General features: G+C 35.4%; 2 protein-coding genes across 4 annotated transcripts; one reads left to right on the top strand and one right to left on the bottom strand.

Moving 5' to 3' along the window:
• Positions 1 to 24,296: 24,296 nt before the first annotated feature.
• LOC132643813 (cyclin-A2-2) lies at positions 24,297 to 33,072 on the top strand. 3 transcript variants are annotated; one of them, XM_060360345.1, is made up of 13 exons: positions 24,297 to 24,429; positions 25,849 to 25,946; positions 27,307 to 27,657; positions 27,816 to 28,089; positions 29,224 to 29,357; positions 29,667 to 29,759; positions 30,343 to 30,476; positions 31,060 to 31,135; positions 31,878 to 31,954; positions 32,043 to 32,076; positions 32,160 to 32,309; positions 32,394 to 32,528; positions 32,630 to 33,072. In XM_060360345.1, the coding sequence occupies exons 3-13, from the start codon at positions 27,343 to 27,345 to the stop codon at positions 32,681 to 32,683; spliced, it is 1,476 nt and encodes a 491-aa protein (XP_060216328.1). In that variant the 5' UTR covers positions 24,297 to 24,429; positions 25,849 to 25,946; positions 27,307 to 27,342; the 3' UTR covers positions 32,684 to 33,072. The 3 variants fall into 3 exon arrangements, with proteins under 3 accessions (XP_060216328.1, XP_060216325.1, XP_060216332.1); XM_060360342.1 differs by having other exon boundaries at positions 24,298 to 24,429; positions 25,865 to 25,946; XM_060360349.1 differs by having other exon boundaries at positions 24,328 to 24,346; positions 25,865 to 25,946.
• Positions 33,073 to 46,750: 13,678 nt separating this feature from the next.
• Positions 46,751 to 50,873, bottom strand: LOC132643807 (serine/threonine protein phosphatase 2A 57 kDa regulatory subunit B' kappa isoform). The gene is made up of 2 exons (XM_060360337.1): positions 48,838 to 50,873; positions 46,751 to 47,414 (listed from the first exon to the last, which is right to left on the bottom strand). Exons 1-2 carry the CDS (start codon positions 49,975 to 49,977, stop codon positions 47,055 to 47,057), a joined length of 1,500 nt encoding a protein of 499 aa, XP_060216320.1. The 5' UTR covers positions 49,978 to 50,873; the 3' UTR covers positions 46,751 to 47,054.
• Positions 50,874 to 68,604: the final 17,731 nt, after the last annotated feature.

The following is a 68,604-nucleotide window of genomic DNA, read 5'->3' as shown; positions in this document are numbered from 1 at the left end:
CCAATTAATATGAGTATCATGGTAAAATATGCACTTTATTTATTATTTTTAAGGAGTGCACAAAATTTATAGTGAATAAGTAAAAGTGAAAGGGGGAATAATTAGACTTTGGGGTGCGCGGTAGGGGTGTTAGAAAATTAAAAATTCATATATGGAACCACCTAATTAAAAGGCGCATTAATTACGCGAAAGGACAAAGTTTAAAAAATGTCAATTGTAATTATATCAATAGTTATAGTGATTGCACATGAGAGTGGATTTGTCCTCTTTTTTCGTTTTCCGATACAGGTTGTAAGATGTGTATCATTTCCTTCAGAAAGAAAAACCAAAATTTACAAATGACACTAAAAATGGATTAATTGGATACAGATACTACCACACCACATTTGGCTTTATAATTTAAGTACTTTTAAATTTTGTGTAGTTAAGGTACACACAAAAAAGGAAGAGATTGATGTCTATGTCGGTATGCCCACAGCAAGAAAGTAGAGAAATAGCGACCGCTCTTTTGGTAACAAAAATAATATACTTGACAAAATTCAATATTTGGCAACAATTTAATTTTATTGTTGAAATATATGATGAATCTTTTAAAAGTGAACTTTTTTTGTTACCAAACAATTTAATTTTATTGTCGCAGTATTGACTATTGTTGCAAAAGTACTTTTGGCAACAACAAAAAAGTTGTTGCACGTCGTTACAATAACAGCCGATGGGAAAAGTTTATGCAACAACAAAAAATATATTGTTGTCAAAAGTAGTTTTTGCAACGATAGTCTATTTATGGCAACAAAAATATTTTTATTGACAAATGTCGTCTTTCTTGTAGTGGCCCATCAAAAAATAACTTGCATCCCTAGTAAAATAATAAATCAGTGGTCAAGAATAATCCAAATTTGATCAAGAAAAAAAAAAGAATTATCCAAATCGCGTTATTGTTTGGCCTAAAACAATTCAAAGCTATTATACAGTATAAGATATTGTCTACTTTGATCAAGCTTGCATTATTTTTTCTAAAAAATCTCACACCATTAAGAGTATCTTTATATTTAGATGCAGCTTCACAATCTTCTCAACGATGAATGCAAAACAAAACTCAACAACGATATTCTAATTCAATTAGTAACCAAAAGTGTTGTGACTATAGAGGGAAGTGAAGATTGAATACATGTGGGACGTTTTCTGAGATACACAAGTTCAATGTTTACATGTGGGGAATGAAGACTATTCGATATATGTATTGATTATTAGTCCATTTAGAGTTGGATACGTGTTTTTCCTTGTCAGTAGTTTGGAACATTTAAAGTGAAGATTAATGTATACATGTAAACCAATCAAAGCGATTGTTTTGAGGCAAAACCAAGGCGGAGTATGTGAATTCAACCTTTTAGTTCTTTGCTTTTTCTTGTCATTATTGAGGATTCAACACACTTGATTATGAAATAGTTAAAAAGACATCTCAATTATCATCTTAATTTTTTTTAGTTTCATACCTGAACTATTAGGTGTAAGAGCTTCATACATCAATTATATCAATTAGTTTGCAAAACACACATCAACTATCAGTTGTTCACTTTTCATATCTAAACTATCACCAACTAGTTTACAAAACACACCTCAATTATTAGTTGGTCACTTTTAATGAGGTGTGTTTTGCAAACTAGTTGGTGATAGGTCAGGTAGGAGAAGTGAATAACTGATAGTTGAGATGTGTTTTGCAAACTAGTTGGTGATAGTTTAGATAGAAAATCTCACACCTGATAATTCAGGTAGGGAACTCAAAAAAAGGTGATCCTTGAAGTGTGTTTTTGACCCTTAATCCATTATGAAACTTCATGATGAAGTAGAGATGGCAATGGGGCGGGATTAGGGCTAGGAAAACCCTTATAAGGCGAGGCAGAGTGGGGCGGGCCAGAGCAAATTTTGAGAAAATGCTAAACGGGGTAAGATGGGTCAAAATCTTAGTGGGTCAAGGCTTGTCCAATTCTGTCCTGTGCTGCCCGGCTTCCCTGCCCCATTTACATTCTTAACCTCATCCGTCAGAGTTCTGCAATAGAATTTTGTTGATATAACAATATTTTCGGTTAATCATAAAATTTGATGAATGTAACTTCTAGAATTTTCAGTAAGGGGATTCAAGATATGAAAAAGTAAACATACAAATAAATCAAGAAGATTCAATATGATCTACTATATACGTATACATAAAAATTAATCTTACATATACGGTGTAATTTTGTTGTGACGGGGTTCAGATGTGTTAGGTGTGGAATTGGCCAAACAAGTCAATTCTTTTGTTCACATAGTCGTGATGTAAGCGCTTACCTCATGATAGTCGTGATGTAAGCGCTTACCTCATCATAGGAAATTCATTCCTATAAATAGGTAGCTTATGGTTCATTTGAAAACACACCAAATTGAAGAAGACAACACATCCCAAAGAGAGAGAAATCTAAGAGAAATACTCTTAGTGAAAGGCCTAAGTAAGAGAAGGTCTTTGAGAGAATTTTCTGTGGTAAAATTCTTGAGTGTAATTGGGATTGGGGTTGTGAGGTTGAGTGTTGTAAACACTTGTAATATTTCTTCTTTAATAAGATCTGCAGCAGCAACGTGGACGTAGCTCTCACATTGAGGGTGAACCACTATAAATCTGTGTGTGCTATTTATTCTTCGCTTACATCACGGCGTAAGTAGGTTCTGTCTAAGGAGGTTGGTATTTAAGTGGTCCAGCTGTGACCCTCCAATCTTTCCTGGAAACCTGCTTACAAAGGTCGGATTTGGGATTTAAATCCTAACAACTGGTATCAGAGCAACAGGTTGTGTTGTGATTTAGAAACGATGGGAGGCGAAGATGGTACGACGCACGGCATCGGTAAATTCGATGGTACAGATTTTGCGTTCTGGAGAATGCAAATTGAAGATTATTTATATGGCAGAAAGCTTCATGAACCTCTGAGTCCGAAACCAGAGGAGATGAAGCAAGCAGATTGGGATCTCCTCGACAGACAAGTTCTGGGAGTCATTCGACTGACGCTGTCGAAGAACGTTGCTCACAACGTGGCAAAGGAGAAGACCACCGCAGATATGATGAAGGTATTGTCTGACATGTATGAGAAACCTTCGGCAAATAATAAGGTATTTCTCATGAAGAAACTATTTCATCTAAAGATAATGGAAAATGCTCATGTTGCTGCACACATAAATGAATTCAATACCATTGTAAATCAATTGTCATCGGTAAAAATTGATTTCGATGATGAAGTACAAGCTCTAATTTTGTTGGCATCCCTACCAAATAGTTGGGAGCCAATGAGAGCAGCGGTTAGTAATTCGGTCGGCAGTGACAAACTAAAGTTCAACGATGTTAGGGATCGTATCCTTGCTGAGGAGGTGCGCAGGACAGATTCGGGAGAGGCATCGACGAGTTCTGCTTTTAATGTTGAAAACAGAAGCAGAAATTATGACAGAAACTACAACCGAAATAAGGGCAGATCGAAGTCAAGGAATGGCAGGGGTCAATCCAGACCAGGACGAACATTTGAGTGTTGGAACTGTGGAAAACCAGGTCACTTCAAGAAGAACCGCAGGGGGCCAAAGAAGGAGGACAACAAGGGGGCTGGAATCAACGCTGCTACAGAAGACATTGGCGATGCGTTGTTGCTATCGGTTGACAGCCCGGTAGACTCTTGGGTGCTTGACTCAGGAGCGTCCTTTCATACCACCCCACATCATGATATAATGACAAACTACGTGGCTGGGAATCTCGGCAAAGTTTATTTAGCCGATGGAGAGACGCTAGATGTTGTTGGCACGGGAGACATTAATTTGAAGATGTCAAATGGATCCTCGTGGAAGATTACAAAAGTTAGACATGTTCCAAAGCTGATGCGAAACCTGATCTCAGTAGGTCAGCTTGATGATGAGGGATATGATCTCAACTTTGGTAATGGGTCTTGGAAGGTGGCGAAAGGTGCTATGGTAGTTGGCCGAGGAAAGAAGATTGGCACTCTCTACATGACGACTAGCTGTCGTGATACTGTTGCTGTGATTGACAACACAAAGAAGACAGATTTGTGGCATTGTCGGCTTGGGCATATCAGCCAGAAGGGGATGAAGCTGTTGGTGACAAATGGCTTAATTCCGGAGCTGAAGACGGTGGACCTTCATACGTGTGAGAGCTGCATTCTCGGAAAACAAAAGCGAGTAAGCTTCTCAAGTGCAGGCAGAGAGTTGAAGGTCGAAAAGCTGGAATTGGTGCACACAGACGTGTGGGGACCTACCACTGTACCCTCCCTTGGAGGATCACACTACTACGTGACCTTCATTGATGATTCAACCAGGAAGGTATGGGTTTATTAAATAAATCCGATGTGTTTAGTGTATTCAAAAGATGGAAAGCCATGGTCGAGAATGAAACAAACCTCAAGTTGAAGTGTTTGAGGTCCGACAACAGCGGAGAATACACTGATGGTGATTTCAAACGGTATTGTGCCGATAATGGGATCAAGATGATGAAGACTATTCCTGGAACGCCGCAACAGAATGGAATAGCCGAAAGAATGAACCGAACGTTGAACGAGCGTGCTCGGAGTATGAGAATACACTCTGGACTGCCCAAGAAATTCTGGGCAGATGCAGTCAATACCGCGGCCTTCTTAATTAACCGAGGACCGTCAGTTCCCTTGGATTTCAGAATTCCAGAAGAAGTCTGGAGTGGCAAGAAGGTAAATCTTTCATTTCTGAAAGTGTTCGGTTGCTTATCATATGTTCATAATGATGATACGGCTAGAAGCAAGCTTGATCCAAAATCAAAGAAGTGTTACTTTATTGGCTATGGTGACACCGAGCTTGGGTACCGATTTTGGGATGAACAAAATCGGAAGATCATCCGAAGCAGGAATGTTGTCTTTAACGAAGAGGTACTGTACAAAGACAAGCTGCAAAAGAATTCAGAATGTCAGGACAAGGAATCGGAAATAGTCGATTTGAGGGACTTTCCGGCACCTGAGCCGCAGCCAGGTACAGCCGAGGCAGAGGAACAAACAATCCGAGAAGGTGCTGATGAAAGTGCTGGTTCTGAAACAAATGAACAGACGTCAATCACAGAGCTGCGTAGATCATCCAGGATCAGGAAGCCGCTTCACAGGTACTCTCCATCCCTCAACTACATTCTACTCACTGATAGAGGGGAGCCGGAATGTTATGAAGAAGCAATGCAAGTCGATGAATCGACTAAGTGGGAGCTGGCAATGAAGGAGGAAATGGATTCACTATCGGCAAATCATACATGGGAATTATCCGAGTTGCCAAAGGATAAAAAGGCATTGCAAAACAAATGGGTTTATCGGATAAAGGAAGAACCCAATGGAAGCAAGCGTTATAAAGCAAGGCTGGTTGCAAAGGGATTTCAACAGAAAGAAGGCATTGACTATACGGAGATCTTCTCTCCCGTAGTCAAGATGGTGACTATCAGAACTGTTCTTGGGCTGGTAGCAAAGGAAAATCTACATCTGCAACAGATGGACGTGAAAACTGCATTTCTTCACGGTGATCTAGACGAGGAAATCTACATGCGACAGCCGGAGGGATTCAAAGTCAAAGGAAAGGAGAATCTGGTGTGCAAACTTCAAAAGAGTCTGTACGGACTAAAACAGGCTCCAAGACAGTGGTATTTAAAGTTTGACAGCTTTATGAAGAAAGCTGATTTTTCAAGGTGCGAGGCAGATCACTGCTGTTACTTCAAAAAAATTGAAGACTCGTACATGATACTGCTACTCTATGTCGACGACATGCTAATCGTAGGAGCAAACCTACAGGAGATTGATCGGTTGAAAAAAGGGTTATCGGAAGAGTTTGCAATGAAGGATTTGGGAGCTGCAAAGCAAATCCTTGGGATGAGAATCGACCGAAGCAAGGAGGGCATCAAACTCTCACAAGAAGAATATGTGAGGAAAGTTATCAAAAGGTTTAACATGCATGATGCCAAGCCAGTCAGCACTCCCTTGGCTGGACACTTTCGGTTGTCAAAGGATCAGTCGCCGACAACCGAGGATGAGAAGAAGCAGATGGACAAGATACCTTATGCATCTGCAATCGGTAGTCTTATGTATGCAATGATATGTACAAGGCCAGACATTGCACATGCAGTGGGAGTTGTCAGCCGATTTATGAGCAATCCGGGAAAGCAACACTGGGAGGCTGTGAAGTGGATATTCAGATATCTGAAAGGCAGCTCGAGTTCAGCTCTGTATTTCCGAAAATCAAAAACAGGATTGCAAGGGTATGTTGATGCTGACAACGGTGGTGATATTGATAGCAGAAAGAGCACATCCGGGTATGTTTACACCTTCGGAGGTACTGCAATCTCTTGGGTTTCCAAGTTGCAAAAAATAGTAGCTCTCTCTAGTTGTGAGGCTGAGTACGTTGCTGTGACGGAGGCCACAAAGGAAATGATGTGGCTACAATCTTTTCTGCGGGAATTGGATCAGGACTACGAGGGAAGTGTGTTATATTGTGATAGCCAAAGCGCCATTCATTTGGCAATGAACCCGGTTTACCATGCTCGAACGAAGCACATATAACTCCGGTACCATTTCATTAGATCAGCTTTGGAAGATGGAGCGCTAGTGCTTGAGAAGATCGCAGGGAGTCAGAATCCAGCAGACATGCTGACAAAGGCAGTGACGATAGACAAACTGAAGCTATGCTCAACTTCAGTTGGCCTGCACGAAGTATGAAAGTAGGAAAGATCTGCTGCATCGATCAAAGTGTGAAGACAAATTAAAATTAGTCTTCAAGTGGGAGATTTGTTAGGTGTGGAATTGGCCAAACAAGTCAATTCTTTTGTTCACATAGTCGTGATGTAAGCGCTTACCTCATGATAGTCGTGATGTAAGCGCTTACCTCATCATAGGAAATTTATTCCTATAAATAGGTAGCTTATGGTCCATTTGAAAACACACCAAATTGAAGAAGACAACACATCCCAAAGAGAGAGAAATCTAAGAGAAATACTCTTAGTGAAAGGCCTAAGTAAGAGAAGGTCTTTGAGAGAATTTTCTGTGGTAAAAATTCTTGAGTGTAATTGGGATTGGGGTTGTGAGGTTGAGTGTTGTAAACACTTGTAATATTTCTTCTTTAATAAGATCTGCAGCAGCAACGTGGACGTAGCTCTCACATTGAGGGTGAACCACTATAAATCTGTGTGTGCTATTTATTCTTCGCTTACATCACGGCGTAAGTAGGTTCTGTCTAAGGAGGTTGGTATTTAAGTGGTCCAGCTGTGACCCTCCAATCTTTCCTGGGAACCTGCTTACAAAGGTCGGATTTGGGATTCAAATCCTAACAGGATGAACCTCCTTACGCCCCCTAGCTTCACCCTATGCAAGAAGCACTATTATTATTATTATTATTATTATTATTATTATTATTATTATTATTATTATTATTATTATTATTATTATTATTATTATTATTATTGCAGAAGAAAGTTAAATAATGCAGCAGCATTTCAGGAACTTGCTTGGCTAGGTACACTAAACTTCTAGGACATTGTTTCTCTTGCCCTCTATGATAGGTCTGCTAAAACTACATGTTGAAAAGCTGAAAAACATTTAGTAGCAAGAAATTTGATCACCGCTAGAAAATTTAATGCAATATTGGACATTGACTTGTGTTCATATTTATTTTATCAAATTTAAGACCACACTTGTATTTTTTCTGTTCATTTCTTTTTCTTAGCATGTGCATCTCTTTTTGAACATGAATAATGGAGGTGGATGTTGTGGCACCTATATTGTGGAGGTACATGTCTATGCTTCTCATCCACTAATAATAGTGGATCATAGCTTGTTCTACTGCTTACCTTTTTGTATAATGGCAGTGTTCGCCAACTTGTATTTTAATGAACAAGCCTAGCATTTCTGTTCTACTAAAATTTGAATCTTGGTCTTCTAGAGTTTTCACCCATTTTATTAACGAGTAGACCACATTTTATTAATCAAGTGCTCTAATGCATATATATTTATGTACTGTGCATAAAAATTAGTTGAGACAACTTTAATTGCCAAATTGGATAATTTGTTGGTTAGACTGAGTCCTTCCCGTCATGTAAGCCTTTCCCTTTATCTAATGACGGATCGTTCATGAATTTGCACTACCTAAGCGCCTTAATTGATAATTTTTCATCCTACGAAGATGCAAATATTGGTCCAATAATTTACTTAATTTTACTAAAACATTTTCAAAAACTAATTTGCATAATGGACTTAGATAAGTTATTATCAAACTTTGGGCTGCGCTACTTAACGATTCAGACTTGGATTGGGCCAACAATCACATTTTAGGCAATTGACAGTTATAAACATTCCTTAGAAACTACTAACATTTTTAGCTTTTTAGCCAAGAATTATGTTTAGCAAACATAAGCCTAAAAATTGGCACTTTTCTCTCCCTTCCCACCCATCCCACGTCAATTTTTCCATTTTAATCTATTTTCCTGGACACAACTTGTATCTAATTGTAAAAATAGAAAGTTAGATTCAAAAGTTATTTCTCTTTGAAAATTAGTTTGTCCCTGTAGATATTTCAGAAAATTAACATTTTCTTTTGTCTACACACCATATTACATTTCAAATAGAAGAAGAACAAGCATGTAATGTGAACCGATATTTGTATAAATTGTGTGATACATTATTTGATATACATTATTGGGCTATTAAATGCCAAAAACTAAAACCTGGGCTATTTTGTGCCAATAGTTTGTGCAAATTGTATTCCCACGTCAATATCCCCTGATTTTACGACCCAACTTATCAAATATTGTAGGGTCATTCGCACAAATGTCCTTATTTCACGGTGGTCTTTAATTTTTTTCCCCTCAAATTTTGTGGTATTTAATTTTTGCCCTTCAGCACTTCTCGCGCAGCATAAGTTTAGATTTCACTCGGCATAAGTTAAGATTTCGCTCGGCATTTGTATCATAATATCCCACAAATTATGTCAGACACAATAAAACTTTACACAACTCATGCTGCGTAACTTAATTCACACATAACTTATGCCGAACAAGACAAAGTCACTACTAAAAAACTGGCAAAAACGGATGGAAAAAAAATCGATAATCCATCGGTTTTTCGATAAAAAAATTTTGAATCTTTTTTTTTTAAGAAAACCGACGGACTGCGTCGGTTATTTTTCTCGCAAAAATGTGCGAAAAATATAATTATATTTTTATATTGTTTTTCTAAAATAAACCGACGGACTCCGTCGGTTTTTTATTTATTAATTTTTTTTATAAAAATATCGACAGAGTCCGTCAAATTTTTTTTTTTTTTTAACATAACTGACGGACGAGTTGCGTCGATTTTTCGTCAGTCCGTCGATTTTTGCCTGTGTTTTAGTAGTGAGTCCAGTTTTCGAAAATAATGTTACATAACTATGCCGAGTGAAGCAGGTCTGAATATTTTCATTAGATTAGCAGGAGAGACAAAAATTAAAAACATAGATATGAGGGGGGAAAATTAAAAACCAATGCGTTTGAAGGGAAATCCGTGCAAAAATTGTTGGGATCGAAATAATCAGGCGTCATACGAAAGCTTATAATTGCAAACCTATCAGACGACAAAGAAAATTATATTAAAAGAGGCATAATACTATAATATGATTTGGCCAATTGGCCTACATATTGAAAAACTACTATTAAAAGCATAAAAAACTATTGAGAAAATAATCTCCCCCTAAATGAGACTCTTCATTGACTACATTGTGGATGCTATTGTGTTTTTTTATCAGAAGAAAAGATCTCCTATATATAGAAGTCCGAAACTTCTCCTCCAAGAAAGGGATAGATATGGTAGAATCCTTTTCCACGAAGGAACCCTTATTGAAGTAAAACACAATTTTGGTAAAATCTAAATAAGGTAGGAAATTCAGGGCAAACTCTAACAACTCTTCCCTTGGCCTGAATTTTCGGGCAAAATAATCTCCATTCTCCTTCACATAAATACTATCACTGTTGCTTGTCATGATTAAAAGTAAATATGGTTGAAAATTTGAGTCTTGTGCTATAAAAGTGAGCATACGTTGAAAGTGGAGCTCATGCGTTAAAAGTGAACATGGGTTGAAATTGGCTCAGCGTTTAAAGTAAGCAAGGGTTGAAAATTTGAGCTCATACGTTAAAAGTAAGAATGAGTTGAAATTTGGAGTTCACGCGCTAAAGTAAGCATGAGTTAAAAATTATTTTTTGGTTTAAAAATATGCAGCAAAAGGATTGTTGAAAATATGATTGAAAATTATTTCCACGTGTAGTACTCCATAAATCTTGTTCTTGGACAAAAATCTTCATTATTGTCGCGTTGGTTGCAACTTGAACTGATCCACCTTGCACTTGTCTTCAACCTCGTTGAATCATTGGCGTTGATACCACTTGTTGGGATCGAAATAATCAGGCGTCAAGCAGAAGCTAATAATTGCAAACCTTGAACAGACGATAAATCAGACGACAAAGAAAACTATATTAAAAAAGGCATAATACTATAATATGGTTTGGTCAATTGGCCTACATATTAAAAAACTAATATTAAAAGCATAAAACTATTGAGAAAATAATCCCTCCCCCCCCCCCCCCCCCCCCCCCTCAAAGAGACACTTTAGTGACTACATTGTTGATGCTATTGTGTTTTTTATGAGAAGAAAAGATCTCCTATATATAGAAATTCAAAACTTCTCCTCCAAGAAAATCTTGTTAAGTAAAACACAATTATGATAAAATTCAATTAAGATAGGAAATTCGAACAAACCCTAACAAAAACTTCAATATTGCACTTCAGCATGCAACTACTTGAACTATTGAATATCTATATATAACAAAAGGGAAATATAAATTATAATAATACAAAACAGTAGAATTAAAAAGCAAGGAAAGACAACCTCAAAAAAACGATGAGACATCATGAGTCGGGAGATGTCGATCTTGTCTGACAACGCTGATTTTTATCTTCACAAAGCTAGCTAACATATCTTATCATGAGTCTTGTTCTTTTTGTTCTCACAAGGGGTTGGTCTCATCTTCATCACACGTACATCACATGCTCTCAGTGGTGGATCAATTAATACATGTATATATTATTGAATCTTATCAACATAGTGAAATTAAAGCTTCCAAGATATTGGGTTCAAGAATGTCAAAAGATGATTTTTAAATTCATAGGTTCGATTCACAGCTGTGACATTTTAATACTTCTTAACTCCTCTTATCACTAATCTTGCCTCAACCCTGTATATTGTAGATGTATTAATATAGATCACAGCATTAATTTTATCGACATGTGAGGCTAACTTATACTTTACCCTACTAGCTATCATGTGCTGGTGGGCCGATTGCTCTAATTGGTGCCACATAAATATTGCAAATATATACTTGGCACAAGAAAGAAATAGAAAAACAAACACAAACCTACGACTCAAGTAAAATCTTGTAATGAATCAGTGGCTCAGAATTAAGCTGAAATTTGTGCCCGTTGTTTCGTTTAGGGATAGCTATTTAGTAAATAGTCATCTGTTTATTTTACTTGTACGATTAGAATTTTTGTTTGAGCAAATTAAAAATCTTATGAGAAAACATTAGATCACGATCTAAAGTTTTGTAGACATAAGACAACAGCCTAATGTTTTGTTTGTTTCCAGGGTTATATTTACACAACTTTTAAAATAGAGATCAAATTTAAATAATAACTTGAAAAGGAACACTTGTATAGATCAACCAATATTAAGTTATAACAGCCGAGACATTAAAATCACATAAATCCTCATAGAGTATAACAATAAAACAAGACAAATGAGATATCCCAGTTTGGTTGAAATTCATGGTCATAAGATTATAATCCAAGCAAAGAAAATTTAGCATAAACTATGGTAAATTACCTAAACATCCCTATGATATAATTTAATTACGGACACATACCCTATATTTTAAAATTTAAAACTAATATAATTCAGCATAATTTTAATTCCTCTACATCGAAATTATATTTCCTAATATGACCGTCCATGCCCACGTTTCCTACCATCTTCCCCGTGACTTTGTAATGACATAATTTTTTTTTTTTAAAGAAAAACGACTCAACCCCACATGGCCACATATAATCTACGAATCAAAAGTAAGCCAATGCTATTTATTAGCCACTGGGTAATCTAATTGATCCAATATAAATCTTATTGGTCTTTTTCAAATATAAAATCCTAATCCTACGCAGTTTAAATAATAATATTCGTACAAGCTTAGAATTGAGATAATATGCAGATCGATGAATGATATAAATACATATCGTCGTATTTTATAAAAAACGTAAAACTCTGACGTTTTTAATTTAATGAATTTAAACAATATATTTTAAATAAGAAGACTAGGTGAAAACATGTGAGATGGTCAAAACCCTAGTCTAGAATATAGCGTGGTCTCACTGGTTACATTACATAATAAAGTATTATTATAATTTATAGTATATTCTATTCTCTTCCAATACAAATTCCAATAGCTAACAAACCTTCACTGAAGAAAGGAATTCGACTAGTACTTTGTTTATTGAATTAATAGGTTAGCCAGACAAACTTTATGTTTTTTTATATCCTTTTTTGGTCAACATCGTTTCGAAAAGTGCGGTCCGCGCCAATGGCCCATCTTACAGTTTCAAAAATTTGAAATTTGTCACAATAATATTGTTATTGACGTTTTTAGATCTTGTTGACTTAAAGAAGTTCATCTCTTCTTTGCCAATTATTTCACTTTTTTACCTTTTACTTTCGACAAATTATATTGGGACACCCTTTTTTTTTTTTTTTTTTTTTAATAACTGGACTCTTCTATGAAAGTATTGCACTTTATGATATTTATAATCCATCAGCAAGATGGGTTTCATTTGGTTCTCTTTGAGATTTAGAGGGTGTTCACCCCAACACCCTCGACAAAAAATTATATAGTATGTATAAGATAATTTTTTTGTGTTTATGTACATATAGATTAACTTTTGAATACCCTAAATAAATGCAAAAGTTCAGCTCAAGTGGTCCAGAGTGTTCAAAATTGTCTTTAAGTCTAGTGGCGGAGTCAAGATTCAAAGTTTGTGGGTTCGGGATTCTAATTCGTTTAAGTTACTAGGTTCTAAATTAACAATTTATACATATTCAATGAATTTTTTAAGATAAATACAGGATTTAGACTAAAGTTACTGGATTCGGCCGAACTCCCGAGTACTATGTTAGCTCCGCCCTTGTCTCTAACGTTTCAGGTTCAATTCCTAGGGACAACATTATTTTTTATATTTAGCTTTAATTGTTTTTCCTGAACTTCATAAGTGAAAATCCTGAATTCGCCAATAATATTTGCACAAATGTTTTATCCTTCTTTTTAACTAAAAACAAATGTTGGATGTTGGCCATAAATAATGTACTTTTTTGTAGCTTTCGTAAATACTGCTCCATCGATAATTACATTACTGAACTTTCACTGTCAAACATTGAAATGCAAGATTTGACTTTTGAGGAGGACTTTAAGTGATAATGGTCCTTTATTAAATTTTAAATTTTTTGCTAAGAAAAATTTATGTCTAAACATAACAGCATGCATTCACAAACTTAAGAACTTTTTCTAACGTCAGTGCCAAAAACTCTTTTTTTCCAACTTCAATTAAATGTTTATCCAACCACCCATGAAACATTTTATAAATTAACAACTTTATCAATGAGCAGTCCTAGATCCAAATCTAATTCCATTCTGGGTCCGTTTGAAATCACTGTGTAATTATAGTAGTAATTACACGTCTAAATACCTACGATTATAATGACATGTTTGTTTGTCATGACAATCAGTGTCATATTTAGTTGCATATAATTAGAAAGTTTGATATTCTTTTATATAACATTTAACTAAATGAATTAAATATTATTTTTTTGGATGAACATGTAAATAATGTTTGACAAGCGTATGTACATGTAAGAAATATTAAAACTTAAAAACTTTTAAGAAGTATATGGTTTAAATCCGCCAATTATTTGTTCCCTTTGACAATTAGAGAGTGTAATTGCTTCCTCTCAATTACACTCAATTTTATGATGACCAAGGATATTATTTAATAAGATAAACAAAATAATTGTGTAATTACACATAATTATATTCAAACTCAATTACAAAGTGACCTTCCAAACATGCCATTTAAGTTAAAAGGATGGTCGAAATATACCATAAAAGTTTATCTACATCAGGTGTTTATACCAAAATATATCAACATACCATGTTTAAGTGATTTAATGAGGTGAGAATATACATTAACTAACAATAACTAAGTGAGAAAAAATATACATCCAAGCACATTGCATGTATCTATTGATTTGATATGAACACCCGATACAAATAATTGTTTACCAGATTATACTTTGTTTCTTCTCTCTTAGTTTGCCTGTGCTAGATAATCGGTTTTTCATTAAAAAAATTATTAGATATATGAATTAACATTCAACATAATGACCCCATATTTTCAAAGTTGAAGGTTACATTAGTGTTATAATAATTTCAGATCGTGTTGACTTAAATTGAATTCTCGATGGAGAGAAATTTGAAAAAGGAAAATTAAGTAGTTTATATGTTACCTATTACTTTGCTTTTTTAACCTTTTACTTTTAGAAAATGACGCGCGCCTCTTTCCTTCACGAAAAAGAACTTTTCCTATACAAAAAGAAACTGCAGCAAGTTTGTTCTCTGTCAATACTTATTAAATGCATGCACTTCTTTTTTCACGTAATTACGAACAGATACTGAATTTTGAAAACACGTTTAGATAATATTTAAAATTGAAGTTGAGAAAGCGTATTTAAAAATTGATTAAGTTATTTAATCATGACATGAACTTCAACAAGAATAATATATCGCGTGTAAGTCGACATGTAGAATCTGGGGAGGATAGAGTGTACACAGTGTTGAAGAGTCTCATATGTCATATCGGATGAAAAAGGGATGGATGATCTCCTTATATGAACTTAGGCAATCCTCCCTTGTGAGCTAGCTTTTGGGGTTGAGTTAGGCCTAAGATCCATTTATTTACATGGTATTAGAGCAGGACTTATCCCAATTATTGTGTACTGATGTTGGACTCCCATATTAAATTGCGCACGCACCAGATGTCCAGCCCTTGGGCATGAGGTGGGTGTTGAAGAGTCTCGCATCGGATGAGAAAGGGATGAGCGGTCTCCTTATATGGACTTGGGTGATCCTCTGATTTCCTCATGAGCTAACTTTTGGGATTGAGTAAGGTGCAAGATTCATTTATTTACACGCAAACCTGACCCCTATCTCGTAGAGATAGAGAGGTTGTTTCCGATAAACCCTCGGCTCAAGAAAAGCATTTCAAAGCAGTTTGTAGAAGGAAATACAAAAATAAAAGTAGTAACAACAACAAAATAATGCGATATAGAAAGTAGTACATAGCGTTTAGAAGGAAAAAAGATAGCAACAAACAACAAAATAATATGAAATCATGACATGAACTTCACTTTAAAAAATGGGTGCGAAAGTTGGATATTTGAGAGAAAAAATCATTATTTCAATATTTTGATCAGATTAATATTTCAATCTTTCACCGGTATTTCAAATATTGAAATTTATTGATTGCAGATGTAATTTGGGGCATCAATGTTTATAAATAATAAAATTCTTCAGTATTATATCTGAAATACTAAAATGATATTTTGATGGCCTAACACTGATCTAAGAGATATTCGAACTCATTTTCCGTGTTCTCTTCTTAGTTTATGCTATAATCGGTTAATTATTCAAATAAAAAGTAAATTACGTAATAAAACACTGCATAATCATTCTAAAGTGTCAATTATAAACTTTAGGACTAATCAGAATACAAGATTTCCTAGAAAATAACCTATATAACGATCAAGGAAGTAGGATAGATCTTAGAATGAATATTGGTTTGATTTCCATAGATTCCATCTTTTTATTCATCAAAAACTATGTCATATATACACTGGCGGAGCAAGAAATTTAGTCAAGTGTGTTTGAATTTATATATATATATATTAAGGGTGTTCAATATGTAATATATATCTGTAATACGTAATAATTGAAATATTTACAAGGTATAATTTTTCGACGAAGGGTGTTCGGCTAAATACCCTTCCTGGGTTGTGGCTCCGCCACTGCATATACAACGGTAAAGTTAAAAAAAAAAATAGCCATTTTTTCGGACTTATACTTGAAAAAACAGTCACATATTCAAAAGTCATTGAAAAATAATTATTTTTTGAGATCCATGAAAGTGTTATGGATTTCACTTTAAAAAATAAAGCTCCATTATAGTATTCTAGACGAAATTTACGATATTGTCATCAAGTTTCACTTTTTTAAGTTCATAATCCATAACAGTATTATGGATTTAAGAATTCAGGATAATATCCAAAATTTTCACTTGTTTAAGTCGATAATCTAATATCTATTAGATTATCATGATGTTTCCACATTATCCGTTTGGCCATAAGAATTATTCACTTTTTTCCATAAATTTTTTTCACTTTTTTCAAAAATTAGTGTTTGGTCATGAAAATTTCAAATCAAATACAACTTGAAGTTGTATTTGGAATTTGAAAAACAAGAAAAACTTGTTTTCAAGTTTTTCACTTTTTCACAACCAAAACAAATGCATTTCAATAAAAAAAATACAACTTTTAAAACTATGATCAAACACAACTCCAACTCCAAAATTTCAAAAAAAGTGATTTTTTTTTTATTTCTATGGCCAAACGCCTACTAAAAGTGGTTACATCTCAACAGATTTTCAGATATTGACTAATTGTTTTTTTCTGAAAAGTGGTTAGCCTACTATTTTTACTTTCATAGCTGCCACCTACAATGCCCGTTAACTCTTTCTTCTTTTTTATCCTTTTGTCCTCGGTGGTTACCTTGTAGAAACTGAAAATAGTATTCATGAAATACCGAAAGGAACAAAAAGAAAGAAAAAAATAGATATACAAATATACAATGCATCTGGTTTGACTTTGAACAAAAGAAATCATTAATAAAAAAATACAAGTCTATATGTCAAATCCTTAAAGTACGGAAGTTCCTAATCAAAAACAACTACACATGTTTACAGATTTAAAGAACAACGGTGGTTTTTTTAAATCAAATAGTCGTGTTTAGATAGATTTTAAAATTTCGGACGTTTTGGTAATGTGTATTATAAGTAGTAAACGTTAAAAACAGACTAAGCAACAAAAAGAACGGTGACTATCATATCATTGTGAACTGTAAATAAGGTACAATATTTTTTTTCAATTTAAGCTCCATATATGAAATTCCTTTTAAATTCTGCCAGAAAAAATGTATCGCACCCCAGGTAACTAGAGGGTTGTGATTGGCACATATATTAAGGTTTGAGATACACGCAAATGAAATATTTCTAAAAATTTAATTAATAAATAAAAATTGTAACATAACTTGAAGAACAAACAAAATCTTAGACCTTAGCCAAACATCTATAATAACAGCTGGTATATGAGGACTAATCACTACAAAAAAAACGATAGGCAAGAACTATAGGATATAAAGATTAACGAAGAAATCAGGGATCAATTTTAAAACTAATTAGAAAGTTTGATTCGTACAACCAGGTTTCCTGCCTCATAAAGACGTTTATCAATCCCAAAATATGTTAAAATTACTCTAAATAAACGAGTATAACAAATATATATAGACAAAATTAATACTCGAATTAAGGAAAAGACAATATCTAAGGTTTTGTTATCCAACAAGCCATCGCGCCCATATCTCAAGTCCATCGCCCTGCGCTAAGTTGATGTATCCATCGAACTTTGATTCTCGTGTCTCAGGTGCATCCCATTGGTCCAAAAGTTTCCCTAGCTAGAGCCCGATTGATAACTAGCACGATGGGGTGGACCTTACTATCCGGGTTAGATTTTCTTCGACTTCTTCCAACTAATCGTCGAGACTCCAGATATTGCACTTTTTGCACAAATATTTCAAGTGGCTCTCCAAGCAGCCTCTAACTATGTCTTGAAAATCACGAAGATCCTTGGACGTTCTTGATCTTGAAACAATTCAACGTTTCTATTGATTGTTCGTGTTATTCTTCTATAATGGAGTATTTGTTTTGCTATTGTAGACCGTATCAACATATAAATAGGGGTGCGCGTTCAGTTTTTCGGTTCGGTTTTATCAAACTTCGGTTTGGCTATTTCGGGTTCGGTTTTTGAAGGTGGACACCGAATACCGAACCCAACTAATTCGGTTCGGTTCTTTCGGTTTCGGTTTCGGTTTTTTAAAGTTCAGTTCGGTTCGGTTTCGGTTTTTTTCAATTCGGTTTTTTTTATATGATATTAGAAGCGATTCCATTGACACTAATTCGTATTCTTAAAAGCAATAAAACATAAAACTGATAAATTGAAATTGAAATCAAAATCAAACAAACAGGATACACATGAACAGAAAACTATAATCATGGTATAGGATTACTAGGTGTTATATACATACCGTAAGAATAATTAAGAAAACACATGAAGGACATACATTAATCCTAAAGACACATCCTAGTTACCTTCTTTTGTTAAGGATATTTGATTTTCTTAACTGAATTGGAAAATTAGGGATACAAATGCAAAAGAGGACTTGTTACAATTGGGTTTTTTCTGGCTTTAAACTTAATGGGGCTGGACTATTTTAATTTTTTTGGGTAATGTATTAAATTTCGGTGCGCATTCGGTTTTTTGGTTCGGTTTTATCAAACTTCGATTCGGCTATTTCGGTCTCGATTTTTTTGACGGTGGACACCAAACACCGAACCAAATTAGTTCGGTTCGGTTCGATTTGTTGAAGTTTCGATTTAGTTCGGTTTTTCGGTTTTCGATATTTATGCCCAGCCTACGTATAGATTAGCCTAACTACTCAATTAAGAGGATTTGCTCATATAATCGGTCTATACACTCGAATGCATCAAGCCTCATCATTCTATACTCAACTAGAATAACAACAATATTATTAAACATTTTGTCACGCAACACAAAATTTTAGTTCACAGTAAGGGTACGGAGCATAACTCTAAGAATTTCAAACATAATAAGATTGTCTCAAACTAACTCAATACATGATATAATCAAGAAATGCATCCACAAAATAATGTGGGGTTTGTCAGAACTATAACTCGATTGCATATTATGACTAAGCATATAACAAAATCATGTGTGGAGTATTTAATCCTATCCTGTCTTATATAAGACATTGGCATATATATTAAAAAGAGATTAAAAAAAGTATTGCGGATACAGGTAAAACACTTAAAAATTGGTAATTATTTATAGAGCTTAGACATTAACACAATTTTTCAAAAGGGAAGATGATTTTTATCTCTGTATTTGTATAAGCTATAGCGTGTTGATTTTCAATTTCGATAATCACGTGACACATCAACTAGTAATTAGGTTGAGATAGGGAATTCAAAATTAAAAACACTTTGTAACATACAAGGAGAAATTCAAGCTTTTAATATTTTGTTCACGTTTTCTAAACCTTTAAATTTTGAATTAGAAATTGATGATATGGATCTCTTTACATTGACTCTGTCTAACTCACTCAAAAGAGGCCACTTTTTGAGATGGATATTAGCTAATCAATTACTATACCAAGTAGAAATTTTGCATATTAATCACATTACACGTGGATCAAGTTAGTTCACGTGTGAATAGTATTACCATTAAAAATTGAGTTTAATTATATATTGACAATGTAAATATTTGTTATCATAATCATGTTATTTACGAATTACTTACAAGTGATAATTTAGAAAAAGATCTAGGTGACATGCTAAAGCCGATTAAATTACAATGCTCGTATAAAGATCCTTCACGTTATCAAACCATATAACTTAAATACTTAAAAAATCAACCACAATAGGTAATTTTTGTATTTCATTCTTTGCCAAAACAAATTTGAAAGCTCATTAGAACTGCTTTCTTGATTGTCAGATATATTATTCCACAATCTGCCAATGACATAGGATCTGATTACAATCTTTACAAATTTCTGGCCCCATCCAAAGAACCTTACTCCCCAAATTAAAAAGAATCAGAAAATTGAAACAGAAAAGGACAAAATTTTATGATGAGAGACAATTATTTTCCTACTAATACTCATATTCCCATACAAAGAACCTTTAACTTTTTTTTGGGTCATATTCTTCTTTGCTTTACTGTTTCCTTTGAATTTAGATGTGATAAAAAAACATGTTTACTTATTAACACACTCTACTTTATCTCTTATTAGAGTGCATTGATCTAATTACATGGAAATAAATGTTAAGAATACATTTTGTTCAAGAAAACATCGCAGAAAAGTTCAATATTACAAAGTGATGGTAAAAGGTCACTCTCAAATCATTTCTTTGTTTACCAAAGTTTGGTTTGTTAATAAACTTATGATGTTACTTCAACTATACTAGTTGCGTGAAAAAAAAAATCAAAATAATTAAAAGTAAGTGAGATAGAGAGAATATCATTTCAAATCTTGAAGAGTAACATGTCAAATAATGTGATATCTTAAAAGTTATGTAAATGTAGAATAAATTTGACAAGCTTTGGAAAGTCACAAAATGGAAAAGATTTCATACAAGGCTCTTTTGGGAGAACTTTTAAAATCAGCTTATTTTAGAGTACTTGTACTTAGATGATTTTACTTAGATGATTTTTTTTAGAAGTACTTTAGGATATTAATAGCTTGTATTTGGTTAAATTATATGAGAAACAATTTCTGCTATAATTTGTGTTTGGCCAATTCTTCCAAAAAAATAATTTTGAGTGTCAAATTATAATAAAACATATATATAATGACAAAGTATTGTTTAAACATATATAAATAATTCTAAATATTTATCATTAGATACTTTAATTATGTATATAAGAAGAAAGGACAGAGTGTGAGGCAAACATTTAATTGAAGAGGAATAAATTGATAAATACAAATTTATTTATCATGAATAATTGGTTATTTGCTTTTGCCTGTGCTTTTAAAGAATAAATTTCAAATTTCTACATTTTTTTGTGTAGCAAAAAATTTACTACGGCTTAAAATCGCATATTTCTCTAGATTCTTAAGTAGACTATTTAACTCTTAGAATAAGTTTTAGTTGTAATCACTTGTATTTTTTGTTTGTGTGTCAGCTCATCATAAACGAGTCGCACACACCTAGCATGTGTTCCTCGACGCCGAGGGCACCTCTGAAGAACCAATTTATTTATCATGAATTATTAGTTATTTGCTTTTGCCTCTGCTTTCAAGAATAAATTTTAAATTTCTACTTCTTTTGTGTAGTTAAAAATTTAGTACGGCTTAAATCACGTATTTCTCTAGATTCTTGATTAGACTCTTTAACATTCATAATAGGCTTTAGTTGTAAACTCTCTTATTTTTTTGTTTGTGTGGCAGTTCATGATAAACCAGTCGCACGCGCCTAGCACGCATTCCTCAACGATGACGGCACCTCTGAAGAACCAATTTATTTGTCTTGAATAATTAGTTATTTGCTTTTGCCTCCACTTTCAACAATAAATTTCAAATTTCTACTTTTTTTTAGTAGTTGAAAATTTACTACAGCTTAAAATCGCATATTTATCTAGATTTTTTATTAGACCCTTTAACTCTCAAAATAAGTTTTAGTTGCAAACATTTTTATTTTTTGTTTGTGTGGCAGTTCATGATAAACCAGTCGCATGCGCCTAGCACGTGTTCCTCAACGATGACGGCACCTCTGAAGAACATATTTATTTGTCTTGAATAATTAGTTATTTGCTTTTGTCTCTACTTTCAGGAATAAATGTCAAATTTCTACTTCTTTTGTGTATTTAAAAATTTACTACGGCTTAAAATTGCATATTTCTCTAGATTGTTGATTAGACTCTTCAACTCTCAAAATAATTTTTAGTTGTAATCACTTTTATTATTTGTTTGTGTGCCAGCTCATGATAAATGAGTTGCACACACCTAGCACGTGTTCCTCGATGATTGCACCTCTGAAGAACCAATTTATTTATCAGGAATAATTAGTTTTTGCTTTTGCCTCTGTTCAAATTTCGACTTCTTTTGTGCGTTGAAAAATTTACTACAGCTTAAAATCACTTATTTCTCTAGATTCTTTATTAATTAGACTTTTTAACTCTCAGAATAATTTTTAACTGTAAACACTCCTAGTTTTTATTTGTGTGTCAGGTCGTGATAAACGAGTCGCACACACGCGTTTCTCGACGACGAGGACACCTCTAAAGAACGGGGATATCGTGGCATTTTTTTTTTCAAAGATACTATAATAATAATAATGAAATGATGTACCCCATGATTTTTTTTTTTTTTTTTTTTTAGTTTTTCCATTCGGTGTCCGGTATCGCATTAGAACCCGATTAAATTCAAATTCACGCTGCGTAGGACCTATTCGGGGGAAGCGCTGTATCAAGCATTTTTTCATACCCTGAGTTCAAATCTGATACCTCTACTTTAGGGAGGAGCAGCCTCATCCATCGTAACACATATTAAAAAGGAAAACAATTGAATGCCCGCAAAATATGGACCTGTTTGGCAATGATAATTTTCACTTTTTTTTTCTTCATTTTATTAGAAAATTATTGTTTTTCCATGAAAATTCCAAATACAACTCCGAGTTGTATTTAGAATTTGAAGAACATCTAAAACTCTATTTTCATTTTTTTTTTTTTACTTTCAGTACATTCAAACGACCAGTTATTCGTTGCAAAAACTTTAACTAAAACATAACAAGAATGTAAATTTGACAAAACTCTTTTTATTTTATTTTTTGGAGTTTGCACAATCAGAAGTTTGAACTATGGACCATCCCGCTCTCTTACTCCCTACCCACCTACCCCCACTCACATATACAGTAATTTATGAGGAATAATTAATTATTTGCGTTTGCCTCGCTTTCAAGAATAAATTTCAAATTTTTACTTCTTTTGTGTAGTTAAAAATTTACTACGGCTTAAAATCGCATATTTCTCTCGATTCTTGATTAGACTCTTTAACTCTCAGAATAAGTTTTAATTGTAATCACTTTTATTATTTATTTGTGTGCCAGCTCATGATAAATGCGTCGCACGCACCTAGCACACATTCCTCGACGTTGAAGGCACCTATGATGAACCAATTTAATTATCAGGAATAGTTAGTTACTTGCTTTTGCCTCTGTTCAAATTTCGACTTCTTTTGTGCGTTGAAAAATTTACTACTGTTTAAAATCACTTATTTTTCTATAAGCCTGATTAATTAGACTCTTTAACTCTCAGAATAAATTTCAATCGTAAAAACTTATAGTTTTTGTTTGCGTGTCAAGTCATGATAAATGAGTCACACACATCTTATCTCGTGTTTCTTGACGACGAGGACACATCTAAAGAATGGGGATATCGTGGCATTATTTCTTAAAATAATCGCCAAAGATACTATAATAATAATGAAAAGATGGAACCCATGATTTTTTTTTGATTTTTCATTCGGTGTCCAGTATCCGCATTAGAGCCCGATTAAATTCAAATTTGCACCACGTAGGACCTATTCGTGGGAAGCGCTTTCTACCACGCATTTTTCCATTTCAGGACTCAAATCCGAGACCTCTACTTAGGGGAGGAGCAGTCTCATCCAACGCATCACATAGAAAACAGAAAAACAATTAAATGCTCGAAAAATAAGAACCCGTGTGGCCATGATAATTTTGCACTTTGTTTGAAAATTATCATTTGGCCATTATAATTTTTCACTTTTTCCCGATTTTTTTTTCCACTTTATTTGAAAATTATCGTTTGTCCATGAAAATTTCAAATACAACTCGAAATTGTATTTGAAATTTTAAAAACACCTAAAACCCAGTTTTCATTTTTTCCCACTGTTTCACTTGCGATATATTCAACAACCAAATAGTCCTTACAAAAATTATAACCAAACACAACTTCATCTTTAACTCCAACTTCGAAATTCTAAAACAAAAAAGTGAAAAATATTTAATTTTCACGGCCAAACGCTTACTAACTAGAAAAATAGGAGTGTAAATTTGAAAAAAAAAAAAAACTCTTTTCTTTTTCCTTTTTTTCTTTTTTCTTTTTTGGAGCCTGCAGAATCAGAAGTTTGAACTATGGACCATCCCGCTCTCACTCCCCACCCACCCACCCACATCCACAGTGTTATATATCTATCATCACTCTACACTCTTCACTCTCTCACCCCCCCCCCCCCCCACCCCCCACTCTGGAAACGAGCTACATTGATTGATCGGAAAAGGTAGAAACCCTAGCTCTACAATCGAGGCACCACCGTTAAGCGGTGTCGTACCAGCTCATAATAAGCTGTTACAACAATGCATAGTAAGCTCAGCTCCTATATATATACATGTTGATATGTACTTTGTATGTGTAGTACATATACATATGTGTATATTAGTTTGCAATGTACCATAGCATTTCAGTGTTAAGAGATGAATAATCGTTTTCTTTTGTTAATTTTGAATTTTTTTTTTAGCTCTATTTTTGAGAAATTCTGGAAGATTTGCTTGTGGATCTGTGAGCTTAGCGTTTTTCTTCAATTTTTTTCTTAATTTCTCGAGTACTGATTTTTTTTTTTTTTTTTTTTTATATGGTGAATTGTTGTTGGATTTTTGAGGTTGGAATGCTGTTTAATTTTTCATTTTTTTTGTTACTTATGAAAAAAATGATTTGGATTATTTATTTTCATTTTTTGTTTTTGTTCTAGTTGTAGTATTTATAGTACATTTTGAGGCTATTTTTCTAGTTGCTTTTAAATAAAAATTATTTGGATTTATTAATTTCTGGAGTCCTGATTTATTTATTTATTTTTCTTCTGTTGTTTCTGGTTGTGTTTTTTTTTTTTTTGAATTGTTTATATGGTGCATTGTTGTTGGCTTTTTCAAGTTGAAAAGCTATTTGATTTTTCATTTACTGGTTACTTATGAAAAGATTTATTTGGATTATTTGTTTTCATTTTCTGTTTTTGTTCTTAGTTGTAGTTTTTACTTTTTAAATTTTGTAGTGCATTTTGGTTGAATTTTGAGGTTTGAGAGCTATTTTTTTTTTCTAGTTGCTTTTTTTTTTAAAAAAAAATTAGTTGGATTTATTAATTGTCATTTTTGTATTTCTTATATTAAATTTTATTGTGGTTTGGTTGATTCTTTGAGTCTTAAGGATATTTAATTTTATTTTTTCAGGTTTTTGAAAAAAAAGATTTGAATTAATACCTTTGCTTTGCTTGTGGAATTAAAAGTTAGGAGGAAATAGATTTTTACAATGGACTTGAATTTCCAATTGAGAAACATTTACGGATCTATTGTGTTATTCTTGGAAAATGTGGGCTAAATTTTTTATTTTCAAGTTTTTTGTGGTTATGTTGAACATCTTCAGCTAGATCAAACAGAGATTTTTAAAAAATTATTATAATTTTTCAGTTGCATTCAAAAGGTAGTTGAATTGCGTAAACATTGACTGAGATGAATGGTATCTTTTGATTATTTGTTTATAGGCTAAAGTTCTTCAAATCTTCGATATACATTATATATATAGTCTGAGTCTAGCATGCACCAATTGCTTATATGCTGTATCTACCTTTGAATGGATTGGTGCTAAATTTTGGAGTTGAATTGTATATATGATTTGATTTGCAGCAACAATGTATGAGTAGGTGATTTTTTACATTTGTAGAACTTTCCGTGCAAATGCTATGTGCTATCTTTCCTTTATACACCTTAAAGCTCAGGTAATAAGTAAATTCAGTGAATGTTTGATGCAGGCTCGTCCCTGATTCAAGATTACGGTGACAGTTGCTCCTTATTTATATAAAACTCTAGAATTTGTGGTGGAATATGATGCAGGTGAATATCACTCTTTAAAATATAGACATCTGTTCTACAAGTGGTGTCATTTTTTGGTATATTACAAGATGGAAACAAAAAAAGCATATGGTCTTGGCAGTTTGTTGTGGAATAGAACCTTAGATACGATCTCATCAATTGTTAGATGTAAACATAAAGATACTTTGTGATCAAGTCTGTAACACTTTTTTTTTTTTTTTTTTTTTTTATCATTGCTTCTTTCCATATAATTCCTTTCTGCTTTGAATTAGAATATATGATTGTATCTACGTTTGTTTATTGACCCTTGGTTGATCAAATGAGACAAAACATGGGTCTTTTGCCTACTGCATTTGAAGATATAGGTTTATATGTTAGCTCTCTTACAGGCTTGGACCTCTTTATTTGTAGTGCAGTTCAGTAGATTGCTAGTGGATGATGATAGTTCTATGATACTTAAGACCTTCTTTCATGAAAGAGTTTGAAACATATAAAGATAATCAGGAAAAAGATAATCTCTATGACAAAGGTGGGTCCTTGTCTGCTTGGTGGTCATGGGAAAATCTACAAAATTAAAAAAAAGATAGCACCGTGAGAAAATATAATGACCTTAACTGAGGAAGACTTTTTCATTTGTAGCTTAGTACATTATTTTGTTCTTTGGTGTAATTGACTTTCAGATATAAGTAACATAAACTCCTAAAATTCGAACTTGTTTTTAACTTCTTCTCTTTGCTATTTCAGTTTTATTCATAAGTGAATGCTATAATTGAAATAATATTATATAAAAATATTATGACTTAAAGGTTGCATCAATAGTGTTGGTTATTCTAACTTTGTGTTTGTAGAAGATACTTGTTGCTCAGACATTTATAGCTCAAATCTGGCATAAGTTGCGTGTATTTAACTGAGTAAGATTGCTCCAAGTTCAAGTTACTATACCAGTTAATAATAGCTGCTTGCTTTTTGACAAAAATCTTCTCAAATCACATTAGACCGCATGATGGCATGTCAAAGACTGATCAGGCACTAATTCTTGTTTTTTATAGTTGTGTTTTCTTGTAGTGCATATATATTCTTTATTTTTTTTGTCATCAGGCTCTTCACTATAGTGCATTTTTTGATGTGCGGTGTGCTTAAAGCCCCAAGACCTTTGACTCTTTCTTTGCCTTTGAAAACACTGCTGAAGAATGAGTTTATGCTGTTTCGTCAAGTTCTCTGATCCTGCATATTGAGACTAATATTAAGTTTCCTGCTTTTAGGTCCATGTTAAGCATTTGTTTCTCCGGAGTCTTTTTTCTTGAACTTTTTTTAAGGTGCCATTCTTATCTTCGACTATGGAAATTGGAAAGTTTATGATGATGCAATGTTGGCTCTGCAGTTGTAGCTCTGACAAAAGGCATCACCACCTAGATCAATGAGGAATGCAACTATGACAACTGGATCTTCTAATCTTAAAGTGCCCACTATGCGAATCACAAGAGCACGGGCAAAAACATTGGGTTCATCAGGAGGATTACCACCTCTACACCCGTCTGTCAGACAAGATAAGAAACAGGGACAGGTAACACAGGGAACAAAGTCCAAAAGATCAGCCTCGGATGAGAACGGACCAGTTAATTCTGCTAGTACTGCTTCTCAACAGCCTAAGCGAAAGGCTGTTCTCAGGGATGTCACCAATGTACTTTGTGAAAATTCATACATGAATTGCATCAACGGAAGCAAATTTCAGGTGAGTTTTGATAGATATGTTATATCATACTTGTTCTTTGGAAATAAAATCATTGTGCGGAACATAGTTAATGGTTGTTGAACTAGTGTCTTTGTTTTCTTAGTTTCAAAGACTTGTCAACATGTGGCTGATGATGTCAACTTGTCTTATGGTGATAGGTTAAGAAATTCTCTAATAAGCGGAATTCAAAGGTGACACCCGCTATTTTAGTGAAAAGACCAAAGCTTGAAGATAGAAAAGAGAGAATGATTGAAGAAGCAAAAAAAGTAAAGGTTGAGGAATCACAACACTGTTCACAAGCAGACTTCAAGGACCATGCATTAACTCAGCCAAGCGAATATATAACCCCTGCTCAGTGTGGTTTAGTTGATCTTATGCCTGTGAATAGGAGTTCATGTAATGGCATTACACTCCTGAATACAACACAAAAAGGTACGATATTGTGTGCTATCATGCAAGATTTGAAAGCTTGGGATTTTTTGTTTTCTTTCCCTCTCTTTAAACATAGTTTGGAGTGCAACCACAATGACTGAGCTATATCTGCTCCTTTAAGTTTCGAAAAGTGCTAGTTTCTGTTCAAATTTGTGATAATTGCTGCCAGCTCGTCTGTAGGGAACAACAACTAAGATACTTGATATGTGTAATTTTTCTGGAAACTTTATGTTTCTTAAAGTGCTGTTTACCAAGATTATTGGCACTCCAACAAGTTTATATTTATGTTCAACACCTTTGAATTTGATCCTTATATGAAATGCTCTATTGGAACCACATGTAATTCTCTGAGAGCGCAAGAAGTATACATGTCCTTTACTGATATATGGTTTCAGTTAAAATTTAGAAGCTTGAAACTGCTTATGCCCCTTTGTCTAACTCAGATATCTCATCATCAGTCAAGTATGTACAAATTTGAATTCAATGTTATAATTCCAAGCGCAAAATCTAGACTAGCAATTTATAATTACCTCCACAAAATCCGCAGGCAAGACAATTATGCTAAAATATGAACTAATTTTTGGAACTCCACAAAAGCACAATTGCATTTTTGTTGATTCCACAAAATTTCAAAAAATAAATTACAGAATCTTGGAGAATTTGAAAAAAAGCGGTGTAAAATTTCTATTTTTCATAAAACCTCAAAACAGAGCTCTTGCTCACTTGAATGTAAAGTATCTACTTGTAGCACCATCAGAAGAAATGGAAATCCTAGAATAACTGGAAGTAAAGAGACAATGTAATACATGCATCAGAAGAGCGAAAAAACCAATTGAGTACATACTTCCTCATGGGTGATATGGCTTTGTGGTTCTATGGGAATAGGTATTTTACATCTCCAATATAAAAAGCGTTTATCATCATTTTGCAAATGGATGGATTGCAAAACCTTTTTCCAGAAAGGTAAAAAGCAAACTGTTGGTAGGAAAGCTTATTAATCTGTTTGATCTTCTGGCATTGCCTGCAAAACTTAAATCATTGCATGAAAGCATTACTAGTGGTCTTCAAAGGAAATTTTTTCTACTGATAGGTTTTTTCTGGAAGGAGCTTATTTGTTTCTGTTCCATTATGTAGATGAAAGCAAGGGTTGCCAGAAACAAGAAGGCTCCGATGCTCTTGGTATTGCAGATATAGATTCAAAACACAAGGATCCACTAATGTGTAGTCTGTATGCTCCTGATATATATAGCAATTTGCATGCCATGGAGGTTAGTATGACTGGTGCTATTCCTGTTATTACCTTGAAAATGACTGATGCACTGTTGACAAGTCTAGTGATAGCACCAGGCATCTGTAACCATCCAAACAGTATCAACCTTAATATTGCCTTTATTAATTAATAAAACAAATATTATCATTAAAAAAACTTTTTCTTGCAAGGTCGTGATTTTGTTTATACTTCTGAACAAGTTTAAGAGTACCCTTCCCCTTTCTTTTTGACCTAAGGGGGGCCATTTATTTTCAAGAAAAGCTTTCTGTTTCTCAATTACTAAATGACAAATTCTTCTCACCAACAGCTTGACCGGCGGCCTTCCTTTAATTACATGGAAAAGATGCAGCGGGACGTTAACAAGGGTATGCGAAGTATTCTCATTGATTGGCTTGTGGAGGTCAGTTGGCTTACTTGGATGCTTTGACAATGCTTAATAATATGTGAGATAGTATCTTAAGAAGTATGTTGTCGTTCTTAATAAACAAAATCTTTTCACATATTTCTCTTTACTTAAGTTGTGATAGTAGAAAACCTTTTTGTTGATTACTTTTGCTTTGATCTTTGGATGAATGGTTACTGGTTAGCATCATCAACTGAACTTTTTGCTTCATATTCAAGTATTATTTTCTTGTTCAATTTTTATGGTTTACTTCCCTTCCCCGGAGAGAGATCACATATGTTTTTTTTCCTGTAAGCATTTAATCAAATGTTAGTTATGATAGGAATTTTCATATTTGGTATAGACTTACTTTTAGGGTTCGATAACCAAACAAACCCTAAAAGTGTTTTTGTTTCCTGGAAATAAGAAGAGCCTTTACATTTCCATTGTCAATTATGCATAATTATTATACAACTGGCTTATGGAATTCGGACTTACTTTTGATGAGCTGTTTTTCCGCTTGTCAAGTGTTGGATATGCTTTTCTTGCATGAAAGTTAAAATTGTATCCATTGACCATCAGTTTTTTCACTCTCTTGCAGGTTTCTGAAGAATACAGGCTGGTTCCAGACACTCTTTACCTGACTGTACATCTCATTGATAGGTTCCTCTCTGAGAATTACATTGAAAAACAAAAGCTGCAGCTGCTTGGAGTTACCTGCATGTTAATTGCTTCGTAAGTAATTCCTGTTTCGGATATTCATATTCAAGGATGATAGGTTTTTTTTTTTTTTTTGATGACATGGGAACCCGCAGCCGCTACCTTTCGGGTGCACACAGGGTAAACCCAGCTCCTGTGTAATAGCTCGCAAACCACACAGGAGAGGTAACCCGCACTAGGCAAGCCCCGTGTGATGAGCTCGACCCAGAAGGCAAATCCTCTGTTGTCGTAGGCAGGGGGTTTCGAACCTGAGACCTCCATTATGAAAGCCCCATGCTCAACTAACTGAGCCACCCTTGCGGTTTCAAGGATGATAGGTTATAGGGTAGACTAAGCAGTTTTTTACATTTATGAACTTGTAGATCACAAAGATATCCCTCTTTTACTGTAGGAGTTTGTGGGAAATAGAGCCATCTAACTTAGTTCCCTTTTTTTTTTTTCATAACTTGTATCTGCATGTGCTTTTCGACATGGTAATAAACTTTGCCCAATTCTGAATTCTTTGTAGCTTCAGAAAAGAGAAATTACCCGTACTTCATCTGCATCTCATTGGTTTTTTCTGCAGCATATGATCTTTTATTTATTTTTGTGCTTGCAGCAAATATGAAGAAATTTGTGCACCTCGTGTGGAAGAATTTTGCTTTATTACAGACAACACTTACGCGAAAGAAGAGGTATGCTCATTCCAATGCTGATCTAGTTGTAGATTTTATTTATGTGGAGAATGAGGTACTTGAAGATATGCTATATAATAAGAGCAGTTAAATAACTTTAGTTTCAATTAGTGGAAGAAGCATGTATCAGTTGCTTTCGCTTCTTAAGTTCATTTTTCGTGTTTGTGTTTTTCATTGGTACCCATCCTTGATGTTTGGTTACTCAATATTGAACTCCCCTGTCATGTTATCCTGCTCCAGATGTCTATCACTGGGCATGTAGGGAGTGTTAGAGGCCCACACTGGTTGAAAGTTTAGGTCGTAGTTTTCTTAATATGGTTTTCAACCATCCTCAATTCATGAACTAGCTTTGAGGTTTAAGCCCAAGGTCTGTTTTAACATTTTGTACCTTTATGCATCCAACTAGTCGTCAGGATTTGTCCTAGTAAATCAATATTTGTAGAAGACGTGATCCTTCGCATTCCCACTGCTAGTTCTTTTGACTGAATCTTGGTAGTATCATTTTTTCTTTTGCTGGTCCTAACTACGTTTACCAAATTGTGTTTATCGTCTGCGAGGCGAAGATCTAGATTGCCTCATCTACCTCTGAGCTTTCCTTTCTCTTTTATGATATCTTGGATGCATACTTTGTTCCTACTTGAGTAATGATCTGAACATTTCCCGAGTGTTTTTCTATGTATTCTCTAATACTACTTAAATTTCCCCGTGGATGTGAAAAGGCTAATTAATTATTGCATGTCAGGTAGTAAGAATGGAAAGTCTTGTTTTGAATTTTTTGGGCTTTCAACTTGCTGCTCCGACTACAAAAAAATTCCTGAGGTACCTGTCATTAGCAGTATATGCAAATTTTACTCATGTTACTTGTGAGAGCAGGCTCCTTATTTGTGCCATTGTCCTTTGTTTGTAGGAGATTCGTTCAAGCAGCACAAGCTTCTTATGAGGTAGATGAGATAGCATTCTTCTTTTGGTTTGAGTCCTAGAAAATGAAGCTTACATGGCAAAAGTAAATTACTCCAACCTGCAGGTTCCCTCTGTTGAACTGGAATTCATGGCAAACTATTTAGCAGAGCTAACACTAGCTGAATATAGTTTTCTCAAGTTTCTTCCATCTATTACTGCTGCGTCGGCTGTATTTCTAGCCAGATGGACACTTGATCAATCTAACAACCCTTGGGTATGCAACTTTTTTTCTCCTTGATCCTGTCATCTTTTTTTTTTTTTTTTTTGCAATTGAATGCAACCACAAAATGACTTGCAGAATCCAACTTTGGAGCACTACACTAGATATAAGGCGTTAGAGCTCAAAACCACAGTTCTTTTGCTGCAAGATTTACAGATTAACACCAGTGGAAGCACCCTGAATGCCATTCGTGAAAAGTATAGACAGCCAAAGGTAAGAAACTTTATTGCAACTGCTCTCTTTTGCTTGCATCCACATATATCAGCTGTTTATGATTTTACTCGGTATAATGAAGCTTTCATATGTATTGACAGTTCAAGTCCGTGGCAACTTTATCGTCTCCAAAACCAGTCCAATCGCTGTTCTAGGAAATGCTGATTTGAAGTCCGGTTGGCCAATTCATGTTTGGCAGATCCATTGTCACTTTCTCATGCGGAAGGACATTAATCTTTAACATACAATAATCTATCCTTCCTGGAAAGGGACTCATTCTTTCGTACATTCCTCTTTCAACTTTTAACCATTATGTATGGTCCTATCATGTTTCAGTAGGTGATCCAGAAACATGGAGATTTCAGTGAAGTGGAGGTAGTAAGTTAAAAGAAATGGCAATATGTAAGAAGTAACTTAACAGCATCTGGTTAGCTACTTGCTATCATGTATTTGGAGCTGTTTGAGAGCTCCTGTTGTTAAATGATTCCAACTTTGACATTTCTATTATTTCATCTTAATAAATCCTTCTTCATACTAGACTAAATACACGTTGTTAAAAGTCTACCAAGCTTACTTGCATAACTTGGTTCAGTGCTTACTTTTTTATGTTCTACTTTCGTTAAGGTGGCTGTTAGGTACTTGGGGTGGGGGTTGGTGGTGTGTTGGGTTGGGTTACTAAATTGCATGATTGGACTCATTCGAACAATCAAGAAGGCGAATCCTGAGGGCTGTTATGCCAATATTACAATGTTGGGAGTAAATCCAAGGATTAATAATCATTGGATTATTTAGTGCAGAATCAAGATTGTTTTGGCCTTTCAGGTGTTTTACTTACCTGCTTATAAGTTATCCCATGTTGGATCAAATATAAAAGGGAAAAGGGTCAAATATACCCCTTTACTTTTAGTTTATTGGTTAACTTTGCCCTCCGTTAGCCAAATATACCCCTCTGTTAGTCAAAGTATACACATATACCCCTTGAATGGATGGAAATCCCAAATTAGCCAAAATTACCCATGCCTGACCCCACCCGACCCAAAAAATAATTTCCCCCCACTATAATATACCCATCTACGCTTCTATTCTTCAGTCAAAACACAAATCATCTGCCTAGTTCGAGATTAAATCATCTGCCTAGTTCGAGATTGAGTCGTAGTTGATTGGTTGATTTGATATATTCAGTTTGTTTAAAAAGAAGTGTTTGAGGGGAAGGTAGGGATGACTTTGAATGATTGGAATGTGTATCTGATTTCTTAATGATTAATCCATTTGTTTGTAAAAACACCATGCCTCGTTGTTGACATAGTGGACAAAGAAGGTTTCAGTACCTAGGTACTGTGAGCCTACTTAATTTATGGTCATTTCTTAAGAAAGGCCACAATTGAAGCAGTGAAAATGTGCTCACTGTGGATCTTGTAATGTTATTGCTTTTCTCGGATGATGAAATATCCTCTGGATTTACTCTTTCGTGCTGTTAGTCTTTAGCAAAATATGCAAGTTAAACACCATCTGGTGTTGCACCAATGTGTAAGAGTTTTCGCATGCTCACGAAGTTTATATGCATAGCATACCTGCTTTAAGATCTAACAAAATATGTGCCATTTCTTGATAAAGCTTAGACTATATAGAAGCTATATTAGCGGCAGATTATTAGCTGAAGCAATTAAACTCGGAGATTTATGTGGAATAATGCATACCTTTTTCTCTAGGATAGATGTGTGTTACTACCACCAATTGCCGAACGGTTTCTTACAAGGTCACTTGTAGAGTCTTGTAAATTATCCATAGCAACTACACTCTTTTGCTTAAGGAAAACTCACTCACTATATTTTGTGTTGTGTTTGGATGATCTCTACTCATCCTTTTTATAGGACAATGTTGAAACTTATAAGTCCAATTCATTCAAGAGTTACATCACCCCTTCTCCCTTAACTCCCACTTAATTCATGAATCACATAACTCTCTCTCTTTACTATAGGGAGTTATTTAGTGGAGCTGCGACTTGCCTTCATGAATGAAGCAAGTTATGGGTTTTTCCATCAATGGGTGTACATCCATTTTCAACATCTTCCACTCACATGATGGGATGAATCACATAGAGCTTTGAAAACAAACTTCCTTTTGGACTTTCATACTGAGTGTGTTGCCGTGACCGCTTGGACTCTAATTTTTGGGAGCTCTTAAACTAGAAATCCTTTTCGGGATCAGTATAAGAGTCTACAACTCTTTCATCTCTTATGATATCATATCATGTTATAGAAAGTGTCTCAGATGCCCTAGACATGTCTATATACATACAACTTCTCTAACCCTCGTGCCGTTCTCATTTCAAATATGCTTTGTGTCCACACTTATGATGCCATCTAAAACAGGCCTCATAATGGACCGGTCTAAGACACAAGCATAATATGTATACATTTGACATATCTTCTTTTCGCCCACATATCATTAAGATCAAAATTAGTTGCTTTCCTAGCATTACTCCTTTAAGTCGTATTATCATAACCTTTGGATGCATACTAAAGTAGCATACACTAACCCATCTCCTCATGATATTGACAAAGTCATAAGAGCACCAATGAAAGGATTTAATATCTTTCTGGGTCTCACACAGTAGTGAAGCAGGGTTCATTCACTTACCTCCCAATTTGCGGTTATAAAGCACATGCCATATGAAATGCATGCTGCAGTGTACCTTTGATTTCCAGAGTGTATGTCGATTTTCTTTGCTTACACTGTACAGATCTTGATCCAGGTAAATCATTTACCTTATCTGAGTTCTACCACTCTGCTAGCCTCTCATGGCCTCAAGAGGAGATCTCGCATCTGTCTACAGGTATTATGGATGGTAGGAATCCATAATTTAATCCTTTCTGTTTGACATTTCTTCAGGATCTCATCCTAGTCATCCACTAGGGCGACATTAAATGATGTGTTCTTACTCACAATATAACGTTTGTTAACTGCCTTAGCTATAAGAAACACGAATGTCTCATCTTGCTCGATCCCCATAAGGGCCCAAGGCGATTGCTCGTGTGAGAAAGTCAACCTTATCATCCTGTACAATATACTCTAATATTGTCTGTGTGCCAATTAACAAATATGATTGAAATATTCATGAAACAAATATGTGTATTCTTCCAAGAAGAAATATCCAGGTATTGTATTCAAACATTCAAATAAGGAAATACAACACACTACAATTTGTGCAACCCTAGAGATTTCACATGCTCAATAAATACATCTCTAGGTATTGGCTTTGTCAAGGGATCAACCACCATTTTGTGTGTTGAAATGTACTGTAGAGTGATTTCCTCATGTGTTATGATGACTCTAAACAAAGTTATACTTTGTATCTATGTGATTAGTCTTACTATGATACTTAGGATCTTTTGTATAAGCTACAGCTGCTTGGCTATCACAAAAGAGTTTCACTGGATCCATTGGCTTGTCAACGATCCCTAAGTGTTCCATGAATGTCTTTAGCGACACAACTTCTTGTACTGCTGCAGAATATGCAACAAACTCTGCTTCCATAGTTGACAAAGCTATACATGTTTGTTTCTTGATACTCCACAAAATGGTACCATTATTAAGCAAGAATATATAACTAGAAGTGGACTACCAATCAGTATCAGAGTAACCTACCAATTGTAAGTCACTCCCTTGGTAACATAATTTATAATCAGCAGTGCCCCTCAAGTATCTCAAGAAAATCTAAACAACTTTCCAATGTGTTTGTCCTGGATTGGACTGATAACGGCTTACAAGACCAATTGCATAACAAATGTCGGGATGTGTACACAACATTGCGTATATTAAACTCCCAATTGCACTTGAATATGGGACCCTCTTCATGGCTTCTATTTCACTTTGAGTTGTGGGACACATTTCAAGGCTCAAACTTTCGCCTTTAGCTACAGGAGTATCTATTGGTTTGCAGTCTTTCATCCTAAACTGCTCAAGAACCTTTCCTATGTATGACTCTTTTTTAGAGCTATTAGATTCTTAGAGCGATCTCTATGGATTATAATCCCAAGGATGTAATCTGCTTCACCTATGTCCTTCATTTCAAAATTGAGGGACAACCAACTCTTTATATTATTTACGAAATTAAGGCTATTTCCAGCTAATAGTATATCATCCACATAAAGGGATAACATTACAAAATCACTTTCAGACCGTTTCATATACACACGGTGGTCTTCATCAATCATATTAAAGTTATAAAACGTAATAGCTCGATGAAATCTCAAGTACCACTGCCTAGATGATTGTTTAAGTCCATTTTGGATGAAACCTAATGGTTGCTCCATAAAAATTTCTTCATCTAGTTCTCCGTTGAGAAATGCGGTCTTTACATACATTTGATGTAACTCCAAGTTCATGCTTGCAACTATAGCTAGAATTAGTCTAATAGAGCTGAATCTCACAACTGGAGAAAAGGTATTTTCATAATCAATACCCTCTTGTTGTGTGTACCCCTTGGCCATTAAACAGGCTTTGTAGTGTTCAATAGAGTCATTCGCCTTTCTTTTAATTTTGAGAACCCATTTGCTCTCAATTGATTTTCGGCTTGGCGGAAGATCAACCAAATCCCAAACATGGTTTGTCCTCATGGAATCCATTTCTTCTTGAATTGTTTTCATCCACTTATCCTTATTAGGGCCTAAAAAGGCTTCTTGAACTAAATTAGACTCTTCATCTTACGGAGTAACAATTAATGCTTCCCCTTCGATCTCAAAATGACGTCGGAGAATAGTTCCTCGTGTACTCTTGCGTAACTGTGTCTATTGGGGAATATCCTCTAAATGAATAATTCTCCTACTTGGAGCAACAGGAGAAGGTACAACTTCCTGTTCCTCACTTCTTTGGTCTGTGGCAACTTTTGTTGTCTCCAAAACCAGTCCAATCGCTGTTCTAGGAAATGCTGATTTAAAGTCCGGTTGGCCAATTCATGTTTGGCAGATCCATTGTCACTTTCTCATGCGGAAGGACATTAATCTTTAACATACAATAATCTATCCTTCCTGGAAAGGGACTCATTCTTTCGTACATTCCTCTTTCAACTTTTAACCATTATGTATGGTCCTATCATGTTTCAGTAGGTGATCCAGAAATATGGAGATTTCAGTGAAGCAGAGGTAGTAAGTTAAAAGAAATGGCAATATGTAAGAAGTAACTTAACAGCATCTGGTTAGCTACTTGCTATCATGTATTTGGAGCTGTTTGAGAGCTCCTGTTGTTAAATGATTCCAACTTTGACATTTCTATTATTTCATTTTAATAAATCCTTCTTCATACTAGACTAAATACACGTTGTTAAAAGTCTACCAAGCTTACTTGCATAACTTAGTTCAGTGCTTTTTTAAGTTATACTTTCGTTAAGGTGGCTGTTAGGTACTTGGGGTGGGGGTTGGTGGTGTGTTGGGTTGGGTTACTAAATTGCATGATTGGACTCATTCGAACAATCAAGAAGGCGAATCCTGAGGGCTGTTATGCCAATATTACAATATTGGGAGTACAATCCAAGGATTAATAATCATTGGATTATTTAGTGCAGAATCAAGATTGTTTTGGCCTTTCAGGTGTTTTACTTATCTGCTCGTGTGAGAAAGCCAACCTTATCATCCTGTACAATATACTCTAATATTGTCTGTGTGCCAATTAACAAATATGATTGAAATATTCATGAAACAAATATGTGTATTCTTCCAAGAAGAAATATCCAGGTATTGTATTCAAACATTCAAATAAGGAAATACAACACACTACAATTTGTGCAACCCTAGAGATTTCACATGCTCAATAAATACATCTCTAGGTATTGGCTTTGTCAAGGGATCAACCACCATTTTGTGTGTTGAAATGTACTGTAGAGTGATTTCCTCATGTGTTATGATGACTCTAAACAAAGTTATACTTTGTATCTATGTGATTAGTCTTACTATGATACTTAGGATCTTTTGTATAAGCTACAGCTGCTTGGCTATCACAAAAGAGTTTCACTGGATCCATTGGCTTGTCATCGATCCCTAAGTGTTCCATGAATCTCTTTAGCGACACAACTTCTTGTACTGTTGCAGAATATACAACAAACTTTGCTTCCATAGTTGACAAAGCTATACATGTTTGTTTCTTGATACTCCACAAAATGGTACCATTATTAAGCAAGAATATATAATCAGAAGTGGACTACCAATCAGTATCAGAGTAACCTACCAATTGTAAGTCACTCCCTTGGTAACATAATTTATAATCAGCAGTGCCCCTCAAGTATCTCAAGAAAATCTTAACAGCTTTCCAATGTGTTTGTCGTGGATTGGACTGATAACGGCTTACAAGACCAATTGCATAACAAATGTCGGGATGTGTACACAACATTGCGTATATTAAACTCCCAATTGCACTTGAATATGGGACCCTCTTCATGGCTTCTATTTCACTTTGAGTTGTGGGACACATTTCAAGGCTCAACTACAGGAGTATCTATTGGTTTGCAGTCTTTCATCCTAAACTGCTCAAGAACCTTTCCTATGTATGACTCTTTTTTAGAGCTATTAGATTCTTAGAGCGATCTCTATGGATTATAACTCCAAGGATGTAATCTGCTTCACCTATGTCCTTCATTTCAAAATTGAGGGACAACCAACTCTTTATATTGTTTACGAAATTAAGGCTATTTCCAGCTAATAGTATATCATCCACATAAAGGGATAACATTACAAAATCACTTTTAGACCGTTTCATACACACGGTGGTCTTCATCAATCATATTAAAGTCATAAAACGTAATAGCTCGATGAAATCTCAAGTATCACTGCCTAGATGATTGTTTAAGTCCATAAATGGACCTTTTGAGTTTGCAAACTTTGCGCTCTTGACCATTTTGGATGAAACCTAATGGTTGCTCCATAAAAATTTCTTCATCGAGTTCTCTGTTGAGAAATACGGTCTTTACATCCATTTGATGTAACTCCAAGTTCATGCTTGCAACTATAGCTAGAATTAGTCTAATAGAGCTAAATATCACAACTAGAGAGAAGGTATTTTCATAATCAATACCCTCTTGTTGTGTGTACCCCTTGTCCACTAAACGGGCTTTGTAGCGTTCAATAGAGTCATTCGCCTTTCTTTTAATTTTGAGAACCCATTTGCTCCCAATTGATTTTCAGCTTGGCGGAAGATCAACCAAATCCCAAACATGGTTTGTCCTCATGGAATCCATTTCTTCTTCCATTGTTTTCATCCACTTATCCTTCGTAGGGCCTAAAAAGGCTTCTTGAACTAAATTAGACTTTTCATCATCTTACGGAGTAACAATTAATGCTTCCCCTTCGATCTCAAAATGACGTCGGAGAATAGTTCCTCGTGTACTCTTGCGTAACTGTGTCTATTGGGGAATATCCTCTAAATGAATAATTCTCCTACTTGGAGCAACAGGAGAAGGTACAACTTCCTGTTCCTCACTTCTTTGATCTTGGAGATTTTCTTGCTGATCCATAACTTCATAAAGTGACACAGTTCTATCAATATCACCCTTATAAGGAAATTTTGTCTCTATAAATATGGCATCTCGTGACTCAAGTTCTGTTATGCTTCCATCTTCATTTTCTCCTATGAAGATATAAGCCTTTGATTGCTTTGAATAGGCAATGAAGATGCATTTCTTGCCCTTTGGGCCTAACTTCCCATATTTATGAGAAGAATCATGCGCGTATGCTGCAAACCCCCAAGGTTGCAATACATTTAAGTCATGTTTTCTACCTGTCCATTATTTATAGGGTGTGGAAGCAACAGATTAGAGGGCACACGGTTAAGCACAAAAGCTGAAGACATCAATGCATCTCCCCAATAAGAAATTGGCAAGTTAGCCTGCACCATCATAGACCTAACCATTTCAAGCAAAGTTCTATTTCTTCGCTTTGCTACTCCACTTTATTGAGTGTATGGGAATTGTTAACTGTTTTACAGTTCCTTTATCATCACATAGATCCTTAAATTGATATGATAAATACTCAAGTCCTCGGTCAGTTCTTAATGCTTTTATTATTAGATTTAATTGATTCTCAACCAAATTCATAAATTGTCTAAAGCATTCCAATGCTTCTGACTTATAGGAGATCATATAAACATGACCGTAACGAGTATAATCATCTATGAATTACTGAAATATGAGGCTTCATGCCTTTCCCTCACCCTCATAGGACCACATATATCAGAATGAATGAGTTGCAATGGAAACTCAGCTCTGGTTCCCTTTCCAAATGGTTTTCTAGTTGTTTTTCCTGCAAGACAATGTTCACAAAATTGGCATTTCAATTTTAGCTAAGGACCCTAACATTCCTTCTTTTGCCAATCTATTCATTCTTTCAAGACCTATACGTCCAAGTCTAGCATGCCAAGTATTTACATTTAAAATATAGGCTGTTGTGAAAGCAAAACAACTATGATTATTAGATATATAATTAAAACCACAAATTGTGTCCAACACAAAAAAAACAATCAGATAAATAACCAGAATCATAATAATTATTGCCATGAACAATGTCAACAGAGTTATTGTGAAAATTTAAACTGAAATCTAATTTAAGAAGAGAAATAACTGAAACTAAGCTCCGCCGAATAGCTGGAACATATAAGACAGAAGTGGTGTTCGATGGCTATATAAAGCCATATGCTTCCCGAAGGCAGCCGGCGGTCCTTTTACTTCAACTGAAGCATTATTTCCTATATAAAGCCATCTGCTTCCCGAAGGCAGCCGGCGGTACTCAACAAATGATCCTCTGTCTCTGGCTATGTGGTCTGTGGCACCTGAGTCTACAGTCCACATAGAATTAGCATCAGCCATTAATGTTGTACTAGAGACATAAACAAATTGAGGATTTTCAGTATATGGTGTTACCTTATGCTGCTCCGGGCAATCCCGTGCAAAATGACCCATCTTGTGGTAGGAATAACACTCCTTTTTATTACCACGCTTTCCTCTCTTCTTAAATTGAGGTTTTCCCTTCTGATTTGGCGTACCATATCCCATCTTCTTCCAAGCTTTCTTGTGCGTGTTCTTTTACTTAGGATTAGAAGTCCCAACAGATCCAGCTAGAAAAACTTGTTCAGTTGTTTTAGAGGCGTCACGACGCTCATCTTCAAGAACAAGATGGTGTTCAATGTCTTCAAAATACTTGATACTTTCATTGTGGGTCATATGAACTTTCATATATTCCCAACTAGCAGGAAAAGATCTAATAACAGCTTGCACTTGCTGTTCATCAGAAAGATTATAACCAGTTGATTTTAGCTCTTTTATCATGTTTGACATATCTCTTAAGTGTTGCCTCATCGATGTGTTAGGGCGCAATCTATAGGTATCAAACTTTATGGTCAACATCCTAAGTTTTGTGGCAGAAGTGCCACCAAACTTATCTTTCAGTGCTATCCACATTGCTTGAGTCGTGGATACTATTCAAATTCACACATCATATCATCAGCCATACTGCTCAGCAACGTTATGCGAGCAATACTATTTTTTTTCTTCCAGGCTTGAAAAGCCTCTTTTTCTTTCTTATGTTGCTATGTGTTTCCACTAGACGGCTCAACCATAACATTAATGCGAGTCTCCAAAACATCCTGCTCTTCAAGGACGTACTGAATTTTACGGTGTCAAATATCATAATTGTCACCATCGAGTTTCTTACCCTTATTCAATTCAGCAATGATGGTCTTTGAAGCCATTTTTAAAATTTCTAAGCACATAAAAAGACATAACACATGTGAGCAAATATACAATATATATATTTGCTTCAAAAATTGCATCTTGATTAATATCGATGTATTGTAGGGCCATGTTCAAAAGTCTACGTTTGTCTTACTTTCATCACATATAACCTTACGCATACCAATATTTTCTAGATTAATTATAAGCAAATCGACTAATAGTAATAGTTCTAAATGAGCAAGTTGTCTACCAATTTAGAACTCCCACTCGGAAATAAAACATGTCATTATTTTCATAAAAGTGGCATAAACTATAATCATGAACATTGCCCTTTGTTATTTTAAGATTAAACATGTTCATGAACCGGTTACAAAAAATAACATTATCATGATTTTTTTCTTCTTTCAAAACAAAAGTTTTAAGTTCATGAAGTGCGCCAAATACATCAAAACAAAGCTCGAAAAAAAAACCTTTCAAAAAGATATGTATAACACCCAAAACTACTTCTGGATGCACACTATCACATGTTATGATGTTTTTCTGGAAATCTGAAATTTTCCAAAATGTCTACCTATTTGAGCAGTCAACTTCTGAAGCTCATATTTCCTTCATCCAATAACATAATTTTACGAATAATATATTGTTGGACACCTATTGAAGATAACTTTCCATTAATATAAAGTTAGTTCACCGTGGAATCTTATACAAGGAGATAACTTAGCAAAAGTCAGTATCATAGTTTTCAAAAAAGTATTTGAAATGACCTTTTTTTTTCAAATAGAAAAAAATCCGTCTTTCACTAAACTTTAATCATGCAATGGCGAAAGATAAACACATCTAACCATGATGCTCTGATACCAATAATTGAATTAAACTCGGAGATTTATGCAGAATAATACATACCTTCTTCTCTAGGATTGACAGGTGTTACTACCACCAATTGCCGAACGGTTTCTTACAAGATCACTTGTGGGGTCTTGTAAATTATCGACAACAACTACACTCTTTTGTTTAAGAAAAACTCATTAAATGTATTTTGTATTGTGTTTGGATGATCTCTATTCATCCCTTTTATAGGATAATGTTGAAACTTCTAAGTCCAATTCGCTCAAGAGTTCCCTTAACTCCCACTTAATTCATGAATCACATAACTCTTTTTCTCTTTACTATAGGGAGTTATTTAGTGGAGTTGTAACTTGCCTTCATGAATGAAGCAAGTTATGACTTTTCCCATCAATGGGTGTACATCTGTTTCCAACATTAGCTATATCTAACAAAATATGTGGAATTACGCCTATCACATTTTTGTTTTCAGCTGATTTGAGGCAAATTATTAGACAAGAGATGGAGATTATATTAACAAACCAAAGATGATTTGTGTTTTGACTGAAGAATAGAAGCGTGGAGGGGTATATTAGGGTGGGGGGGGGGGGGGGGGGGAATTATTTTTTGGTCGAGTCGAGTCGGGTCGGGCATGGGTAATTTTGGCTGATGGGATTTCCATTAATTCAAGGGATATATGTGTATACTTTGGCTAACGGAGGGGTACATTTGGCTACTTTGGCTAACGGAAGGTAAAGTTAGCCAATAAACTAAAATAGAGGGGTATATTTGACCCTTTTCCCAATATAAAATATACTGGAATTTTGATATAAAGTTATATTGGTATTGCTTGTATCAAAATCGAAAATCGAACGCAGTATAACATAATACTGGAATTATTTTCCAGATCTTGGTAACAACTTTTTTGGGTGCATCGGTTAAGAGTAAATAAACTTTTTGAAATCTTTCATAAGCTACATGACTCAAAACTATTAGGAAAAGAAATGAATATCTTTCTAAATTAGCAAATCTTCTTCATGTCATGACATTCATTTCTTAGAAATTTGCTCTTTAATTTGCTTCCCTCCAAATAGATCTAATAGTAGTCGTGTTAGCTTCCAACAAATACTTACAATCTTCAATAGTAGCCCTAATAGGATGATACCGTATGTCTTCATCTATGATAAGCTTGACAGTAAGTAGACAGTTCGTTTTAACTTCTAGTTTATATCCCCTTTCTTTTATACTAATTTTAGTCCTTGCCTAATACTCCACAGTCTTTCCTCAGTTTCTCTCAGCCTCTGGAACTCCAATGTCTCTAAGTCTAAGAATGAACAAAGACACTTAAATCAATGACTGAACAATGCATATCTAAGCAATATTCTTCTTATTGACTGGTTTCCTGATGAAATCTAATATCCTCTTTCTTTTACTAATTTTAGTTCTTACTTAATACATCATAGTTATGTAACAAGGCTTGAGTATACAACTTACCTGAGTATCACTACATCCACTTGTGTTGATTATCTCTAAAAAAATCCTCCAAGAACAGCATCTACAGTTTGTGTCTTGAAACTACCTTTGATATTCAATTTTATGTTTCCAAGGTGGAGACCAAGTTAATAATTTGGCTTGTTTGGATAGAGAAGACTGACTAGGGAAAGCTTCACTAATTTCCCTGACATAACCAGTAATTTGCTTATGTATAAGTTCAACAGGTAGACCTTTTCTTTTTTCAAACGCATTGTCTAAGATGCCAATCCCAATGTTGAGAAGCAGAAATGGGAAAATGACATTTTTTCCCCGACTCAAGGGCCCAAATCCCATTGATGTTTGCAATAGTACTACTAGTACTTCCTCCACTTAAAAAACAGTGTTTACTTAGTCATTAGCATATTCTTAAGAAAATACTAATTTTTATTAAAAAATAGGGAATAATTTGACTAAATTACCCCTAATTAAATAGGTATTGAAATTTGGCCACTTAACACTTAATAAGGGCAAATCTGAAAAATTAAGATTAATTTTTTCTTGATTTGATAAGTGATCACTCTTTTTGAATCGGAGGGAGTATTGATTATTGGGAAAAGATCAAATTTGCCCCTTTACTATTCGAAAAGTATCAAATTTACCCTTTGTTATAGTATTCACACAAAAATACCCTAACCATAACTTAAGTAGCTCAAATATATTCTTTCTCTGTTAAGATTGTCCAAAGTGAAGGTTCAATCCTACTGATGGAAACCTTCCTTCATCATCCTTACTATCACATAAATGATGGTGCAACTGCATTTTTCTTCATTGGTTTTAGAGGAGGACAGCTCAATGTTTCTTGACATAATGGTGGTGGAGAGGAGGATGTACTTGTGGTGGAAGAGGAATAAGAAGGGAGAGGTCAAATAGGGCTATGAGGTTACATGTTATGTGGGATCCATCTCATTAAATTGTTGGTATCACGTGAAATTTGAACGTCTATCTTGAACAGCCTAAATGAAATAGGGGTATATTACCTAAATATTGGTAAGAGTATTTTATTCACAAAGTTTAATGGAAAATAAAATTAATCCTTTTTGCACAGTAAAAGTGAAAATTTAACCTTTTTCCCAATAATTTCACATTCGTCTTCCAACTATTACCTTTCTCCTTAACTTATTAGTCAACAATTCAATTATACTAGTAATATGTTGTGCTCACATGAATAGGATGTAGCCAAAAAAAAAAAATACTTTAAAAAATATACAGCTTTTGAAAATATTTACGTCACGTAGCCCAATATACAATATTATACAATGGTGTGTGTGTAATATTATACGTCATTATACTTTGGGAAAAAAAGCATCTTTCGGGTTTTTAGTAGATAAATACTCCCATCATCCCCATTTAAATATCTTAGTTTGACTAGGTACGGAGTTTAAGAAATAAAGAGAAACTTTTGAATCTTGTGATCCTAGATTAAAGATGTGTATAATGTACTAAAATATTTTTTGAATCTTGTAATTATAAACTTCTCACGTAGAATGTTTAAACTATCAACTTATTAAACATAGAAAGAGACAAACAAAAATGAAATTAACAAACTCAAAATTGAGACGCATGGAATAGTACTTTTTCTTTTTAACGTAGTTGGATTGTGGTCGTACTCTTCTAAGGTATTGTTGAAAGTTCAAATGTTTTGCTGTAAAGTATCCCTTTACAGCACATAATAAAAGTACAAAGAGTACAAGCATGGTGTACCCTCTAGTCTGATTTTCTCTTTAATAAAATAAAATGTCTGGAAAACCACGTCAAGGCCTGAGATACTATGGATGAAGTATTGCAGCAGCTTCTTTTCTCTGTCTTTCTATTCTCGTGTTCTATGCAATTTTCATTACCCTATTAAGTTTGTTCCAGAAACAGGTGCAATTTTTTTTTTGCTAAATCTGAAACTTTTCTACAATTCTTTTCTTTTTCTTCAAATAAATTTAGACTAAACAATTAAAAGTATCTGGTCGAGGGCATAATGAAAAGGTAAATATTAGAAGCTTCTAAAATATACAAATGAGTCAATATTTTTTGGTTAAGAATGAAAAAGTGAAATGGTAATGAAAAACCTCTATTTTTCTTTTTCTTCTTTACCATATTAAAATGATATCTAACACACTCATCCAACTAGCAAAGCTGAACAATGAAGAAACCAGGCTCTAGGTAATGAAATTATCAGCCATTTAGATAACTATAAATATAGGCCATGACAAAATGTTCAAAAAGGAAAATAAAAATAAACAAATGTTAGTTTAGCCCACTACACCAAGCCCCCTTCACGCGCAACACAGTTGTAGCACTAAGTTACAACAGTTAAGGCTGTCATCGGGTTGATCTTCAAAAACCTTGTGCACCAGACAGCAGCCATTTTCCATCCTACAATGCCATTCTGGTTTCTCCATGGCTCCTAAATTGCGTGGAACATACACAGCAAAAACACGGGGACAAGGATAGAGTGGAGTTGCCACTTAGCAAGTGATTGAAGTTGCTAAAGGCGTTACCAGGACAGCGATGTTTCCAGCTACAGGCGGACGTAGACTTGCAGCAGTCTCCAGCTGTTCCCATGCTTCCTTCCGTTTTACAGCATCCAAGTTTATTTTCTCTTGTTCTTCCTTGTAATGGGAATGGCAAGCCATGAAAAGCACATCATCCATTTCGGAGAACATCCTCCTTACATTTAAACTCAAGTTCTGCACAGCATGGTTCCAGTGGTTCTCAGCATTGGTTTCCACAGCTGGGAATATAACCGGGAGAATCACATGCCGGTTATGTGCAATCAAATTCACAATTTGGTCATTATTCCAAAGGAACAGAGCCCTTTCAGCTACCTGCACAATAATAGTTTGGTTATTAGACGGATACACAATTCATAAACATAGTCCTCACTCTTGGTAAGATCATAATTAGCTGCATAAACAAACTATATATGCCTTAGAAGTGAGATGCTTAAGGCAAATTGTGCCCCTGAACCCAACAATCTCCAGCCCCGGCAATAAAAGAAAATGGAGAAGAATCATAAAGAGGAAAAGGAGAATGTAAGAGCTAAGTATAAGTGAAAGACAAACCTCCTTTGTGTCCATGTAGGAGGACTTCTTGGAAATTACATGGAGGAAGAGAAATCCACAGAACAATAAGCCAGTCAAGATTCTAACACCATAAACAAAAGGTTGGGTACTACTTAAAAATAGACACCAAACATATGACATGAACGCCACGTCGGCAATCCATGTGGCACCATCCAATGATTATATCCAAGATATATAGTAGAAGACTTGGATCAACTAATATTTATACAAGTTGGCCATAAACTAGTTTATAACAAGTAGAAATTCACTCTTTAGATGTGTGTTTGCACTTGCAGGTTTAAAAATAGCATACTAGACTCCCTCAACCTCTTCAGAATATGGTGGTGGCATTCATTGAAGTGACTGACTGACGACAGAAGACTTGGCCAAACAGGCCCAGGAATAATTGGCTTTTTTCAAGTTAAATATGTCAAAGATCCACTTAATTCTTCAGTTTCTCTCAGCCTCTGGAACTCCAACTTTTTAGTCCAAGAATGAACAAAGATACTTAAATCAATGACTGAACAATGAAGATTTACGCAATGTATCTCATTCTTCTTATGGACAGGTTTCCTGATGAAACTTTTTAACTTGATCCCGGAAATGCCCTAGAAACAGTAATAGAATTTCTTCTTCAGCAGTCTTATCTATTCTCATCCCCTTGAAACCACTTGTTTACCCAGTTGATTAATTAGAGTGTTTTTTCAAGTCGTCAACAAAACATCATGAACATTCTCTTGTGGTTGGAACAAGTCCTTCTTGGTTCCGTAATGTTAAGTTCTCAACTCATTGTTGTTGAAAAAGTCCTGTCTAGTCCTGTCTGCAATCTAGAAATCTATTATTAGAGGCAACTGAACTATTAGTACATTTGAAGTTCTTCGTGTAAAAACCTCACAACTACAAATGCATGTAAATCTGGGAGGATCCTGATTCTTTACAAGTCAAACAACTGGATGAAGAAAATAGCAATCAATCAATTGCACTTCCATTCCAAGTAAGCCTTATGAATCCTATATATCCATTAAAAAGAAATCTTTTCACAATATTTGTTCATAGATCCTTGAACAAAACCACATATAAGTATCTAACCAACAATTCAGAAAACTACGTAACAAACAAAAGTAAAACTATGATATAGTACACACACATGCACAAATATATGCATGTCTAGCAACATAATTATTACCTGAAAATGGAAACTATTGATGCAGCAACCGATCCGCCAGAACAAGGGAACCATCACTTGTTGGAACTCAGCCATGTTAATAACTTCCAGAATTTCTTCCAACTCACTCAAAAACATCACCTCCTTTTGGGTATTAGTGACAGGCCAGTACTTCAACAAGCCCCTAATCACAGTGCTAGCCAATTTGGGATCCTTCTCTATGAACTGAGTAACACAATATGATAACTGTTGAAAGTAAATCCCCAGGGATTTTGGCTTGTGCAAAGGAATCAAAGCCCTTGACAAAAAGATCTTATGCTCCTCTTTCAATGGCAGAGCAAAACCCGTAACCACACTTCCAAAAATCTCCAACAGTTCAGCGATCCCGTTATGTTTCTCAGACTCGAACACAACACGGTAAAACACATTGCTTATACTCTTCCTTATAAAAGGCCTATGGACCATGAACTTGCCATAAATCCTATGCAAAATAGCTTTCAAACAATCTCTTTCCCTTGGATCTTCAGAATCAAACAAGTCAAGTAATTTCAAGATGAACTGATGGTTTATATATTTCTTTGCAACCTTAGCTTCTAAAGAAGAAGATGTTACAAACTTAAGCAACAGATCATACACAATTTGCAAATGAGGCCAAGCAGGATCAAAAGTAGGCTCATCATCATCATTTTCGCTGGCGTGGCGGCTATTACTAGACCTATAATTAGGAGGGAAAACCCGAAACAAATTAACAGCACATGTTTTACACATTGCAAGAATTGCAGGTTCTGAAAATTTGGGTGGATTAGATGATACAAAATCCAAAAGCTCAAACAATGTGGCCCTTTTAAGTTCCTTTTCTGCTACATTCTTAGTTGGGTCCCTAAAATCAAAATCTACACAGCAAAGGCTTAACTTACTGATAAAAAGATTCATCTTTTCAGAGCTAGGCACATCTTTGAAGGAAATCAAAGGCTCAATCCCAGCAATCACACTTGCTGGGAACACAACTGAGGAAGTCCTCCTTGGAGCACTATTGGGCCTTCCAGGGCCCAAATTTGAGCTTGCATTCGGGCCGTGTAAGCCCGAATTGCCTCTTCCTGAGTCTACTGACTCAGATTTCAGTGATTTCTTAGGAAGCCTACTAAGAAAATGCTTCCACATGGTGAAATTTTCACAATCTTTAACACAACAACAGACTCAAAACAGACACAGGTTGTAAAAAGAACACTCAAATCAAGGTATTACTGGTAAAGGGCAATAACCCTAGAGTTGTACCATTTCTAGTACAAACCCAAGATCTAAACCAAAACCCCATTGGAGAAAAAATCTGCAAACTTTGAGCTATACCAAGAAAAGGGTTGCCATAAAAATCAAATCTTTCCTCATAATGAGTGAAAGGGTGTTCAGATCTTGATTACAAAGAGGTAAAAAGGTTGAGAAGAATGATGTAAAGCTGAAGCCTTTTTTGGCTCAATTTTACAACCTTGGATTCTTTAAGAGAGAGAGCCTAGATCTCATACACATTCATTAGAACTATTTATATATACATAATTATGAAAAAAGATTCAATATTGCAGATGAGGTGGGAGGGTGTCAGAATTGTGGGTGGGTGGTGGGAAGGATGGAGATTCAGATGCTAAAAACAAGGTTCAAGAAAACAAAAAATGTCATTCATAATTCATGTTTCCATGCACTAGTACATTTATACATGTGAAAATACACATACAAAAATCAAGAAGTGAAAAAGCTTTGTTCTTGATTAAGAAAATTTTGGGTTTGAAGGGGTGTTAGAGGAGGTGGGGTGGGGGGGTAAAATGGGGTAGGGGTGGGTGGGTAGGGAAACAAGGTATGGTAAGTGGGTTTCAGAGCTTAATTATGAACCTTGGCATGGATGCATGGTGCAGAGGGAAAATGATGAAAGTCCATCATTGTTTGTTTGTATCTTTTTGACAATAATAATTTATTGTATAGTAATTATAGAAAAAAAGGGGTCAGTAATTTGAATGACTAGCTTACTTTTTATTTCTTTCACAATAATGTTCTGCTTTTTTCCTTGTTTCAATATTTTTCTCGATTTGTGAGATGGGTTTTATTGCTTGCCTTATTTTCTGAGAGAATACAGGTGGGTCTCACAGCCTCTCAGCTTCAGCCTTGTGGAAATGTAAAGAGAGCAGGGTCACCACACAAATTTGAAAAAGATGCTCTTTTTTTTTTTTTTTTTTTTTTTTAGGGTTATTGTATTTTAACTTTATTTTTCCTTCAATCTTGGCATTTAATAAAATCACAAAAAAAATGTTTGTTTTACTGTTTTAAAAAGTTGTTATAAAAAGTTCTTTTGAAAACTATTTGTAAGATGAATTATTCGATACATGTGTTAGTGAAAGATAACAACTTAACAAGTATCTATTAAATTAGTTGAGGTATACATAAGCCGGTTCGAATATCACAGTTGTCAAAAACTTTGTTTTTTATGAAGTGGATTGGGGATGTTTTTTTAAAAAAAAAATTACTCCCTCACAAATTATTCATCAATCTTGAAAAGAAAAATTAAAATCCAAATAAAATTTTACTTCCAAAAAGTGTTTTCTTCACACAACTTACTTAAAATAAATTCTTCCAAACGACTAATCAGCTTTCTTTACAAAGGAAAAAATGTAGCATGAGGGGTCAAGAATAAAGATGAAAACAACGAAAATTAGAAAGGATATCACATGTATCATTAGACTATATAAGTTTTGTTGGTTTATGCTCTCCTAATTCAATTATTTTTTTCTCTTTTTAAGCAATATTTGTCGTTTTTTTACAAAAAGTCTTTCAATTTATATGAGAAAGTGTTATAAGTATATCAGAAAAAATAAGCCGAGACAAGGTGTACGTGGCAAAAGGTATCAAATGATGATAAAAGTAACACCAACAGGTACGAGATATATTGATTGTAAACTAGTTACCCTCTGCATTTTGTATGATGCAATTTAATTACTAGTGACAGCAATAATTACTCTTAATATGTATGCATGTAGTACAATCTGATATTTTAGCATAAAAATAGTTCTCCCACTTGTTGCACACATGCACTTTACAGAAGATATAGGCAATCTAGCATGTCATATTGCTTCAAATTAAAGCACCATTAGTTAGAGGCGTTTAGAACTTATGTTTTTTGACTTATTTTTATTATTTTGACTTAAAAATAAATGTTTAAAAACACTTTTATTAGACTCAAACACCACAAAAATGTTTAAAGTTATTTTGACTTAAAAACACCTAAAATAAGCGGATCAAAAGAGGCTTAGTCTAGTTCAAATCCTTTTAGCTTATCATGTGTCCATGATTGTTTGTGTATATATATATAGAAGATAGTGAAATATATATTGTTACCTTTGCTCACAAACTCTCTAATAGTAAAGCTTAGACAAGCCTATGGCTTCACAATCACTCACCAGCCTCATCAACTCGAGTTTACTAGTAACACCAATTCTTTTGCCCCAATATATCCCCCTTATTTAATCATGCTATATAGGAACAACTATATTTAATGAAAATCTCAATTTCTTCGTATGTTAAGGGGACAAGCTCATTGGTTGAATCTCATAAGTATCCATCGAAACTCACAAAGAGCATCCAGATGAAGCAAGTATTGTTGATGAGCAGTTGTCAATCGAACCTATTTAACTTGGAAAAAAAAAGGATCAATTTCTTTTTAGTTGGTTACAACCATCTTTAAAAGAAGGTGTCCTTGTTCAGGTTATAGGATATTATTCTGTCAAAAAAAGTTTGGCAAGCTGTTCAGAATTGTACGCTTCAATCTAGGGAAATAGTCATGCACTCCGATTGCAACTTCGGACAACTAAGGAAGGCACTAAAACAATTATTGCAGATATGTTAAAATCGAGAGAGGAAAGATAATTTCGAGAGACATGAATAATGAGAGAATTCATTCTGTTTTATATTTATCATAATGACCTGTAAGATCTTTCTTATCCTAGTCTAATTACAAATCATATATTACCATAATACAAATTTATCATAAATATACCAAACCTATTATAATTAGACTAGAATGGGGTTCCCACCGACGTAGGGATTCACCGACGTCCTCCCCCCTCCCTGTTATACCTCGAAAAATTTTCTGTTGATGCATAAGTGAATAGACTAGTGAAGAGTACGAGCATACGGTATTTCAATAGGTAAGAAATGACATTCGATGACCCTAGTTAAGATTTCAAAGATGTTTGAGATAGGGGAAGAAAGTTGGCCAAGAGAAGGCAAGGCATGCGATAGGTATCGAAAAGGAATTACGAGTAACGAGGATTTAATGATGTCTTGGGGAAGAGTGATAACGTCCCTTGGATTGGTATTGAGGTGTTAAACAAGTGTTAAGAAGGTTCCATAAGGATTCGAGATCAAACGAGTCGACGAAATCGAGCTTCGGAATACTGGGGATTATACGGCCAAACATACTGGTCGTATAAATTATACGGTCCGTATGTTGGGACCGTATAATCAGCCCAGGATGGCATACCTTTCTGGACCAAACATACGGCCAAACATACGGCCCGTATAATATATACGGACCGTATGTTGGTCCGTATATCTGGTCGGGGACAGGTTTGGTTTATTAAATAAGGGACCAAGTTTTACTTCATTTCACTTCCATATCACACCCCTTCTCTCTAAAACATCTCTCTACATTTATTCCACAAGAATTCAAGAGTTATTAGTGATCAACAACATAAACCAAGTGAATCAAGTGTAAGAAAACCCATTAAAGATCATTCAAGTCAAGAAATCTCATTGGAGATTGACTAGGGTTTTTGCTCAAGTGGAGTATTACCAACCAAGGCTTGTTCCTACAACATCTAAGGTAAGATTTATGATATTTCTATGTTGTTTAGGGTATTTGAGAGTTGAAATACTTGGATTGTAGAAGGGTATAGAAAAAATGGGTCATGAATGTGGAATAGTGCCATTTTGAGAAATAGCTTGAATTGAGTTGTGATTCTTGATGTGTCGTGATATAAATATGTTATAAATGATGTTGAGAACATGGGATAGGCAATGTATGTGAATGAACGTAGTCGTGTGTTATGACCATGGATATGGGTGATTGAAAGTAAAATTGAGAAATGTGGGTAATATGGATGAATAATGACTATTGTTATAGTATTGTGAATGTATTATTGACGTTTGGGAGTTGATATACGCTATGGAGGAATGTCGTATAAATAAAGGAGATGATGTCCGATTTTCTCTAGTTTTAGTCATGTATGCTAGCTATAGATTTCTAATGATAGTATGACTTTAATGAAGGTAGAAACGTGAGCGCGGGAGGAGAACGCGCAAGTGGTAAATAGTTGAACGGAAAGGTATGTAAGGCTAACCCTTCTTTCATAAGGCATGGTTCTTTGGCCAAACATCTAAATCTTTCATAAGTCTATGATGTCTTTTAAATGATTCGATCTTCCGAGCTAGTAAGCTCACGATTCTTAGTATGCTACGATTGTACTAAGTTCCTCATATGACGAGTAAGCCTATAAAGATAGAGTAGTGAATGACTATAATAGTGATAATGATATTGATGACGACTGTAATGGTAATAGCGATGACGATGACGATGATGATAGTGATGATAATAGTAAATATGCTTATGAGCTATTATGTATATGTATCTATGTATGACGATTATGGAACCCCGAGCTTATAAGGTCGGGTAGAATATATATGTATGTTTATGTAACGCGCGCGCACCACTGCAGTTGGGTACGGACAACACTGAGCCTTGGTAGGGCCAGGTATGTGTAATACTGAGCCTTGGTTGGCCAGGTATGTATGATCACCGAGCCTAGCTATGGTCGGGTACGTGAAACAATGAGCCTTCGTGGTCGGGTATGCTATATAAATGATATGTGTATGATATGAATATGTACATGCTATGGGTAGGTACATGATATAGATATGAGTATGGATACGAATATGTACATGTTATGGGTAGGTACATGATATAGATATGAGTATGGATACGTGTTGACATCCAATTTTGTCCCTCCTTTATTTAATTTTTATTCACTCGGACGTCTAAATTTATTGACGAACTGGATACTTTATTTTCACTGCTATTAATATCGCTACTTTTATTTTTAACATTACAAGTGTTACTTTACTACAAATTTTAGATGATTCGTCATCATTTCATTTTTTCGGGTTTGGACTCGTTGAATTAATTACAATACAACATTTGATAAAATATATTTTTTACATACTAATTATTTATTGCCTTTTCATAACATATATTATACCAGTTATTAAATTGGAAGCTCAAAAATAATTAAATAGTGGAGGAAGGATCAACAATTTTCAGCCAAATTAATGACCCAAAATACAAATACAATATTATTTCCCTACCCAAATAAACAACCCACATTTTAAATATCCAACCCACGTTTATATCAGCCCATATTTAAATTAATGGACCGACCCAAACGAATTATTGGCCAGCCCATTACCCGACCCGGTCCGGCCCAACACACATTTTTTCTTACCCTAACCTCTCTTTCTCTTCCCTCATTCTTTTCTCTTCTCTTCCGCCTCCTTTCCTTTTTTTTCTCCGCCTCTTTCCTCCTCCTTCAACTCACCATCGCCGCCCCCTCATCTCCACGCTTCTGCACCTCCATTATCCCGTGTCCCCCACGTTTCCCTGTTCCCCACTTCGTTTTGCCATCTCCACCATCACTGCTCTTCACGTTCCACCCCACTTCACCCGACACCCTTCCACTTCTCCTCTTTCCCACGCTCTGCCATCTCCACGCCTGTCCCCCGCTTCCTCTCTCTCATACGCTCCTCCCCTTTATTCAATACGAAGAAAAACCCTATAAAGAGGGTCGAAGTTGAATGGAAAAAAAAAGAGGAGAAAAAGGGATCCGAACATCAGAAGAGGATTTGGAACCGAAAAAAACAAAACATCAATTTTGATCAGTAATATAGCCACATATTACTCTATTTTTACTTTCTAATCTGAAGCCTTAATTACTTTAATCGTTTTCGAGTTCGAGTAGATTCGACGACTTCGACGCCTCAGTTCATTGCGCACAAAACAGGTAAACTTCGATACCTTTATTACTTCGAGTCTTTAATTTCTGCTTTGGTCAAATTTTTAGCTGGTTATGCTATTTTTATGTTATGTAGTTTCTTTGTCGTCACATTATTTTCTGATATTTTGGGAAGCTGTTAGGATAAAATATTAATCGTTAGTCGAATTTGAAAGGTGTCTGTAGTAGTTTGGAGGCTTAGACTGAACTTCCAAGATTCAGAATTTGTTCTAGAGTCAGATATACATAGGATATATAGTGGGTTACCGGGATAAGAAGAAAATATACATTCGATATACACACCACTGTGTGTATATCTTAGGTATATTCCGTATGTGATTAGAACAGACCAGCATTGCCTCGCTTTTACTCTGTTTTTTTCAAGTAATATCCTCTATCATAAATGTAATCCGCTTAGATTTAAATACGATGAAAGATTACCCAACATGTCGGTATTGGTTGTTGAAATGTGTTTGGTTCTAAAATCTGAATTCTATGTTTAGTTTCCTTAACAAGTCGTGTATCAAACCTTGTTCCATTTCCAGTCAGTTAGACTAAGTTCAGCACCTTAGTAGTATTATGCAGGCTACTGTTTTCTTCTAATTAATTTAGTCTTGCCCTGGTCGTTAACGATTATCTCTCACTGCGTTGTTTCTTGGAACTGAATTTGCATTCGAACTAATAGTTAAATATATCTGTGTTGTTTAGTTTATCCTGAATCAAGTTTAGTATCAGCCCGCTGTTTAGAACACTAATTCCTTATTTTTTTTGATGTATGAATGAACCTGGCAATAGCCTTTCTTGGGTGATCTAAATTTGTTTCTTAGTTAGAGCTTCAGTCTGTCTATAAGATGCTATTCTCATATGTTTGCAATCTATCATTTGGGTTTGGAATCTGCTGAGTCCTGTTTTTCATAGTATATTCAATCTGTTTTAAGTCTGGATATGACTGATGCCACACGATCCTTTGGTCTGATCTTTAGCTAGGACTGCTATTGTTGATTAGATTAAATATGACTCGCTGTTAATAGAATCTCATGTCAGTAGTAAAGGTCTAAGTCATGGACGTTTGCCTCGGTTGATACGGACCAGTGCCAATACAAATCTGCTTAATTCAGAAGCATAAATAGTTGTTGAGTCACTCTAACCAATTTTGGCTATTAACCAATGTAAGCTTGCCTAATATTTTTTTTAACTATCGCAAAAATATGCCATAAAAACAACTTTAAGTAGCGTTGATAATGAACTAGTAAACCATGTCATGATATGTCTTTCCTTTATAAAAGCATGACTGCTTTTGCATCCTCTGAAATTCCTGGAACCTGCACTTCAAAACGATAACCAGGCCATCTGCTTATTTATTTGTTGTGCTAAATTTCTTTCTCAAAATTTGCCTATAATGACACTGTCTAATATGTGAAACATCAATACATGCCATGTTAGAAGCATAATAGCATGATATAATGCAGTCTTGGCTCAACTGATATGCACTTCTCTGTCAAAATAGTTTCCAGCATATTGCACACCTTGGCATGAAAACAGGGGTATTAAAATTCAAAATAGAGTATAGCATAGCATCTTATAAAATTAAGCTTTGATTTATGTTTTGGCTGTCATATGTGGAGCGCATATCTAGATATATCAGATGTATACAACCCTTATATATTCCTGATATATAAAGGTTGGTATATCATGTATAGTTTGGTATATCAGTCCTCTAAAGAGTTCTTCATGTGCGTGCACATATGTAAGATCTAATATGGGCCAACTATGTTTTGTCTAACCTCTTCTCTTATTGCCTGTTTGGGAAGTCATTAATACATTAATCTTAGTTTTATTTATGGATTATATGCTAATCCTTTTCTTTTCTTTTGTGCATGAACATCGCATATGAGTCCCCCGAACTCGTCATTCCTCCGCATTTGGTGTTGGGCCAAAGGCCCAACATGACCTCCTTCTTGCTCAGCCCTGTTCACAGCCAGATTAAGAAGACAAAAAATCTGGGCCAAGCCCAATAGCAACAGTAACGCAGCAACAGTGGCGGACAATGACATTCCTAAACGGGCAGAGCCCGTTTAAATCATCTTACTCCTTCATTTTATTTCTTTTGTACATTCAACTTGTATTGTATGGCTAACATTTTGTTTGTTAATTTAGATGAACCTTAGTGACATTAAGGGGTTTAGTTTCAATGATGGGTAGTTAATTCAAAGAGAAAACTAACAATTAGCTTCATTAGTTTATATCAAAATTATTTATTATCCATAATATTCATCTTTTAGAATAATTGATTTTCAAAGTATCATGACTATATATTTTTTGACTAAGGAAACTAAATTATACTTACTATTTTAGAAGTTTTACACTAACTTAGCTTATTCTAAGAAATAAAAAGATAAATTAGTTTCAACGGATAACTTTCCACTTTAATTCCTTCCAACACTTGAAATACATATTTGTCTAAGATAACCTTTAAAACTTTATTAAATAATTCTTTTAAATTTTAGTCATTTCCTCCACATATAAACATTACATGTCCCGCTTTCTTTTAGTCTATTTTTGACTAAAACTCTTTTATGCAACTATTACCTTTCCACAAGTATTATACTTTCGTTTAAAATTTTAATAACATTTATAAGTCGTATTTCAAAATAGCATTAAAAGTACTCTTTTATACATATTATTATTATTCTACAAGTCCTATTTTAAATAGCATTCTTACATATTTATTTATAACTTTAGCCATACTTACAAACTTATTTTTCTTTTTTCTATAATACTATATTTACATTTAGCCTAATTAATTTTAAGTCCGGTCGGTTAACCATTGTTAATGGGTCTTAAAGGGTGCTTAATACCTTCCCTTTAGACTAATTGAACCCTTACCTAGAATCTTAAGTTTCGCAAATCTTAAACAGAGTTAACTTTAAATATAACTTTAATAAACTTTAGGTGTCCTAATTCACCATAAATAATTAGGTGGCGACTCCTTAAATAAAACAAAAAAAACAGGAATCTCCAATATGTCGTACTTCTAATTTAACTCTCTGGGGTAAAAATGGGGTGTGACAGCTTGGCGACTCTGCTGGGGAATCACTTAGGTTCTAACCATAACGGACTTAGTTTAAATAGGCTTTGTGTGCTTATTGGAAATTACTTTATTCGTTAACTGTTTTTACATGCTATTAATTGTTTGTTTGATATAAACTGTTTAAATGTTACTGCTTTGATAAACTGTCATTCCGTTCATATTTCCTCCACTTCTGGAAATTTACACTATCACACGTACACGCGAGGTGTGTTTTGCGCACCCGCAAATTTCTTTCGTAGAATCCAAATTTTAGGAGAGTTGGCGTATGCGCGGGGTGCCCGAGTAACGGGGACCGCGTAGCCTTCTCACTCGAGTTGTCCGCTCGGGAACCTTGCGTCTAGTGAACCCACTCCTAGTCAACCTAGGATAGAGCTAAACCAACACCTTTATTTAAGAGCATACATTTCATATCCTAGGAGGTTTAATGCCCTTGGTGTATTAAGCCCATTAGACGACTTTACCCAAACGTCCAAGCGGGTTCACGACCCCGAGTGACACCAATCATACTTTATGTGCATGTTTGAAGGATAACTGTGCCTAAATATTGACTACTTGCTCTAATTAATTAAACTTTAGGAAGGAGGGAATGATTAACATTTCTATGACAGGTATGCATTTGCATCGGAGTGCAACAAATGACGAAGATCAAGGACATCGCAAAACGGAGCTGAAATTTAGAAATTAGGAAATTTTATTTAGATTATGAAACACTTTACGTTGTATTCATTTGACGTGTAATAAATGTTATATTATTTTTTACTTTATTTTTTGAGAAATAGAATTTGTCTAATTAATTAAAAGCAACGGGATGACATATTATGACACACTTTACCCTTCAAACAAACGTTAGGCCTACCTCTGGCACAAAGAGGTCACATGCATCTTAGGACGCATTGTTATTGTTTGATATAATCGTTTACATTTGTTTGACAACTTGTTGAATCTACTTGATAAATTATTTGCTACATGCCTTACTTGACTTTACGTGATCATGAATTTACCTAGATATGTTCATGAGATTAACATCGTTTATACTGTATGTCTATTTTATCTTATTCCCAAACAGAGAGTTGATTCGTGTTGACACTCGATGGCCGACCATCCTTACATCACGAGGTCAAAGACGTCATCGTTACCTGAACGTAGTTGGGTTGTCCAAGGAAATGAAATTACTATGTCTGATCCGGCCGCATCTGTTCCAACTTATTTTTCTTTTTTCTATAATACTATATTTACATTTAGCCTAATTAATTTTAAGTCCGGTCGGTTAACCATTGTTAATGGGTCTTAAAGGGTGCTTAATACCTTCCCTTTAGACTAATTGAACCCTTACCTAGAATCTTAAGTTTCGCAAATCTTAAACAGAGTTAACTTTAAATATAACTTTAATAAACTTTAGGTGTCCTAATTCACCATAAATAATTAGGTGGCGACTCCTTAAATAAAACAAAAAAAACAGGAATCTCCAATATGTCGTACTTCTAATTTAACTCTCTGGGGTAAAAATGGGGTGCGACAATACGAATATGATATGATTGCGAATAAGGATATGTAAATGAGTACGAATATGAATATGGATATGGATATGGATACAGATGTATGTACACGATCACTCACTCGAAATGGAAAGTTCCTATGTAAGGCAAGTAAGTGCTTATGACGATGATATTATTATCTCCCATCCTACGCTATTTCTTATGTTGTATAATTTGCTTCTATATTGATGTTGATCATGCTTTACATACTCAGTACATTCTTCGTACTGACGTCCTTTTGTTTGTGGACGTTGCGTCATGCCCGCAGGTGCACAGGGAGACAGACTTGATCCATAGCTACATTTTCAGGGACTACATAGCGGAGCTCCATTTCATTCGGAGCTATAGCTTTTGGGTACTTATTATTTTGTGTATATAATTATGGGCATAGCGGGGTCCTGTCCCGCTTATGTGATACGACATACTCTCCTTAGAGGCTCGTAGACATGTGTGTATGGCTAGATACGTCTGGCCTTGTCGGCCTATATTTTGTATATCATTTTGTTAGCCTTGCCGGCTTATGTACATTGATATGGCATAGATGCCAACGATGATATAAAGGTATTGTTGTCCAATAGGACTAATATGATGGATGAATAGATATATATGTTTAATTATGTGGCTCACCTAGATGCAAGTGTAAGTGTAAGCCAAGGGGTGCCCGGGTGGGCTAGCACCGGGTGCCCGTCGCGGCCCCCTAGTCGGGTCGTGACACTCCCCCTCCCCCTCTTCCCCCCTCAACCAAGTTAGAGCATGAGGGTCCCAAATGCCCAGCTTGCCAAACAAGTATTCATGCTGAGATTTGTCCAAAGCCTTTGTAAACACATTGGGCAATTGTTTACTGGTTGACACATGACTGGGAAGTATTATACCGGATTGAAGTGCATCCCAGACATAGTGACAGTCGACTTCAATGTATTTAGTATGTTCATGAAACACCAGATTGCGTGCAATATATAATGTCGCTTTACTGTCACAACACATTTTCACCTGAGATTTATGTCCAATGCCCAAACTATGCAAAATTCTCTTTAACCGTTTCAATTCACATATTGTCATTGCTATTAGTCGGTTTCCGCCTCTGCTGATGAGCAAGAGACAATGTGCTGCTTTTTGGTTTTCTATGATACGGTTGACTTCTTAAGGGAGATAAACCAACCAGTAAGTGATTTTCAAGTCAACGGACATCCGGCCCAGTCCACATCACACCATCCGTATAACTGGAGATCACAATCTTTTCTCATCACAGTGCATTAGCCTGAGTTCTTCTTCCAGTAGCGCACCACATTAAGAGTCACATTTTAGTGTGTTTCCTTCGGTTGTGGCATGAATTGGGACAGAACATGCACGCAATATGACAACTCAGATCACGTAAAACTTAGGTATATCAATCTACCGACCAAACGTTGGTATGGTTCCGGATCTCTCAAATTGGCTCCTTCGGCCAACGCCAAATCATGATTCTGTTCCATGAGAGTATTGATTGGTTTAGCTCCCAGCAATGCAGACTCTGAGATTATATCCAAGGCATATTTCCATTGACAGAGAAATAGCCTAGTTGGTCCACGTGCAACTTTAACTCCCAGAAAATACTTCAGAGGACCCGAATCTTCCATGTGAAAACATGCGAGGAGATAGTCTTTGAATCGTTCAATGGCACTATGGTCATTTTAGGAAATAATCGAGTCATACACATAGACTAAGTGTTAAGTTGCATAACTCCTCGGTGCATCGTGAAGAGAAAATAATCTGATTACGAGTGTTTAAACCCAAATTTCATCAAAGCACTTGACAAATTCGCAAACCAACACCGTGGGGCTTGTTTCAAACCATACAAAGATTTTTGGAGTCGACATACTTGGCCTGGACCAGAAACACAAAATTTCAGTGGCAATTTCATATAAACTTCCTCCATAAGATCACCGTGCAAGAAGGTATTATGAACATCCATCTGATGCAACTCTTAACTTCTCGCAGCCGTAACTACTAAAAAGGTACGAACGGTTACTACCTTAGCAACCGGATCAAACGTTTCATTGTAGTCAATTCCTTCCTCATGTTTATTTCCAAAAATGACCAGCCGAGCTTTATATCGCTCGATTGTGCCATCAGAGTTGTACTTAATCTTGTACACCCATCGCCATCCAAGCGCTTTCTTATCTGGTAGCAATGTTTCTAATGTACACATTCCATTGTCCTCTAATGCTTGGATCTCTTGCTGCATGGCTTTTCTATAATGTTCCTTTTTCATTGCCTACGAGAAGGTTTTTGGCTCGGTTTCTGTGGTGATTGCTGTAAGAAAGCTTTGGTGTTGCGAGGAAAAAATATCACAAGATATATAGTGAGCTAAAGGATGAGTCGTACCTGAGGGTTTCTGAGGATCGAGCGGACACGTTGATGGACTTTTTTTTTTTGGAATGCTTTAGTGATGTAGTCGCGCAACTAAATCGATTCATGCTTCTGACGTTTACCCCAACCCAATTGTTCTTCCGGTGGCATTTTGTTGGCCACGACACCTTCCGTCTATACTTCATCCATGTTTTATCTATCTGGACCGGCATCTGTCCTGTCTAATTCTGGCTGATCCATAGGTTCGGTGTCCGTACTTCGTCTATCTGAGTTTCGTTAGTACCTACATTAGTGTGGTCTTCTTCAAAGTTTTGTTGGTTTCCTTCTCCCTTCATTTCATCCGGGATCACTTCTATATTGTCGACCAAGTTACCTGATCTTACAGCATAGAAGAACATAGTCTCATAGAAGTTCACATCTCTTGAGACTAAATATTCATCTTTCTTTAAGTCATATAATCTCCAACCCTTCTGTTCGTAGAGGTATCCCAAGAAGTCACACTTACAACTTCGACTCTCAAACTTGTCCCTTGTTCTTCCCTTTATGTGTGCATAGCATATTGACCCTATCACCCTTAAGTGATCATAACGGGGCGATTCCCCGTATAAAATTTCTCATGGGGTTTCCCCCTTCAAAATCGACGACGGTGTTCTATTGATCAAATACCCTACAGTCAAAATACATTTTCCTAAAGTTTTGATCGGAATATGACCCTGAAATATCAATGCTCGCGCCACATTAAGAATGTGATTGTGTTTGCTTTCAACTCTTCCATTATGCTGTGGTGTTCCTGTGCACGATGTTTGGAAAAGAATTCCATGTTTGATGAAATGAGTCTTCATACATGTGAACTCAGTTCCGTTATCACTTCTAACAATCTTTAACCGTTTGTGTCAAAGATCGAACCAATCGACTGCCTCCGCCTTCACAGCTCGTATCCGTGGTACGTTTCAGCAATCGTGAAGTGCAGCTCGACGCTCACCTATTTCAAGCAGCTTCCTCATGGTGGGGTCCTGTAGAATACACATAATTTTGTTAAATTTTACATCACAATCTAAATTATCGACGAGTTGTGACACATAAATTGGATTGCATGTTAAACCCGGAACATATGGAACATCCTTCAACCAAATCCTATTATTTAGCCTGGTTGTTCTCTCTCTCGTGGCCACCGAGATATTTCCATCCGAAAGCCCAACCGGACACTCGGGAATGTCCGTTGATTGCTTAGTTCCTCTGAATTAACTATCATATGGTTGGTAGCTCCGGAGGCAATCACCTATGATGAGTTTTCGGTCTTACCATCCTTCTTTTCATTTAGGTTTATTCTTTGGGAATTCAACACATGAATCACAGTCTTTCGGATCTCATCGCTCAAATTTTGAGGTCCTGACCCGCCTGTGTTCACTGATTTTATCTCCATCTGAGTTCCTTCTTTGGCAACCATGGCATTGGCCCGGTAGTTTCCTCTTCCATGACCGATCTACCCCTCTCTGTTGTTGCTGTCCTCTTCCTCCGTTTTTTCTTCTCATTTTTTATTTTTCAGCCACTAATTTGGATATCGAATGAGTCGAAAATATTCGTCCACAACGTGTCTGGATCTCTTGCAACATGTGCAGAATGCACCACATTTTCCCCTTTACCTTGATCACTGTAAGAATTTCTCCTTTGTACGGCAAAAGCCATGGTTACACACCGGTCCTCCGTTTTTCGTGTGATTCCTCTCACACGCTCTTTTTGCAATAGCTTCCAATAGACCTTGTTCAACTATGGCAACGGTTCCTGGGCCAGTATGTTCAACCTCACCATTCCATACCTTGATTCATCCAACCCCATAAGGAAAAGATGCACTTTTTCTTCTTCTCTTTTGGCTTCTAGGACTGTTCCTATATTGCGCGTGCACTTTCCACATATACAAGTTGGAATCTGTTCATAAGTTGCTAATTCCTCCCACATCTTAGTGAGTTTTCCTTAGTAATCCACTATGGTCCTTCCATTCTGCTTGCACTGGCAAGTTCTGCCTTTAGTTCTTGCATCCAAGGGCCGTTAACAATAGCGAACCATTCTCGGATGCTCATCCATAATCCTTTTACTTCATCTTTAAGTGAAATTGTTGAGCGAAGTGTTGGTTCTATAGTGTTGTGAATCCCCGACACCAACAGTGAGTTTATAGTCCACCAGTCTTCCAAGTCCGGTGACTCTTCCTCTGGCTTCTTGATCATACCGTCAACAAAATTGAATTTTTTCCTTGCTCTTAGGGTTGTTATCATGGATCTAGCACATTCTTCATAATTTTCACCCTTCAGTTGGACTTGTGTCACTACAATTCCAGAGTTATCATTCGACGTAATGTCATAGGGAAAGATTATTTTTCTTTGGATTTCGTTTTCTTCACCGGCGATTCCTTTGCCTTTATTGCCGGTTTCCCCATCACCTGCCATTGTTTCAGAGTTTTTGTGTTCTTTATAACGTGGCTCTGATTCCATGTTAAAATCGAGGCATGGAAGAGAATTTCGAGAGACAAGAATAATAGGAGAATTCTTTTTTATTAGTATTTATCATAATGACCTCCTTATATACACTTAATTTCCTCCTTACCCTAGTCTAATAAGGTAACCCTATTCTAATAGAACTACAAATTCCATATTATCATAATTAAAAATTCATCATAAATAAACCAAACCTATCACAATTAGACCAGCATAGGGTTCCCACCAACGTAGGAATTCACTAACTCACCGACGTGAGCGCATAAAATGGTCCGGTTCTAATCTCAATAACTGATGAAAACTTTGGCAGACAACTTGACGATAATAATATAATTCATTTCAAATGATGATTTGGTCGTACAGACAAGTTATGATGTTTTGGTTGTCTCAGTTACCTTACAAAGTGATACTCATTACTATAACTAATTTTCAGTCATGAATATTGGCTAGAACAGATGAATGTTGTGATCATATTCTTTGTCAGGCCAATATGACTATGAAAATATTACATCCCACATTTTCATATGTTAAAGTGCGTCGTAGTTAGTCGGTGTAAGCTTGGAGATCAAGGTTATTCTTAAGTTTATAAGTGATTACAACCATTTTTAGTAAGTATCGAATGGATTAGAGGTTAATTGAGTCAAAGAGAATAAGTTTTATCGAAAATCAGCAAATTGAGAATGTTATAACCCGTACTTTCGGGACAAAACTATGTTACATCCCGTATTTTCATTCAATATATGTATGATCAAGTTAAGGTTGACGAATGCGCTTAAATGTGAAAAATGAGAATTTGAGCAAATAACCGAGCTGCTTGCTTACCCAAACCGAGTTGATTGCTTGCCCCTCCTACTTGCTTGACCTACTTAACAGGTATCATGATTATTAAATGAGGATGAGACACATAATTAAATTAACTAGGGACAACATGTGGCATCTTCAATTAAACAAGTAGGTGACAAGTAGGCGTGTCACCTACTTGCTTAAATGAAAGGCCCAAAATAAGTCCCCAAAAATAAGCTAGTGAAGTCGGCCATAAGGGCCCTTTAAGGGCTGATTTCTTTCATTATTTCACTCATTTATCATAGCAAAAAATCAGAGAATAAACTCCTGCAAACTTCTCTCAAAAATTCCACACAAACCTTAAGTGATTTCAAGGGATTCAAGTGATTCTAGTGTCGAAGAACCCAAACTGCTTGCTAGTTTCCCTTTCTCCTTCTTGTAGCTGCGTTGGGGACTAATTTAAGATGAAAAGAGCCTATATTTCATGGGTTCTACTCAGTTCTAGGTAAGTTTAAGCTTCTTCTTCCCTTATATGAACTTGTACGAGTTGTAGCTCGATCGTAATGGCTAAAACTTGTAAGTTCCGAAAGAGTTAGTGTGATGTTGTTGTTGCGTCATTGCTAGGATGTGGTGAACTCATTTTTAAGTTGAATTTAAGGCTGGTTTATATGATAAGGGTATTAATTAGGTATTGTTGGTTGTGTTTCTTGAATCAAAAGAAAAGACAAGTCGGAAACGTGTTTTAGTAATCTGAAAGATCAGTTTTAAGGTTGTTGAACTTTATGGGCTATTTTCTTGTTATTTTATGAGATACAAGGCTGAAAAATTAGATGAATATAATTGTCATCATGTTATATATATTGTTGAGTTAAAGTAAGAAATTCGTAAGGGGTGACAAGGGTTGTACGGGTTCCAATCCGAGCTTGCCGCTCGTCGTGATATGTTGAGGACTTGTTAATGATATATTATACCTTGTTGTTGATATTGTTCTTGTTGTGTTGCTCTGGTTGTTGTTGATGATGTGTGGAGTTGGAGGAAGTCAAAGTTATAGGGGAGATGCTGCCCAAATCTATTTAGACAAGCTACTAGCTTAGAGCTACAAACTTAGTTCCTTCTTGGCATTAGTCATGAACCTTATTGTATTGATGTAGATTGAGTTGTATCATGGACTGATTTGAAAGTATTAAGGAGAAAAGGAGATCAAGGTATGTTAAGGCTAATCCTTCCTTCTTTTGGCATGATCCAAGTAACGAAACGTAAATGTAATGTTATTCCATAAATGGTTCTACTCTTAGTAGTTAAGGATGTCTATGTTATTCATTCATGTGAAATGTAATTCAAAGCATGTCTAAATATGTTCGTAAGTCCCTATTGAGGCATACGATAAAGATGTTAATGTTCATAACATAATCGGAGGGTGAACGACTATATGTCATCCCAAAAGATGTTCTAATGATCCTAAAAGGCTATTCATGCATTATAGGTATATATGTAAACGAGTAAGAACATTATAGACGCATGTGTAATATCTATAAGGGCATGGCTATAGTATTCCTACTTTACCACCGAGTTACAGTCGGTTGGTGTCACATCCCGACTTTACTAGGGTGTGATGGGCACCCGACCCCGTATTCGGAGCCGAGCGAACCCGCTGACTCTTATTACATACTTAACCTCTTTGGACTCTTACATCAATAAGGAGTGGAAGACATAGTAAAGCTTTCAATTTTTTTTTCATCGTACTCAAATCAAATATAATCTGTTATCATATGGACTCTATAACATAACATAAAATGACACATAGGCTAGTAGAGCCGTTCACAATACCGACATCCTGTACCCACGACTCTGTCTGCAAAGTCTCTAACATTTATCACACATCGTAGCACATGTATTTTGACTCGGTAGCACTCCAGGAACAAGTGGAGCTTGCCAACTCTGCTGGAATATCTTCTATATTAGCTTCAACTCATCTGGGTGCACCTGCGCGGCATGAAACGCAGCCCCCGAAGAAAGAGGGGGTCAGTACGAGCAATGTACTAAGTATGTAAGGCAGGAATAGTAACATAGTAAGAAATGAGCGTATAAACAATAACTGCATGGAAACATGGAACATGTCATAGGATAAAAGAGTAACCTGTACATATGAGTGTCGCTTAGGCGGATGCCATGCATACTTATCTGGTCATATCATATCATGTCATATCATATCATATCATATCATGTCATGTCATAGCGCCGAAATACGTCGGCTCGCCCATATATCCCGCGTCCGGGACGATATCATGTATCATACTCCAACTGATCAGGTGGTTGTGCGTCTATAGCGCCTTACCTTTCCCCTTACCCCATATACATATACGTATATCATGTTCATATATCAGCGTCTATAGCGCTCTGGCCCCTTTTTCCCATATACATATACGTGTATCATGTACATATGTCAGCGTCTATAG

Source organism: Lycium barbarum, chromosome 1, assembly GCF_019175385.1.
Source record: "Lycium barbarum isolate Lr01 chromosome 1, ASM1917538v2, whole genome shotgun sequence".
Taxonomy (NCBI): Eukaryota; Viridiplantae; Streptophyta; class Magnoliopsida; order Solanales; family Solanaceae; genus Lycium; species Lycium barbarum.
This window is presented reverse-complemented; position numbering and strand designations above follow the sequence as displayed.

Coding starts and splice junctions, on each gene's coding strand:
- LOC132643807 (XM_060360337.1), bottom strand. CDS start 49,977: ATGTGGAAGCATTTTCTTAGTAGGCTTCCTAAGAAATCACTGAAATCT. Junction 47,415..48,837: donor TCAATAGTTTCCATTTTCAG/GTAATAATTATG, acceptor ATTATTGTGCAG/GTAGCTGAAAGGGCTCTGTT.
- LOC132643813 (XM_060360345.1), top strand. CDS start 27,343: ATGAGGAATGCAACTATGACAACTGGATCTTCTAATCTTAAAGTGCCC. Junction 29,760..30,342: donor TCATTGATTGGCTTGTGGAG/GTCAGTTGGCTT, acceptor ACTCTCTTGCAG/GTTTCTGAAGAATACAGGCT. Junction 31,136..31,877: donor ACACTTACGCGAAAGAAGAG/GTATGCTCATTC, acceptor ATTGCATGTCAG/GTAGTAAGAATGGAAAGTCT.